At 42.0% G+C, this 72089-nt stretch overlaps 2 protein-coding genes and 1 pseudogene across 7 annotated transcripts in view; 1 reads left to right on the top strand and 2 right to left on the bottom strand.

The window, feature by feature from the left end:
- Positions 1-4917, bottom strand: part of LOC109901592 (neuromedin-U) — a 9774-nt gene extending 4857 nt beyond the window's left edge. Inside the window, exons 1-6 of one of the 3 annotated variants that reach the window (XM_020497590.2) lie at positions 4628-4917; positions 2275-2330; positions 2058-2105; positions 1768-1821; positions 831-863; positions 642-692 (exon numbers count right to left, since the gene is read on the bottom strand). In XM_020497590.2, coding sequence (XP_020353179.1) covers positions 642-692; positions 831-863; positions 1768-1821; positions 2058-2105; positions 2275-2330; positions 4628-4778 — 393 coding nt within the window. In that variant the 5' untranslated portion in view covers positions 4779-4917. The remainder of the gene's footprint in view (positions 1-641; positions 693-830; positions 864-1767; positions 1822-2057; positions 2106-2274; positions 2331-4627) is intronic. The other 2 variants (XM_020497592.2, XM_020497593.2) reach the window with 2 other exon arrangements.
- A 19739-nt stretch (positions 4918-24656) lies between these two features.
- On the top strand, positions 24657-39915 carry LOC109902722 (exocyst complex component 1-like). Of its 4 annotated transcripts, XM_031785806.1 has the most exons (19): positions 24663-24811; positions 25836-25973; positions 26192-26322; positions 26514-26673; positions 26893-26910; positions 27252-27439; positions 27823-28050; positions 28126-28368; positions 30800-30949; positions 31163-31274; positions 35243-35287; positions 35957-36120; positions 36282-36383; positions 36470-36552; positions 36750-36978; positions 37076-37259; positions 37363-37562; positions 37757-37951; positions 38084-39915. In XM_031785806.1, the coding sequence occupies exons 2-19, from the start codon at positions 25850-25852 to the stop codon at positions 38234-38236; spliced, it is 2709 nt and encodes a 902-aa protein (XP_031641666.1). In that variant the 5' UTR covers positions 24663-24811; positions 25836-25849; the 3' UTR covers positions 38237-39915. The 4 variants fall into 4 exon arrangements, with proteins under 4 accessions (XP_020354911.1, XP_031641666.1, XP_020354910.1 ...); XM_020499321.2 differs by lacking the exon at positions 26893-26910; XM_031785807.1 differs by lacking the exon at positions 35243-35287 and having other exon boundaries at positions 24672-24811; positions 38084-38286.
- A 24246-nt stretch (positions 39916-64161) lies between these two features.
- Positions 64162-68353, bottom strand: LOC109901593 (carbohydrate sulfotransferase 14-like; annotated as a pseudogene).
- Positions 68354-72089: the final 3736 nt, after the last annotated feature.

The raw sequence follows: 72089 nt of genomic DNA, 5'->3' as shown, positions 1-72089 counted from the left end.
AGAAAATGTGTCCGTTCCTTGCCATTTCTGTTTATCTCATTTACACTGATGGTGTTCCCCACGTCAGTCAAACTGATGACACAGCGGAAGGGAGGGAGGCATGAGGAATTCAAAGTAACTTGTGCAAACAAGACAAGATATATGGATACATGCCGCACCTAAAATTGTTTCCAATAAAAAGTGTGCATCTTGCATGTAGAGCAAGAGACAAGAAGGGAAGCACTGTGACAGGTGGAGCAGTGTTTTTCCAACTTTCTTTATACCACAGAAAACTATGGTATTCTCTATACCAAGAACCAGAAATGTAGGGGACTATCTCCTTGGAGGACAGCTATTGAGAACTGACTATGTTAACAATCTGAGGGACTGGGCAGCAATAGGGTCTGTGTTTGTCTGCGTGCATGCATTTTGAGAAGGTAAGAGCTGGGTAATGTAATATGCAGAAGAGTGTGCAATTCATGCCTCATTGGTTACTCTGGAAATAAAAACTAAGCTAAAACGTAACACTTTTTCAGGATTAAAATTCATGTTCTAGAGTAAATAAGTCATACAATACTAAAAGCACAGTACAAGTAACAAAGAATTAAAAAAAATCAGTGTGCCTTGTCAAGCAGTGCAAAGTGAACTTTAACCCAACTTACCGCCCCCTCTGTTAGGCCAGCACCTTGTTGCTTAGCATAATGAAATAAAAACTATACACAAGCAAACACACAAAAACACACACAATTGTTGATTGCATTGATAGGCGTTCACTAAAGGGAACATATTTCCATAGACAGATGAAAGACTTGATGAAGCAGACATGATAAAACCGACAATGTCACACTTACCCTTTTACTAGGATTGTCCCGCACTTTCATGTCCTGCAATGACAAGAAAACAAAACTACATTTATGATTGAAAATGATTAAAGGAGTAATTCACTATTTTACAACTTGATGTTAGATGGTTCCTCACCCTGAAAGTAGTCTATGAGCCAGGAGAAACTGTAATCCATGGTCCAGTTTCTTTAAACAGCCATTACAAACTTCAGCTAACTTTAACCACTGCTATTTAAAAATCTATGGAAATGATAGTGGCATGTGTGCATGTTTAAAAAATATGTCCAAATCACCTGAAATCAACTAGATTTGGATTGATGTTACTTAAAGGTGATTTGGCCATTTAAAAAGAAAACATGCTCACGTACCGCCATCACTTCCATAGATTTTTCACTAGAGGTGGACAAAGGTAGCTGAAGTTTGTAATGGCTGTTTGAAGAAAACTGAACCATGGATTCATGAACTACTCCTTTAAACACTGCATATACACTGAGTGTACAAAACTCTTTCCATGACAGACTGACCAGTTGAAAGCTACGATCCCTTACTGATGTCCCTTGTTAAATCCACTTCAATCAGAGTAGATGAAGGGGAGGAGACAGGTTAAAAAAAAAAGATGATTTAGCCTTGAGAGAATTGAGACATGGATTGTGTATGTGCCATTCAGAGGGTGAACATACAGCCAACTTGACACAACTGTGGGAAGCATTGGAGCAACATGGGCCTGCATCCCTGTGGAACGCTTTCGCCAACTTGTAGAGTCCATGCTCCGACAAATTGAGGCTGTTTTGAGGGAGTCTCAATAGTAGGAGGTGTTCTTAATGTGTTGTACACTCAGTGTATGTGCAACTGTGCTGTGCTCACAGAACAGAATAAACCACTATGTGTGTACTTGTGATATGATTATTGTTTGAGCTACTATGCTGGAACATGAAGGGTGGAATACCTTAGACTTCTGTACAAGGATTAACACACAGAGTTCTCCCAAAACATCAGGTGTCTAGAGTAGCAACCAGAGAGCAAGGGGGAGGAGGTGAGAGAAAGAATCTGATACAGTTGTACAGATACAGTTCATTTCAAGCCTGTAAGTGACTACCGTAGTTCAATTTGATCATAATTGGAATTGATCCTGAACTTGAAAATATACGAAAGTGAGAAAACATTGAACATGCATCTTTCCCTTCAGTGCTTTTTTTGTACCTTTATTTATCATTTCATTTTTCTCGTCTTACTCACCCGAAATGGCAGGTCTGCAGAAAAGTAGGATGAGCACACATCTTCAAGCTATGGGAGACAAGACAGGTGAGTGCTGTTATGAGAAGGGGAGTGAAAAATACACATCTCTTTGTTTCAAAGGAAAGCAACACCTCACAGTCTTAGTATGGGAAAATGTATTAACACAGAGAGTGAGAGAGAGAGAGAGAGAAAGATGTGCTGTGGTTCTGTGGCCTACCTGGTTGAGAAGCTGGTCCTGGAATATATTTGCTCTCTGCTGTTGTATTGGAACACCTTCCATTGAAACAGACAGACACAAGAATCATTACATCTCTATCATCATATTGATGCTGTAGCAGTAAGGTGGTGGGAGTGTGCAGATTGTGATTACACAGCCATAACAATCCACTTCCAGTGCATCACAGACATCAATTAATGCATTTGAACAACATAACATAAGGATGGGGACTTGGAGAGTGCATTGAAGCTTTCCTAAACTCTTAGAAAAAAAGGGTTCCAAAAGGATTCTTTGGTCATCCCCATAGAACCCTTTTTGGTTCCAGATAGAACCCTTTTTGGTTTCAGGTAGAACCCTCTGTAAAAAGGTTACTTCAAAGGGTTCTCCTACAGGGACAGCCAAAGAACCCTTTTAGGTTTTAGATAACGGTTTTTTTCTAAGAGTATGTTATGCTGTAATCATATCTGTTCATATTCAAAAATTCCTAGTGACCAATAAATTGAGGCTGTGCTTCTACATCTGCATTGCTTGCTGTTTGGGGTTTTAGACTGGGTTTCTGTATAACACTTTGTAACATCGGCAGATATAAAAGGGGCTTTATAAATAAATACATTTGATTGATTGATCAGTCAAAGCCGCATCAAATCGCTCAATGTCACAGAAAATAACCCTTAACAAATATAATTTCTCACGTCACTGAAGAGGGATTGACACAGTTGCCATTGTAAATATATTTATGTTTCAATTATTTGTGATATTATTGCTGTTTGGAGCCAAATCCAAGCCACTGTTAGGAGTCATTAAGATTTTGCCTGTTTGTCAATGCCACGGTTTGCCTGCATCAGATTAGGCTGACATGCCTCTGCCCCATGCATGGCTGGGGGGTAATTGTAGTAGATTCAAGCTGTCAGTCATAGAACAAAGAAAGGAGTTAGAGAGGGAGAAGAGAGACATGCATGAGAGAGAATAGAGAGTGAAATTACCAATGCAGTAAGTACTATTACAGGTTTAGGTTTTTCCATTTATGTTTTGAGGTTGGACATTAGCACGTAGGGCTCACCAATTGGTGTCACCTCATTAGTCAGTATGTGTTACACCTGTACTGGTTACCATCTTGTTAGTGGGAAGGTGTTTCACCTGTGCTAGCCCAGGTACTATTTAAGAGTGGCTGGCCCAGTGCTCCAGTTGTTTTGATGGATGTGGAGGGTTAACACCTTTAGTTGGCGCACCCTTTTTTGTGTTCTATACAAACAATCCTTTATTTGATTTTGTTTGCTTCCTGTCTTTATTAAGTTTGGTGTGGGTTTTTCTTTTGTTTGCAAATTTAGTGGGCGCTGATGGTGGATGTCTTTAAGGTTTCAGTTGTTGTTGCTTGTCAACTTTCAGTGGACAACCCCATGAGTCTTTCAGAATCCCTCCTAAAACCCCACATGTTTCATTTTGGTTGTTGGTCAGTGACTCTTTGTTAGTTCCCCTTCTGTCTGAGTTAAATGCTTTGCTTTAGAACTTAACATTACACTCAAATTCAAATGTTACAGAATATTACCAAAACATTAGGAGTTCCTCTCCAACTGATGTATGTTATGTATATGGTTATGTGGAGGCATTCGAGTAAAAGTATAATTACGTACTAGAACAACAGGCTGAAGTCGCATTAGGCGTACTGGTGGGTGCAGCTTCTATATGCTTAGGCTACACCAGTTCTCTATGCTGCACAGATTAGAATAAATACAATTCCAGTCAGAGAAAATCCCATATCGAAAATACAGTCTTGTATAATAGGTTATAAACCAACAAGACACCAGGGCCTCTTCATAACAAAATAAACTTACAAATTGAAAGTGCTGAAGTATGTCAAATATTTCTCAAACCTTCTCTCCGTTGCTCAAGTTCACAAAAATGCGTAATTACGCACTATGATTGACGTGTAAGTATCTTGAGTTTAAACATTTGGTAAATTCATATTGTAAACAATTCAAATATACTGTACCTTTGGTCTACCGTTTTATTCAAGGAGAAGTAAACTCATTGCACTTTAAACCTATAACGTTTTATTTTGTAAGGTAAACAAGTTCCTTTCAATCTTTTCAACATATTGTTTGTTTGCAAAAAATGTAAATGCAAATAGACGAACTGAATGATTTAAATTAGCTTGTTGATTACCAATTTATGTTGAATGGTTTTGAACAACTATATTTTTCCTAAACTATTCAATTAGGCTACATCAGATCCGCAAACATGTTCCATGGCCCAAAGTTTTACGTTTTTACATCTTGAATTGGACCTACAGCAATGCATACGTCTGTCCATATTCTATACCCAAAGCATGGTCAAAATATGTATATTTACTTACTTTTGCAGACTGGGTTCGCTGAGATGAGGAGAACAAGGAGCGTGAGGCTCGTGCTGCTGAGCGTGTTCATTGCGCTGGTGCTGAGAACGCTCACGTAGCTCGCGCTGCCGCTCTGAGAGACTCTGGTTTGGCACTGAGAGGTCTTCATCATTACCGTTCTCTGCTTGCTCTTGGTTTATGTTCTAGCCGATCTGTGATTTCTAATCTTTCACGAGAACAATTTTAAAGCACGAGGTCACCCCCTCTCTACATCAATGACACTACACTGCGTCATTAATTCCACGCGTGCATACACTAGGGCCTATCTAATTGATGAGTAAGGCTAGGAGGGAACGTGGTGCTATAACAGAAATACAATTCTGCCTGAAAAAATAAACTAATAAGATATAAAACACCATATGTTTGACATAATATCTGAAAATATTATTAGTTTTACAATTATTTTATCGTATTGTCTAAATCCAGGCCTTTATAACACCAAACCGTCAGTAAAAGGAAATAGATATTGTAGCTTAATGAATTTATATCCTCATTGTCAATCAAATGGGTTCAGACATGACAAGAAAGTGACAAGAAGTAATGAAAACACGATATTTTGTCTGCAGGAACTCGCTGACGTATTTGTGGCATGATGTGAACAGTACAAATTTGTGTCACTACCAAAGTCTAATGGTTTTAAATGACTGTTTTGTATTGTCTGGAAACTCACTTGTAGAATTCGCTTGCAGTAGGTCTCTTAAAAAAGAGAAGTGCAAGGTTATTAAACAGAGGTGCCTCGTTATTCTTCTTTTGTTGATATCAGGTAACGTGAAACCTAACCCTGGCCCTGATATGCAATGTCTCCAAACCCCCTCTGATTTAAAATCAAGATCTGGTTTTGGTATTTTTCATTTAAATGTACGCAGCCTGTTGTCAAAAATGGATGGGGTTAGGATTGGGGCTAAATCAACTGATGCTGATGTAATTGTGTTTTCTGAAACCTAGCTCAGCAAGTCTGTTTTTGATAAGGATATTTGTAATAGTGGTTACAATGTTTATTGCACTGATCAGGTTATTAAGAAAGGTGGGGGTGTGGCTATATATGTCACATCTAAATTCCCTGTAAGTGTGACAAAGTCTGAAACTATTTGTAAACCGTTGGAATTTCTTGCTTTGAATATTGAGGTTTCAAAGGGCCTCTATATAACTGTGATTGGCTGTTATAGACCCCCCTCTGCTCTCTATAACTGTGATTGGCTGTTATAGACACCCCTCTGCTCTCTATAACTGTGATTGGCTGTTATAGACCCCCCTCTGCTCTCTATAACTGTGATTGGCTGTTATAGACCCCCCTCTGCTCTCTATAACTGTGATTGGCTGTTATAGACCCCCTCTGCTCTATATAACTGTGATTGGCTGTTATAGACACCCCTCTGCTCTCTATAACTGTGAGTGGCTCTTATAGACCCCCCTCTGCTCTCTATAACTGTGATTGGCTCTTATAGACCCCCCTCTGCTCTCTATAACTGTGATTGGCTCTTATAGACCCCCCTCTGCTCTCTATAACTGTGATTGGCTGTTATAGACCCCCCTCTGCTCTCTGTAACTGTGATTGGCTGTTATAGACCCCCCTCTGCTCTCTATAACTGTGATTGGCTGTTATAGACCCCCTCTCTGCTCTCTGTAACTGTGATTGGCTGTTATAGACCCCCCTCTGCTCTCTATAACTGTGATTGGCTGTTATAGACCCCCCTCTGCTCTCGGTGATGCATTTTCTTCTTTGACGCACCTTATGTCTAAACTTCTTTACAGTGAAATGATCTTGATTGGTGATCTCAACTGGTGTTGGTTAAAGCCGGTGTCTGATGATTTAAAAAAAAAATGTAATTCTATGAATCTTACCCAGTTGATTAACTCGCCCAATTCTTAAATGCCCAGATAAATTTACCCTGATTGATTTGATATTGACAAATGTAATAAATATTCTGCGGTTGGTGTTTTTTGTAATGATTTAAGTGACCATTGTGCTGTTGTGCTGTTGTTGCTGTTAGAAAGACAAACCCACATTTTATTCGTGAGAAATTTGAAGTGTTTTAATGAGCAGGCTTTCTTTCATGATTTGTTTTATTTTGACTGGAGCAGATTGAGCTTATCCCTGATGTGGAAACTGCATGGAGAATTCTTTCATGATGGTTTTTCCCAAATAGTAAACAAACATGCCCCATTCCGCAGGTTCAGGGTTAAAGGGCGGGATAATCCATGGTTTTCTTCTGAGCTGTCTTGTATTATTCACGACTGTAATCTAGCCTGGGCTAAAGCAAGGAAATCATGTTCTGATGCTGATTGGCTTATTTTTAGGCAGTTACGAAACAAGTGTTCTTTTCTTCTCAGGAAGACCAAGTCTGAATATGTTATGTCTGTTACCACTGATAACCTGAATGACCATAGAACGTTTTGGAAGGCTATTGAGTCTATGTCTGGTAACAGTAATGTTAATGAAGGACTCTGTTGCTATATATGACAACTGAAATGCTGAATTGTTTCAATGAGCACTTTGTATCATCTGGTAGGCTGTTTGATTCAGTGTCCTCTGTCTCTGTACAACCCTGTGTGGATGAACCAGTGAGAGCTGGTCAAACTTTTAGCTTTTTGCCATTCTCAGTTCAGGTGGTACATAAAGCCCTGTAATCCTTAGATCAGAGAAAGCCTGCAGGTCCTGATCTTTTGGATCCCTGCTTTTTAAATCTGGCAGCTGATTTCATAGCTGAACCACTTACATCTCTGTTCAATCTAACCCAGGAATGTAATGAAATTCCAAAGATCTGGAAATTAGCATTTGTCCTAACACTTTTAAAAGGGGGAGATCCAACTCTTTTAAATAATTATAGGCCAATCTCAAAGCTGTCACCCCTGGTGAAAATACTTGAAACCCTTGTAAGTGAACAGCTAAAAGAGTTTTTATTTACTAACTCTATTTTATCTATGTACCAATTGGGCTTCGGGAAGAAGCATAGCACAATTACAACAGCCGTGAAGATTTTAAATGATATCACTGAAGCCATTGACAAAAAAGAGCACTGTCTCTCACTTTTTATTGATCCCTCTAAGGCTTTTGATACAGTTGATCATGCTATACTAAGGCAGAGATTGTCGAGTGTAGGTCTTTCGGAGCATGCAGTTGCATGGTTTGTTAACTATCTGTCTGATAGAACTCAGTGCACTCAATTTGATGGGCTTATGTCTGTTAAATTGTCTGTCTTGAATGGTGTGCCCCAAGGCTCTGTACTTGGTCCTCTCTTATTCACTATTTATATAAAAGATTTAGACAAAAATGTCCAAAATGCACAACTTCATTTTTATGCTGATGACACTGTTATTTACTGTTGTGCCTCGTCTCTTACAAAAGCTTTCCAGAACATGCAAACTGCTTTTTATACTGTTCAACATACCTTGTGTCAATTGAAGCTTATCCTCAATACTGACAAAACTAAACTAATGGTGTTTTCTAATGCAAGAAATAGACCTCTGAACCTTTCACCTATTACTACCTGTCAGGGCAAGGAGATTGAGGTTGTAACCTCATATAAATATCTTGGAATTTTAATTGATGACGGCCTCTCTTTTAAATTGCATATTCAACAACTTACAAAAAAATTGAAGCTGAAATTGGGATTTTATTTTAGGAATAAGGCCGGTTTTTCTTTTGAAGCCAGAAAGAGGCTAGTATCAGCTACATTTATGCCTTTACTAGACTATGGGGATATTTTATATATGAATGCTTCCGCTCAGTGTTTGAGATCAATTGACACTGTTTACCATGGCACTTTGAGATTTATTTTAAACTGCGAAACCCTTACGCACCACTGCACTTTGTATACCAGGGTTGGCTGGCCTTCTCTAGTCACTCATAGGCTCAGTCACTGGTATACTTTTATTTACAAAGCCATTTTGGGTTTACTACCTTTTTATTTGTGCATTTTTATTGTTCAGAAATGTGGTGGGTACTCTCTTCGTTCGCTGGACTTTATCCTGCTAACTGTTCCAAATGTCCGAACTGAATTTGGTAAAAGGGCTTTTTTGTACTCTGCGCCATCGTCTTGGAACACCTTACAAAATACTTTTAAACTGGAAGAACTTGTCCCGATTGGTGTTTTTAAATCACTGATGAAGGATTTTGAGGCTGATTCACTGACCTGTCAATGTTTTTATTTAGCTGTTTTATACTCTTGTGAATTCAATGGTTTTTACTAGATTACTTGTAGTTTTTCATGTTGTCTGTCTGTAATTTTTTTGTAATGACTTGGTGCTGCCTATCTTGGCCAGGGCACTCTTGAAAAAGAGATTTTAATCTCAATGAGCCCTTCAAATCAATCAAATCAAGAGTCGGCTTTCTATTCCGCAACAAAGCCTCCTTCACTCAAGCCGCCAAGCTTACCCTAGTAAAACTGACTATCCTACCGATCCTCGACTTCGGCGATGTCATCTACAAAATGGCTTCCAACACTCTACTCAGCAAACTGGATGCAGTCTATCACAGTGCCATCCGTTTTGTCACTAAAGCACCTTATACTACCCACCACTGCGACTTGTATGCTCTAGTCGGCTGGCCCTCGCTACATATTCGTCGCCAGACCCACTGGCTCCAGGTCATCTACAAGTCTATGCTAGGTAAAGCTCCGCCTTATCTCAGCTCACTGGTCACGATGGCAACACCCATCCGTAGCACGCGCTCCAGCAGGTGTATCTCACTGATCATCCCTAAAGCCAACACCTCATTTGGCCGCCTTTCGTTCCAGTACTCTGCTGCCTGTGACTGGAACGAATTGCAAAAATCGCTGAAGTTGGAGACTTTTATCTCCCTCACCAACTTCAAACATCAGCTATCTGAGCAGCTAACCGATCGCTGCAGCTGTACATAGTCTATTGGTAAATAGCCCACCCTTTTCACCTACCTCATCCCCGTACTGTTTCTATTTATTTACTTTTCTGCTCTTCTGCACACCAATATCTCTACCTGTACATGACCATCTGATCTTTTATCACTCCAGTGTTAATCTGCAAAATTGTAATTATCTGCCTACCTCCTCATGCCTTTTGCACACATTGTATATAGACCCCCCCTTCGTTTTCTACTGTGTTATTGACTTGTTAATTGTTTACTCCATGTGTAACTCTTTGTTGTATGCTCACACTGCTATGCTTTATCTTGGCCAGGTCGCAGTTGCAAATGAGAACTTGTTCTCAACTAGCCCACCTGGTTAAATAAAGGTGAAATAAAAAAATAAAAAAATTCCTGGTGAAATAAAATAAATAAATAAAATATCAAAGATCAAAACTTTACTATTTTCGACCGTGGGAATTGAACAGTAAGCTATTCAGACCTACTGTTAAAATAAATATTCAGCTTATATGTTTTAAAAAACAACTTAAAGTTTGCAAATTTGATAGTGATTCATTGGAATTCATCAACTCTGTTGGAGAAGAGAAAAAGTGTCTTTCTGGTATGTGGAAGATCCTCCAGTGAGGCAGCATTCATCCATTAAGAGTATTATGGAGGCAGGAAATTGCATAATCAGGCGAGTGCCTTTATGTCAAGAGGTCCTATGAAACACCACGACTGCCTTGTATGTGACTGCTGTTTTTCCACCCCACTCATATAAGAAATGGAAGGGCCATTTTACAGTCTTTCAAACAATGTAGTCTGGAATAGAAGATTTGAGGCCCCCAGCCTGCACAGCGGGTCAGCGAATCGAGCTTCACCCCAAAATAGGACAATAAGAAGGCAGGCAGAAGAATATCAAACTTGATGTGGATAAACTAATACACATTAGCTCTCACGCACCACCACCCAAGGGTCACCAGGACAGAGCCATGTATTGTAGACTACTGTGAGAAGTTATAGTTGACCTGTATAAGACAACTTTATACAAACAAAAGTCTTATGAGAGAGCCTTATGAGAGAGCCTTATGACATAATCAGACAATGAATTGTATAGAAACAAAGCACACATTACTTCATACCAAGCTCAGGTTGACATTGTCATCTGAGACTTTTTCATTTATATCCAGAGCAATTGTAACTGTTATGTGTACCCTGTTTCAGAATAAAAAATACTGTTGCACAGTAAACCCATTAGAACGATTAAACATCTGTTAAACTTCACTATTTATCAAAGTTGTACATAACAAATGAACACCATCACAGATTGGTTCAGCAACCACATAGATGCTGAGCCAGTCAACCATTTTATTCAACCCGTCAGTTCTCTGTTTCCATCTTCTCAAATTTACTATTTAAGTAGCAGTAGTGTGACCCCAGTTCTCTCAAAGCCAGCCTTTTCTCAGTAAGTTCACACAATTAGACCACGGCAATGTGCATCTGTATTCTTCAATTGATATCTATAAAACTGTAACCAAGTTTGTCATTACTATCTGTACTAAATGGCCAACGGTCCATCATGTCAACATCAGTTAACCCATATTCTACGCCTGCTGTGTTGAATATGGCTTCAACTGAATAGTATACTACACTGTTAAAATTAAGTGCTTTGTAACACTAAATCTAGTAGCAACTGAGCTGCAATCACCTTAAAGGAGCCAAAACCTTAACTTGGCTGGAGTATTGAAACATGGTTGTGAGGGTATTGGGACAGATTTAAGGTGTACTGAAACATTAATCCGGAGGTGTTCTGAAACATGACATGGTGTGTTGTAACATCACATAATCAAGAGTTGTGCAACTCTTGGAAACACTATTATGGTGTTAGAGCCCTGTGTAGAGCAGAATTAGATCCCTTCTCTTTTGGTGTCGTTTCCTCTCTAAAGCTCCTAAACACTATGATGGCGTTTCAAATCGTGTCTAGTGCAGAATTAGATCCCTTCTTCTGAGTTTTCAAATACTGTAAATGGGAGTCCCTTCTCTTGTATAATATTCCCTGCTCTTATTTGGTGTGTTAAGAAACTCATCGATTTGATCATATTACTCCAGTGCTAGCCTCTCTACACTGGCTTCCTGTTAAGGCAAGGGATGATTTCAAGGTTTTACTGCTAACCTACAAAGCATTACATGGGCCTACTCCTACCTATCTTTCCGATTTGGTCCTGCCGTACATACCTACACGTATGCTACGGTCACAAGACGCAGGCCTCCTAATTGTCACTAGAATTTCTAAGCAAACAGCTGGAGGCAGGGCTTTCTCCTATAGAGCTCCATTTTTATGGAATGGTCTGCCTATCCATGTGAGAGACGCAGACTCGGTCTCAACCTTTAAGTCTTTATTGAAGACTCATCTCTTCAGTAGGTCCTATGATTGAGTCTAGTCTGGCCCAGGCGTGTGAAGGTGAACGGAAATTGCACTGGAACAACGAACCGCCCTTGCTGTCTCTGCCTGGCCGGTTCCCCTCTCTCCACTGGGATTCTCTGCCTCAAACCCTATTACAGGGGCTGAGTCACTGGCTTACTGGTGCTCTTCCGTGCCATCCCAAGGAGGGGTGCGTCACTTGAGTGGGTTGAGTCACTGATGTGATCTTACCCCCCCCCCCCCCCCCCCTTGGGTTGTGCCGTGGGGGAGATCTTCGTGGGCTATACTCGGCCTTGTCTCAGGATGGTAAGTTGGTGGCTGGAGATATCCCTCTAGTGGTGTGGGGGCTGTGCCTTGGCAAAGTGGGTGGGGTTATATCCTATCCCAAACAGGGCTGTTTGGCCCTGTCCGGCGGTATCGTATGTCACCAGAATAAGACCCTCAATATTTATTGGAAAGGAGCAGCAAGCGCATCACCTCGCACTTTCACCACCCTGTGAAGTTCATCCTAACTTATTTCATCTGTAGCCTAACGTTGTGTGGGAGGACCACACAACGTGTCATCGCATGACTTCAAGTTTACTTTGATAGGATGGTTATTATATCAGTGGCGCAGTGGTCTAAGGCACTGCATTGCACTACAGGCTGGGGTTCGATCCCAGGCTGTGTCACAACCAGCCGTGACCCAATTGGGTTAGGGGAGGCTTCCCTTGGCTCATCATGCTCTAGCGACTCCTTGTGGCGGGCCGGCACCTGCAAACTGACTTTGATTGTCAGTCAAATGTGTTTACTCTGGCACATTGGTGCTTCTGGGTTAAGCGTGCAGTGTGTTAAGAAGCAGCACAGCTTGGCGGGTCATGTTTCTGAGGACACATGTCTTGACCTTCGCCTCACCTGAGCCCGTTGAGGAGTTGCAGCGATGAGAAAATATCATAACTAGCAATTGGATATGATGAAAATTAGGAGAAAAATGGGGCAAAAAAAACGTGTGTTTCCACTGACATTTCTCACATCATTTATTTTACAGACACAAAAAGATCCCACCTTGTCTTGCGTATTTTGTTTTGTGCTGACATTTGGAAAGTTTACCAATAAATGTTCTGTTTCCATCAGGCCTGTCATGACATTTCTTATCTGACATGTACTTTACTGGAAACCTGGTTATTGAGTGAATTCCTTTTCTGTTTCCTTCTTCAACCTGGTCTCAGAGCATTCCGTATTCTATATGCAAATCCAAGACACTCCATTCTGTATATGTTACATTTCATATGGTATGTATTAATTTGTGGATGTCCATCACCCATTTCATATGATATGTTACGAATTACAATTTGTATTTTATGTTATACATTTTCTAAATGTACAATATGTTACAAATTTTCAAAACATATGACATGTTATGAGTTACAGTAGTAGGATCTCTTCTGGATGTTGGGGTCATAGTAGGTTAGAGAAACCTAATGCATATGCGTGTCATATGTAAAGCTAAACCACAACTCATCAATGCTATCCACATTAGCTCTATTTCATAAACATCTCAGGTGACTAATACAAAAATGTGTTGGATGATTCTCTAACCTTTATGTGTGTGTTTTCACTGTTTCACTCCAGTTATACAGTAACTGATGCACATGTGGGAACAATATCTGATACACACAATATGTTCAGCGCCGTTGGGAAATATACCGCAAATGATGAATGAATAAATATGAGAAGATCCCTTACAAGAGAGTTATTACTTGAGCTGTAATTGGTCACATTGATGATATAGTTGTTCAAATGGAATACAGATTTGCATTTATAACTGATGAGGAAGAGGATGGAGATATTGAGGAAGTTGAATAAAAGGCAGTTAAAGAAAATCAAGGACAAATATGATTAGGATTTATTTATTTATTTTCAACCAAGGACTCCTAAAGATCTACCTTTCCCACTGGCATGTAGAAGCAATCAAAACAAAATATAATTCTGCAATCATTCAGCGCTCAAGCCCAGTAGTCATATCTATAGAACGTGAATCAAAATGATAGCAACGGCCCACCTGAGTGTATTACACTCTAATACTTGGATGTGCCAAAAATGTCTCCTCTTTTTGGGTCCAGCTGTTACATTATCTTTTACCATATTAACCTGAGACCGACCCTTAGCTCAAAGGCAGGGAGGAGTGCAGTAATGAACCAGTACTATTTCCTGTCAGTGTTTACACTTGACTCATCCACACCCTTCTGCACTTCCTACGCTAATCTGTAACTGTCTCTCTCTAACTCAAACTCCCTCCTTCTTGCTTGATTACTGTAAGATGGGTTCATCTGTGGAGGTCATTGTGATTGTCATTTTCCTGATTTGTATTACTACCAAATAGTAGCTCATGAAATGCGAAACACAATGGCTGTATCTGAAGACCATACTAGTTCCAGGGGAGGAGCCTTTGATCCTCTTGTCCAATGCGCTTTGAAAGGGGTGAGGAATTGAAGGAAACAAGTATGGAGGAAGCAAGGATTTGAGAACAAGATGCAACTTTTGGGACTCATTAGTACTCAGGGAGATCTCACTTCTCAAGAGTCTTAACTACATTCCCCAATAAACATACAGTACCACACAGCGGCACAAATTGGGTACGATGAGCATAGCCTTCTTTACACTGTATGTGGTCGTGATATGTACAGTTTTTGTTTCCTTCCAAACCTGACTGCTAAATCCTCTTGTTCTTCAATGAAACAGATGCCTTTGGCTGAAATGTGGTGAAATGTCACAACCTTTTGCGAGTTCTAGATCACGCTGCAGTCTGAGTTTGGAGATGGGTATGAGGTCTAGATTGGCATTTGTATGGCCAGCTCTAATTGGCTTGTTTGAGACGGGACCAGAGGTATTGTGGGAAGGTTACTTTCTCTGTGATGTATCACTGGAGAAATTACATTTAGCCATGCTCACCTCAACTTCTCTGATCATAACACTGTTTTCCTCAGTACTGTTTTCCTCAGTACTGCCTGTAGAGAAAGTGTCATGAAGTGAATCAATATATTTCCTATCCAGACATGTTGCTTATATAAGCCTAGCATACATCATGTCCATAAAGGTGATTTTCAATTCAAAGAACAAACATCCTCTTATTCAGTCTATCATTTTATTCATTTAGGATGATTTTGGATGGAGATGATTCCATTCTCAAATAATTTTTCCTGTCCTATTGTTTACAAACACTCACAGACAGGTGTTGTCTTCCTATAAATAAATAAGATTAACCTTATCAATATGGCAAGTCACTGACAATATTGCATTTCTTGGGGAAATGTATGATTAGAAAACAGCTGTACACAACTCATATACCAGTGTCCTGTGAGTGTCTACAATTATCCTATGTTTTTCCATCTTTAGTGAGCTGTGGAAAAGCCCCTCTGGAAGCAGTAAATACTGATGTGCAACAATGATAATATAGTGCTCATTGTGTCTCTGAGAAGAGCAGGCAGTTATCAAGATCCATTTGTCTGGTGAGGAATCTCAATAGAGCGAAGCGAAGACCGGTCGACACTATCATAGAATATGATTGAATATTGTCACTCTAATAAGATATCCACACTAGTTCATGTCATATAAATGAAATCACACATTCTAGTTCTGTGGTTCATACTTTACCCACTGATCACAATTTGCTAGTTCATCCTACTAACAAGAGTGTATACTATACCCTAAATATTATTTTAGCTCTAAGGTTTTCCATCTAGGTCATTCGTGACTCCATGATAGAGAAATCCATGCTCTTGAAATCATGGTCAAACTAATATCCTTTACCTTGGTCTCACTTTACATAATGAGTAATTATATTATTATAACAATAATGGTCAGCAGAGCAGCAAAAGTAGCATGCATGTTTTTCAACCCTCAGTCAGGTCAAAAACTGACCACACGAATGTAATTCTGAACATTGAACAGAGGGTTTTGGACCACAAACAAACCCTTACAGAACATTTTGTTTGAGAAGCAACAGTTTCTATATAAACAAGGAGAGGAGTTAAAAGTCCTCTATTATATCTGCCAGAGCACACTACAGAATGTGAAGTGGAGATTAATATAATCAACAAAATCTTAAATCACCTGCTAAGGCCACAGGCACCAATGGTAATTACACTTGCTTTCATATTGTGTAATAATTTTTTAAATCAGATTCTATGCTCAACTAATTGCATATCATCATCTTTTTGTATTAATTTAAAAAATGTCACACAGATACACACCCTACCCTACCCCCTCCCTACCACCACCACCATCTCAAACTGTCTCTGCTTTGTACCATTTATCCAAATATTTAAATAATGATTTATTATTATTTCTATTGCTATGGGCAGGTGGGACGGTAGCGTTGCAGAGCGTGAAATTCCAAAATACCAAATTCAAATATTTAACATTCTTGAAAATATATGTGTTATACAACAAAATAACGCTTAACTTCTTGTTAATCCAGCCGCTGTGTCAGATTTCAAAAAGGCTTTATGGCGAAAGCAAACCATGCGATTATCTGAGGACAGCGCCCCGCATACGAACACATGAAAATCATATTTCAACCAGGCAGGTGCGCCACAAAAGTCAGAAATAGCGATATAATTCATGCCTTACCTTTGAAGATCTTCTTCTGTTGGCACACCAAAATGTCCCAGAAACATCACAAATGGTCCTTTTGTTCGATAATGTCATTCTTTATGTCCCAAAAATGTCAATTTATTTGATTCAGAAATACACCGGTTTCAACTCGCCCAACTTGCCTAAAAAGGATCTAATAAGTTACCTGTAAACTTGGTCCAAACATTTCAGACAACGTTCCTAATCCAACCTCAGGTACCCTAAAACGTAAATAATACAATTTAAGATGGAATAAACTGTTTCCAATATCGGATTAAAAAAAACATTAAGCATGCTCCAGTTCACGCGTATCAAAACAATAGAGTACCCCTGTAGTGACACTTATCGTGAATAGCACTACTTATTCATTTCTCAAAAGAAAAACATAGAACAATTTCTAAAGACTGTTGACATCTAGTGGAAGCCATAGAACTGCAACCAGGTTCCTAATAATAAGGGTATCCCATAGAAAACAAATGGAAAATCCTATGACCCCAACATTTTTTCCCTGGATGGTTTGTCCTCGGGGTTTCGCCTGCCATATCAATTCTGTTATACTCACAGACATTATTCCAGGCCTGGAAAATCGTTCAAGACTCCAGGCGCAGTGGTCTAGGGTACTGCGTCGCAGTGCTTGAGACGTCACTACTGACCTGGGTTCGATCCCAGGCTGTGTCACACCCGGCTGTGACTGGGAGACCCATGAGGTGGCGCACAATTGGCCCAGTGTTGTCCGGGTTAGGGGAAGATTTGGCCGGTCGGGATGTTCTTGTCCCATCACGCTCTAGCGACTCCTTGTGGTGGGCCAGGTGCCTGAAAGCTGACTTCGGTTGCCAGTACGGTATTTCCTCCAAAACAATGGTGTGGCTGGCTTCTGGGTTAAGTGAGCAGTGTGTCAAGAAGCAGTGCGGCTTGACAGAGTCGTGTTTCGGAGGACGCATGGCTCTCGACTTTCACCTCTCCTGAGTCCATACGGGAGTTGCAGCCATAAACTGTTCTCTCTGCTTTCACACTGCAAGTGGTACCGGTGCATCAAGTATGGCACCAACAGGCTCCTGAACAGCTTCTATCCGCAAGCCATAAGACTGCTAAATAGCTAGCAAAATGGCTACAAGGACTATCTGAGTTGATCCATGTATTTTATTTTATTTAAAAAATTGCACTGTCTCTATGCACACTCACAGGGCCCTACACACTCACGCACACTGGCACTCCTTAACACACACACAAACGCTCCATAATTTGCACACCCTCACATAATATGCACATACATTTATACTGACTCTACACACACGCACACCCACTCACATACAAATCATCATATACACTGCTGCTACTCTATTTATATCCTAATGCCTAGTAACCTTACCCCTATCATTCCAGTATCCCTGCACATTGTAAAAAATGGTACTAGAAATGACTGACTCTGTATACAGTGAGGGAAAAAAGTATTTCATCCCCTGCTGATTTTGTATGTTTGCCCACTGACAAAGAAATTATCAGTCTATAATTGTAATGGTAGGTTTATTTGAACAGTGAGAGACAGAATAACAACAAAAAAATCCAGAAAAACGCATGTCAACATTTTTATAAATGGATTTGAATTTAATGAGAGCAATAAGTATTTGACCCCTCTGCAAAACATGACTTAGTACTTGGTGGCAAAACCTTGTTGGCAATCACAGAGGTCAGACGTTTCTTGTAGTTGGCCACCAGATTTGCACACATCTCAGGAGGGATTTTGTCCCACTCCTTTTTGCAGATTTTCTCCAAGTCATTAAGGTTTCGAGGCTGACGTTTGGCAACTCGAACCTTCAGCTCCCTCCACAGATTTTCTAGGCCACTCCAGGACCTTAATCTGCTTCTTCTTGAGCCACTCCTTTGTTCCCTTGGCCGTGTGTTTTAGGTCATTGTCATGCTGGAATACCCATCCACGACCCATTTTCAATGCCCTGGCTAAGGGAAAGAGGTTCTCACCCAAGATTTGACGGTACATGGCCCTGTCCATCGTCCCTTTGATGCGGTGAAGTTGTCCTGTCCCCTTAGCAGAAAACCACCCCCAAAGCATAATGTTTTCACCTCCATGTTTGACAGTGGGGATGGTGTTCTTGGGGTCATAGGCAGCATTCCTCCTCCTTCAAACACGGCGAGTTGAGTTGAAGCCAAAGAGCTCCATTTTGGTCTCATCTGACCACAACACTTTCACCCAGTTGTCCTCTGAATCATTCAGATGTTCATTGGCAAACTTCAGACGGGCATGTATATGTGCTTTCTTGAGCAGGGGGACTTTGCGGGCGCTGCAGGATTTCAGTCCTTCACGGTGTAGTGTGTTACCAATTGTTTTCTTGGTGACTATGGTCGCAGCTGCCTTGAGATCATTGACAATATCCTCCCATGTAGTTCTGGGCTGATTCCTCACAGTTCTCATGATCATTGCAACTCCACAAGGTGAGATCTTGCATGGAGCCCCGGGCCGAGGGAGATTGACAGTTCTTTTGTGTTTCTTCCATTTGCGAATAATCGCATCAACTGTTGTCACCTTCTCACCAAGCTGCTTGGCGATGATCTTGTAGCCCATTCCAGCCTTGTGTAGGTCTACAATCTTGTCCCTGACATCCTTGGAGAGCTCTTTGGTCTTGGCCATGGTGGAGAGTTTGGAATCTGATAGATTTATTGCTTCTGTGGACAGGTGTCTTTTATACAGGTAACAAATTGAGATTAGGAGCACTCCCTTTAAGAGTGTGCTCCTAATCTCAGCTCGTTACTTGTATAAAAGACACCTGGAAGCCAGAAAACTTTCTGATTGAGAGGGGGTCAAATACTTATTTCCCTCATTAAAATGCAAATCAATTTATAACATTTTTAACACGGGTTTTTCTTGATTTTGTTGTTGTTATTCTGTCTCTCACTGTTCAAATAAACCTACTATTAAAATTATAGACTGATAATTTCTTTGTCAGTGTGCAAATGTACAAAATCAGCAGGGGATCAAATACTTTTTTCCCTCACTGTATATACTGAACAAAAATATAAACACAACATACAACTATTTCAATGATTTTACTGAGTTACAGTCATATAAAGAAATCAGTCAATTGAAATAAATGTATTAGGCCCTAATCTTTCGATTTTACATGACTGGGCAGGGGCACAGCCATGGGTGGGTCTAGGAGGGCATAGGCCCACCCACTTGGAAGCCAGGCCCACCCACTGGGAAGCCAGGCGCAGCCAATCAGAATGAGTTTTTCACCACAAAATGGCTTTATTACAGACAGAAATACTTCTCAGTTTCATCAGCTGTCCGGGTGGCTGGTCTCAGACAATCCTGCAGGTGAAGAAGCTGGATGTGGAGGACCTGGGATGGTGTGGTTACACGTGGTCTGCGGTTGTGAGGCCGGTTGGATGTACTGTCAAATTCTCAAAAATGTCATTGCCTTTTATTGTCCCCAGCACAAGGTGCACCATGTAATCAAATCAAATCTAATTCATATATCAGCTGATATCTCAAAGTGCTGTACAGAAACCCAGCCTAAAACCCCAAACAGCAAGCAATGCAGGTGTATAATCATTAGAAGTTTAATGTCATGCTGTTTAATCAGCTTCTGGATATGTCACACCTGTCAGGTGAATGGATTATCTTGGCAAAGTAGCAATGCTCACGAACAGGGATGTAAACAAATTTGTACACAAAATTTGAGAGAAATATGCTTTTTGTGTGTATGGAACATTTCTGGGATCTTCTATTTCAGCTCATGAAACATGCTGTGTTTATATTTTGGTTTCAAAATATATTTTATTTCTCTTGTGTTTTTGTTCTACCTTATGTTATTTTTAGTATTACGTTGTTATTGATTACTTCATTGTTGGGTTCAGAGCTTGCAAGAAAAACAGTTGTGCATGTAACATTCAAACTTAACTTGAAACTTGAAAGAGACTACTGCTTAGTAAAATTGCCACAGCTTTTGAGCATACTGTACTTCAGTTGGGAAGACCACCAGTATCTTTATGTTTAAGTGCAATTTGCTAATGACGACGAGGACTATCCACATAAGATGAGGTTACGAAGTTGGGTATGCAGTCAACAAACCTGTTTCCTGTTGAGATTATGTGAGCCCTAGTGAGCCCTGTTCATGAGTGCTTGGACATAGGGCTCAGTATTACAGGGGAGGCAGATGACACTACTCTGCCACATTGGTTTAGATGACATGTGGAGAGGAAGGTCACAACAACAACACAGCAGTAATACACACTTCAACGGTGCAGCGGATACCAACACAAGGTCAATAATATTGGAGGACCCTTGAAAGAAAATAGGGTGCAGGATACTCATACTCATTTCCTACACAAAAAGTACATGTTTTCAACAGCTTTCACATACCAAATTAATATTTTGCTGATCGCCTTGAACAATTGCATACAATCTTATTTTAGGTTTGCAGTATAGTAGCCAAGAGTACTCATATTATTCAGTATTATTAATTATAATAATTCATATAATTTGCTTATCTACCCTCTATGTTATTCCTGGCAATAGAACAAGACATGGAAGACACAGATATGACCATTTGAACATGCTAATACAGGGCCACACAAAATGTTCACCTGATATCAACTCATCATAAAATGCTTATTTAGATACCTTTCTGATTATTAATCAAAGATAGAAAGGCTGTCAATGTTTTCATCACCAGTGTGAATGTACACACAGATTCCATCAGTCTCCCTCCACGCTGCAGTTCCGGTGTGAAAAAAACATTTGTTTGCAGGTTACATTTGCATGTTATTTGCTGTAAGGGGTTCCCACAGCACCGTAGTAGGCTACACTCCTGCCAGGTTCATTTACAAGAGACACCTCTTGCCTCTGGAGGCGTGGCGGTCGAGCTTACAAGATGGGAAAAGTGGAGTGACCGGGCAGGTTTTAACACTTGTCCTAAATTGCATTCACACTTTGCCAAAGAGCTTGCTGGTCATATGCAGTGATTGCAATCAAAGTCGCTAGAGGTTATTGTTTTGTGTCAACACTTCTATTGACAGAATGTCTACGTGGGCACTGACATCTTACTTTGACATTTTCAAAATATATAAATATGTGGACAGTGAGATCAAGCACAAAAATAGCAGGACCAGCGTGTGAATCACGACCACGGCAAGCAGAGCTTGTGGCATAAAATAAATGTGTGTTGGTAAAAGCTCATGGCTGTGTATGTGTGTGGGCTGGCAGAACCACAGGATATACATTAAACATGTTGGGCTAAAACAGGCTCCTTTTCCTCGAACGCACTGAACCAAACACACGTATCAGCATGTCACATTGAACTACTCAGGACTATTGTGAGAAGTTTTCTGGCAGAAGTCAATGTAAAGTGTCACCACCAAATTAAGAGTTTATTCCTAAATGCTATATATCCTTTTACTGAAATCAACTGTGTGGGTTGGTCAGATAATAGAGATAGTGTAATATAGTGAGGCAGTCGAAAGAGGTTGCGTTTGATGCCATTTCATTTGCTCTGTTTCAGCCATTATTATGAGCCGTCCTCCCCTCAGCAGCCTCTACTGATTCCCAGTCATGGGAAATTCATAGATTAGGGCCTAATGCATTTATTTAAATTGACTGATTTCCTTATATGAACTGTAATCTTTGAAATTGTTGCATGTTGCATTTCTATTTTTGTTCAGTATAGCTTCAATGACTGTAATTTCCATATTAAAGGGATCGTTCAAGATTTTTGACAATTTTTTTACAATTGTATTATGTTGTAGCCAGCAATAATCATTAAATAATTTGAAATTTTTTTCTTTTTTCAGATAATATATATTTCTTATCGCAGACCCTTGCAGTACCTCTGAGAACCCCTAGGGAGCCACGGAACCCAGTTTGAAAACCCCTGATTTAAGACGCTCCTATTCAGCTGCTCATTTGACGCATGCACAATTCCTTTATGGAATTATTGCCATCTCTTTGACCTTATTAGGAGATTAATTTGGACAATAAGTGATTGTGTACCAGTATTTTATTTAATGTGTCAAATGATAATGCATATAGGCTACTGTATAAACACTGCTCTACTTCACTTCTCTAAAAACAAAATGTAATATCACACTAAACATTTATTTTCATATTAAAGCAATAACTGTGTTCAAAGTCTTATTGTGGGATGTGAGAAGCTCAGTACGTCTTAGTGCACTCCTATAATCAGATATCCAACACCGCCAACTCCAACATCCAGTTATCTCGAAGAGCCATGCTTGGCCAGTAGTTCCCCATCATTCTTAAGACTCCAGGAGAGCCATGGGTACCCTTGGGCCCAAACCATGCCAGAGAGCTGAAAATGACTTGGCGAGAAACACACAGGCACTAACAACTGCTGCTTAAAGTGTGGTTGTACCCTTTAAAACCCCTTACCCCAGAGTCTTGACCTCTTTCACACACTTCTGAGTTACTCACCTCATTGAATCTGCTTCAGACCTCTGGGACTATAATCTTGTTATCTCCTATTTCATATTAGTCTCCTATTATCTCATATTTCATATTAGTCATAAACATATCCTTCTGGGTCAATATGTGAGAACTGCAAATAATTAGATCACAGTCAGGGGGCTATAAGGACACACATGTATGTTTTGGTTAGGACATGTTCAATTAACCTTTAAACCAATTACTGTGGAAGATCAAAAAGACACACTAATATCAGCATTACACCAAATTTCAAAATGACCCCCCCCCCAAAAAAAAAACTAAATGAACACATTAAACCACCTTGTTTATTGTGAATATTGATAATGGGAACCGATGATACAATTGTAACGATGTGCACTGCGAGTTTGGACGCAAGGTCAGGGAGTGAGTGTTATAATAAATAAACACAACATAAGTCAAACTAAGAAACACGGCCAACGCACAGCCATGACATAGAAACAGAAACAATAACGCCTGGGGAAGGAACCAAAGGGAGTGACATTTATAGGGAAGGTAATCAGAGAAGTGATGGAGTCTAGGTGAGTGATGACGCGCAGGTGCGCGTAACGATGGTGACAGGTGTGCGCCATCATGAACAGCCTGGTGACCTAGAGACCAGAAAGGGAGCACATGTGACAACAATGACAGAGACAAGACACACATATGTATTTGTTGAAAACAAAACATAATTGTGGAACCCAACCTCTTTCGACTGCCTCACTATATTACACTATCTCTATTATCTGACCAACCCACACAGTTGATTGAATCACGAGATGTCTCTGAGGGACCTGTACAGTATGTGGATGGGGTTTACAGATCCTCCCAAAAGTAAAGATGATCTAGAGCACCCACTTAATTTGGTATAATGATGCTCATCTAGTGTATCCAGGACACTGAGACAAAATAATGTGTTTTTGAGACATTTCAGTATTCTTATCCAGCTATTTTAAATTATAGATAATTAATAAGACAATTGTTATCATAAATAGTTATCTATATGTTACATAAAGCTGTGAGTAAGGAAACAGATGAACGTTGCCATCTGATGTTCTTTGATTGAAATTGGGTCCTGGTGTGAGTCTCACCAGAGGTGTAGGCAGAGAGGAGAGAGCGATGTGTTGTGTCATGTCCACAGGGACTAGCTAGGCTGTAAAAGTGAGAAGTGGTGTCCATTTGGTCCTGAAAAGGTCATTCTTACACTTTCAGCAGAAATCAAACAAGCTAGCACATTGTCCATGCCAGTCACCAAAATAGAGTCAGGAACAGTCACACACAACCATACTCAATAAAGACACACACAGTTTGTGCTTTCACTGAATGACATCAGGGCTACATGTTTGAGTTTGTGCCAATTTAATGTGATTCTTCACTAATAACTTGGAAAAGTAGACAATTCCCACTTATTTAGATAAATTGATTACAGTAGGCCTCAATTCGCAATCGGATTAGATATTCTGGGGATTGAGTCTCACCTTGGTGTCTGAAAACTACATAAGCCTGTGTGTTCAACCTACAGAAAACGTACTGCCTATACACAACAAAAACATGTTTACATTTATTTAAAAACTAGCTACGTTTCTTCATGAATGATGGAAAAGTCTTCACCAAGGACCAGACTGAAAGAGGCAGGTTGTGATGTGACTCGTCATCAGTAGTGCCTCACGTGACTGGTCCAGCCCATCCCGGAAACAGAAAACAGCAGGGCAGTGGCCGAAGAAGACTGTTTACCATTTTCCTTGATTAGCGATTGGAAAAATAACACAATTAAATGAAAATAAACAGTGATTAAATGTCTTGTGCATGACTTTTTCTATTCACATCCCATTTGAGGTAAGTGTTTCAAACTTGGGGCGGGAGGTTTTAATTTTATTTAACTTGGCAAGTCAGTTAAGAGCAAATGCGTATTATGACGACCTACCGGGGAACAGGTTAACTGCCTTGTTCAGGGGCAGAACGACAAATTTTTACCTTGTCAGCTCGGGGATTTGAGCTTGCAACCTTTCGGTTACTAGTCCAACGCTCCAACCACTAGGCTACCTGCCGTCCCGAGTTAGCCTCGTGGTTGGAGTATTAGGTCAGCAACTGACATGTTGCTGAATCGAAACCCCGAGCTAACAACGTAAAAATCTGTTCTGCCCCTGAACAAGGCAGTTAACCCTTATTATTTAACCCCGGTAGGCCGTCATTGAAAATAAGAATGAGTTATTAACTGACTGGCCTAGTTAAATAATAAGATAAGACATAAAGGTAGCGTGGTGTTCATACGTTTCTAGACAGCTAACGTTATATACATGAAGAAGGGCACTGTCTTCACTACAGTACGACATATGTAACTAACGTAATTGCACTTGTGTACAAAAGCTGTCTGGCCTCGCATCGTGATGTGACCCATGTTTAGTAGCTAGACACGCCCAGAACCATGTTAGTTCGCTTAATAGCTACATGCTAGCCAATCTTTGTTGCTTTACTTGACTGCACCATTGATCAGCAATAATGTGATGTCAATGGTGCAGACGTTCTTGGTAATATATATTTTAGGAAGGTCGGGAAATGTTATGGTACAAATCTTGAATATGGTACTTAACTAGTTGTACTTGTAAATTATAGTGTCATAGACTTTGCCCCACTGGGAGGAGTACAATGGTGTTTTCCTGCAGCAAAAATTAAACATGTTTAACGTTAGTTGCTTTCACATAAAGGTTATGATTGCCGTAATGGTGCAACAATTGGGAACTCAAGGGTAAAAAACGAGGTCAAATCATGACGTCAGTGATCTTTAGGTCAGAAAGTCAGAACTCTAAAAAGAGGCCCTGTTTTGAAAGCAGCATAAGTCTGTCTGATTTATATTTTACAGTCACCCTCACCACAATGACAGCCATCAAGCACGCCCTCCAGAGGGACATCTTTACGCCCAACGATGAGCGTCTCCTCAGCATTGTCAACGTCTGCAAGGCGGGGAAGAAGAAGAAGAACTGCTTCCTGTGTGCCACAGGTAGAGCATAAATGCCTTTAAAGTCTGACATAAATCAGCTAATTTCACCATATCAGTGTGAAATTATGTACACATTCAAAACATGAAAACCACTGTCAGAGATTTAACATAAGAATCAAATGTCTCTGAACAGTGATTTCACAAAAAATACTAGTTATCAATGGATCCACAGCTCACTCACACCACAGTATTATAACTGTTTGATGTTTCTACCCCAGTCACCACAGAGAGGCCTGTACAGGTGAGGGTGGTGAAGGTGAAGAAGTCAGACAAAGGGGATTTCTACAAGCGACAGATGGCCTGGGAACTGAGGGATCTGGCTGAAGTGGATGCAAAAGATGCCAGCAAGGTCAGGGAAAGACTGCTTTTTTTCATCTTCCTCTCACTGCCTGAATGTAATTTCTCATAACTTTGTTTTTCTCTCCTCCTCTTCCACTCCCTATGGCCATTCTTATTTGTCTTCCTTTCCTCTTATGCTTTGTCCTCCTGCTAATTGATTTGATATTGACATTTGGCATCTCTGCTGTTCTTGTCATTCAGGAGAACCCAGAGTTTGACCTCCATTTTGAGAAGGTGTATCGATGGGTGGCCAGCAGCACAGCTGAGAAGAATTCCTTCATCTCCTGCATCTGGAAGCTGAATCAGCGTTACTTGCGGAAGAAGGTGGAGTTTGTGAATGTCAGTTCCCAGCTGCTGGAAGGTATGACGGCTCTCTAACTATGGGGGAGGATCACAAGCTTGTGTGTTTTCTAGTGACTCTCGCTGTCCCCTGTGCCTTGCATCTATGAGACTCTTCTTTCTTGCCTGTTCCCAATCTCCTGAACTCAACCTGAAGTGTCTATGTAAGATGTGAGTTGACCTTGGTGTGGCTTAACACGCCTTTATTCTTACTCTTCTCTCTTAAACTCTCACTGGCCAGAGCTTCCTAAAGCGGAAGGTTGGTAGCACTTAACTTCTTTTCCCATTTCCTCTCCATTGGGATTTCACTGTGATGAGTAACCATTCTCATAGTGGACTCTCACATCTTTGAAAGCTGTTGCGATTGTTTGCCGCCTTTGGCTATTAAGTGAGTGGCTGTTGAATGGGTGCTACTGTATGAATAATAATTGTCTGTTCTGCTTTTTGTTTAGTTTGTTGTATTATGTAGTGTATATGTGTTTTTTGATGATATAGTTGAACGAATAGCAGAGTGATGATTGTTTGTTTGTGTTCATTTGTGTGAACTGTGCTGTATGCGCATAGCACAATGTTAAACCATCCTGTCCATCCCTGGTTTAGAGTCAGTCCCCAGTGGTGAGAGCCAAAGTGTTGCCGGGGGTGACGAGGATGCTCTGGATGACTACCAGGAGCTGAATGCCCGTGAGGAGCAAGACATCGAGGGCATGATGGAGGTGTGCGAGTACGCCATCTCTAATGCTGAGGCCTTTGCTGAGAAACTCTCCAAAGAGCTACAGGTTCTGGATGGGGTGAGTAGACAGCCATGGAGCCTTGGGTCTTCTTGATACAGAGCTACAACATAGACTTGAGTTGGCTGACATATACAGACTACACTGACCATTGTACTATGGTTTATCTGTGGTTGAGCACATTAGTGTGGTTTAGAGAATGATAGATAGAATTATAGAGGCCATAGAGAATGATAGAGGCCTCTAGTGGCCAAAAGGCCATTTTAGCATGGTCAGCGCCATTGAGGGCTTCCACTAAGCGTCCGCCATTTTAAAGTAGTTAACTGGGTGGGGATTCCTATTGGTTGTAGCCACAGTGGCGCCGCCCATGCTGTCACAGATGCTAAAATGGTACAGATGTAAAGATGAGTCCTAATAATCTTCCATAATCCCCCTAATCCCAGGCCAACATCCACTCCATCATGGCATCTGAGAAGCAGGTGAACATCCTGATGCAGCTGCTGGACGAGGCTTTGTCAGAGGTGGACACCATCGAGGGCAAGATGAGCAGCTATGAGGAGATGCTACAGAGCGTCAAGGAGCAAATGGACCAGATCTCCCAGAGCAACCGCCTCATCCAGATCAGCAACGCCAACAACGGCAAGCTCCTGGACGAGATCCAGTTCCTGGTGGTGAGGATAGGGTTTCATGTTTCAGTTGGTTTGGTTTTTTGAGATGGCTATGAATGATGAATGCCTGTCTCTCAGAACTACATGGACCTGTCGAAGGGACACATCAGGGCCCTGCAGGAAGGAGACCTCTCCTCCTCCAAAGGCATTGAGGCCTGTATCAATGCCTCTGAGGCTCTACTGCAGTGCATGAATGTGGCACTCAGACCAGGTCATGAGAAACTGATGTCTGTGAAGCAGCAGCAGCACCTGTTCACTGAGCTCAGAGATACCTTTTCTCGGCGCCTCACCAACCACCTCAACAACGTGTTCGTCCACCAGGTAATTTACACACCACGGTAACACTTTGCTAGTCCACAATGGTCTCAAGATTTTTATTCTGATTTAAATTAAAAACAAAGACACCTGAACAGCATTCATGACTAGATACCAGGCATAACAGTGCACCATATTTGTGTTTCTTGTTACAGTATTTTAGTCTTTCCTCATTTTGGCAGGCAGCTCTTTCAGGCAGCTCTTTCCTCATCCACTTCTTGGTTAAGTTCTAACTCCTCTGATCCTGTCTTTTCCTGTCTCTGTCCTGTTTTCTTCCAGTACTGCTCTGCTCATCCTATTCTTCACTCTCTGCCTCACTCTAAACCATCCCACTTTGATCTCTCTGCTCTCTGTCCCTGTACTTGTCAGTTCAACCACTTCAGTCACTTCAAAATGACCATCCCTCAGTTCTATAGGTCCTCCTGTATGTCACTTCCAGTGAGTAGTACCCTCACAGCACCCCCCTTGACCATCCACTCTAAACTACGGCCTTTCTTACTTATCTACACACCCGTGTTTTTTTTGTTGCAAAAATGCATTAATGACCGTATGGGTTGTGCTGCTCGTGACTACATTGCTAACCTTCCTCTTTCATCTCAATGGGTCTAAAAGCCTTGGAAGTGCCTCAGACTTTCCTCCTTCATTGAAGGCCTTGGTTCTTCTTGTCCTGACTGTCAGTGTGCTGTGCTGGGGTGCCAAGTCATTATACCTCTGCCTGTCTGCTCTGCCTGCATGCTTGGTTGCAGCACCAATGGCAAGTAAATAGACTGAGAATGGTAGAATATGAGGAAACTTACTGATATGGAAATTTTAGCAGCAAATGAAACACGTGTTATTGGCAGTGAAGTTATTTGATTTTGAATGCTAAGGTCTGGGATATGGACTTAAGAGTAAACTCAGCAAAAAAAAGAAATAACTTCACTAATCTTCATTGTAAAGGGTTTAAACACTGTTTCCAATGCTTGTTCAATGAACCATAAATAATGAATGAGCATGCACCTGTGGAACGGTCGTTAAGACACTAACAGCTTACAGACGGTAGGCAATTAAGGTCACAGTTATGAAAACTTAGGACACTAAAAAGGCCTTTCTACTGACTCGGAAAAACACCAACAGAACGATGCCCAGGGTTCCTGCTCATCTTGCGTGGACGTGCCTTGGGCATGCTGCAAGGAGGCATGAGGACTGCAGATGTAGCCAGAGCAATAAATTGCAATGTCCGTACTGTGAGACGCCTAAGACGGCACTACAGGGAGACAGGACAGAAAGCTGATCGTCCTCGCAGTGGCAGACCATGTGTAACAACACCTGCACAGGATTGGTACATCTGAACATCACATCTGCGGGACAGGTACAGGATGGCAACAACAACTGTCCGTCCGCAATAGGCTGAGAGAGGCTGGACTGAGGGCTTGTAGGCCTGTTATAAGGCATGTCTTCACCAGACATCACCAGCAACAAGGTCGCCTATGGGCACAAACCCACCGTCGCTGGACCAGACAGGACTGGCAAAAAGTGCTCTTCACAGACGAGTCGCGGTTTTGTCTCACCAGGGGTGATGGTCGGATTCGTGTTTATCTTCGAAGGAATGCGCGTTACTCCGAGACCTGTCCGTCATGGTCTGGGGCGGTGTGTCACAACATCATCGGACTGAGCTTGTTGTCATTGCATGCAATCTCAACGCTGTGCGTTACAGGGAAGACATCCTCCTCCCTCATGTGGTACCCTTCCTGCAGGCTCATCCTGACATGACCCTCCAGCATGACAATGCCACCAGCCATACTGCTCGTTCTGTGCGTGACTTCCTGCGAGACAGGAATGTCAGTGTTCTGCCATGGCCATCAGGAGCCCGTATCTCAATCCCATTGAGCACGTCTGGGACCTGTTGGATCGGAGGGTGAGGGCTAGGGCCATTCCCCCCAGAGATGATCGGGAACTTGTTGGTGGAAGAGTGGGGTAATATCTAACAGCAAGAACTGGCAAATCTGGTACAGTCCATGAGGAGGAGATGGACTGCAGTACTTAATGCAGCTGGTGGCCACACCATATACTGACTGTTACTTTTGATTTTGACCCCCCCTTTGTTTAAGGACACATTCTATTTCTGTTAGTCACATGTCTGTGGAACTTGTTCAGTTTATGTCTCAGTTGTTGAATCTTGATATGTTCATACAAATATTTAGACATGTTAAGTTTGCTGAAAATTAACGCAGTTGACAGTGAGAGGATGTTTTTATTAAATGGTTAATCTTCTACTAACACCAGTTTTAATGGTGTATTAGGCCATACATTTGTCCCCAATCCCTATGATTGCAGGGGATGTCCCTAAATGGTCCAAAAGAGTCAGTCAGTCTATCTCTGCCTTTATGTGAAACTGAGAGTTTGTGTTTCTCTATTTGTCGAGCCCTTGTTAATTCCTTGTGCTGTCTACGTCCAGGGCCATGACCAAAGCTCCGTGCTCTCCCAGCACATGGCAGAGCTGACCCTGCCTAAACACAGCCCCCTACACAGGGACCTGCTACATTACGCCAAGCTCATGGAGTGGCTCAAGAACACCCAGAGAGAGAAGTACGAAGGCCTGTCCAGGGTGAGTGGCTTTGTCATCATCATTACCACTATCTGGTATCATCAGTGCCTCTATCAGGTATAATCAGTACCACTATCAGGTATCATCATTATTATGATCAGCACCACCATTACATCTCTATTTATATCATCATCACCAGCAGCACAACGATAACGTCTTATTGCATTTCATGACAATTAAACAATATATTTAAAAAAAAATCTCAATTTTCAGACTTATGTTGATTACATGACCAGATTATATGAACGAGAAATCAAAGATTTCTTTGAGGTGGCGAAGATCAAAATGGCGGGCACAGCCAAGGAGGGGAAGGGAAATAAGTTTGGTAAGAACTTGAGTGTTTTTTTAAATGTGGGATGTGTGTGTGTGATTGTTTCTTTTCTTTTCTCTGTGTAGCCTTGTAGTTTGCTGTGTTGTTTGTTTGAGGTGTTTACCCAATTAGTTGTTGTTTTTCCCTTGGGTTGTTGCGTATGGTTTGTATTTGTGTTGTGTGTGTACTGTATGTGGTTTGATTTTCAGTTAAGTGTGTGTGTATATTTGTTCAATATTTGACCAGCTTTTTCTGCATGGTTCAATTCAGCAAACATGTACTTACCTGGTCATACTGCCTCCTGTTTCGTAGCCTTTCACTGCCTAGGAAATGCCCCTGTGTCATGTCATTGTCCTGCTCAGTGTTGTTAGCTGGTGTTTTGCTCAATGTTATTTCCCTATTTGGCTGCTTACTGTATGAAGCCATGACATAAACCAAAGTCTGATATTATCCCTACTACTCATTCTGACTTCAGAGTATGACTTCACTATTTGAGTGTTTTAAGACCAACTGGAGATCCTAAACATTACAAGAAGAATGAAAACACAAATTTACATTTTCCTGTAAAGTAAACTGATATATATCAAAGTAAGGGCTCGAGTCAATCCCTAGCGCGGAAGATCTGCGATGTAGCACGGTTGAAATTTCAATGTATGTTCTGTTTTAGCCGACATGCAGCATTTACCATGAATGCAGTCTCCACGAACGCGGAAACATTGCCTTTAAATGTCAATCACGCTATAACGCTAATGTTTTGCAATAAGAATTGAATCAGCACTCAATCAATTTACAGTGCCTTGCAAAAGTATTCATCTCCCTTGGCGTTTAGTAGTAGTCCAAATTGGTGAAGTTAAATGAAAAACATTACTTGTTTCAAAAAATAAATAAAAATGGAAAAGTGGTGTGTGCATATGTATCCACCCCCTTTGCTATGAAGCCCCTAAATAAGATCTGGTACAACCAATTACCTTCAGAAGTCACATAATTAGTTAAATAAAGTCCACCTGTGTGCAATCTGTGTCACATGATCTGTCGTGTGTGTGTGTGTGTGTGTGTGTGTGTGTGTGTGTGTGTGTGTGGGGTCGTGGCCAAAAGTTTTAAGAATGACACAAATATTAATTTCCACAAAGTTTGCTGCTTCAGTGTCTTTAGATATTTTGTCAGGTGTTACTATGGAATATTGAAGTATAATTACAAGTATTTCATAAGTGTCAAAGGCTTTGATTGACAATTACATGAAGTTGATGCAAAGAGTCTATTTGCAGTGTTAACCCTTCTTTTTCAAAACCTCTGCAATCCGCCCTGGCATGCTGTCAATTACCTTCTGGGCCACATCCTGACTGATGGCAGCCCATTCTTGCATAATCAATGCTTGGAGTTTGTCAGAATTTGTGGGGTTTTGTTTGTCCACCTGCCTCTTGAGGATTGACCACAAGTTCTCAATGGGATTAAGGTCTGGGGAGTTTCCGAGCCATGGACCCAAAATATCAACGTTTTGAGCCACGAACCACTTAGTTATCACTTTTGACTTAAGGCAAGGTGCTCCATAATGCTGGAAAAGACGTTGTTCGTTACCAAACTGTTCCTGGATGGTTGGGAGAAGTTGCTCTCGGAGGATGTGTTGGTACCATTCTTTATTCATGGCTGTGTTCTTAGGCAAAATTGTGAGTGAACCCACTCCCTTGGCTGAGAAGCAACCCCACACATGAATGGTCTCAGGATGCTTTACAGTCCTCAGCAGTCCAATTCCTGTTCCTTTTGCAGAATTAGTCTGTCCCTGATATTTTTCTTGGAGAGAAGTGGCTACTTTGCTGCCCTTCTAGACACCAGGCCATCCTCCAAAAGCAGCTGAATCAACTTTAGGAGACGGTCCTGGCGCTTGCTGGACTTTCTTGGGCGCCCTGAAGCCTTCTTCACAACAATTAACCGCTCTCCTTGAAGTTCTTGATGATCCGATAAATGGTTGATTTAGGTGCAATCTTGCTGGCAGCAATATCCTTGCCTGGGAAGCTCTTTTTGTGCAAAGCAATGATGATGGCACGTGTTTCCTTGCATGTAACCATGATTGGCAGAGGAAGAACAACGATTCCAAGCACCACCCTCCTTTTTGAAGCTTCCAGTCTGTTCGAACTCAATCAGCATGACAGAGTGATCTCCAGCCTTGTCCTTGTCAACACTCACACCTGTGTTAACGAGAGAATCACTGACATGATGTCAGCTGGTCCTGTTGTGGCAGGGCTGAAATGCAGTGGAATTGTGTTTTTTTGGATTCAGTTCATTTGCATGGCAAAGAGGGACTTTGCAATTAATTGCAATTCATCTGATCACTCTTCATAGCATTCTGGAGTTTACGCAAATTGCCATCATACAAACTGAGGCAGCAGACTTTGAAAATGAATATTTGTGTCATTCTCAAAACATTTGGCCACGACTGAACACCTGTTCTGAAAGGCCCCCGATTCTGCAACACCACCAAGCAAGCAGCACCATGAAGATCAAGGAGCTCTCCAAACAGGTCAGGGACAAAGTTGCAGAGAAGTACAGATCAGAGTTGGTTATAAAAAATATCTGAAACTTTGAACATCCCACAGAGCACCATTATATCCATTATTAAAAAATGGAAAGAATATGGCACCACAACAAACCTGCCAAGAGTGCTGCCCACCAAAACTCACAGACCAGGCAAGGAATGCATTAATCAGAGGCAACAAACTAACCAAAGATAACCCTGAAGAAGCTGCAAAGCTCCACAGCGGGGATTGGAGTATCTGTCCATAGGACCACTTTAAGCCGCACACTCAACAGAGCTGGGCTTTGCGGAAGAGTGTCCAGAGAAAAAGCTATTGCTTAAAGAAAAAAATAAGCAAACACGTTTGGGGTTCGACAAAGGCATGTGGGCGACTCCCCAAACATATGGAAGAAGGTACTCTGGTCAGATGAGACTAAAATTTAGCTTTTTGGCCATCAAGGAGAACTCTGTGTCTGGCGAAAACCCTACACCTCTCATCACCCCGAGAATACCATTCCCACAGTGAAGCATGGTGGTGGCAGCATCATGCTGTGGGGATGTTTTTCATCTGCAAGGTCTGGGGAACTGGTCAGAATTGAAGGAAGGATGGGTGGCGCTAAATACAGGGAAATTCTTGACCTGTTTCAGTCTTCCAGAGACCTGAGACTGGGACAGAGGTTCACCTTCCAGCAGGACAATGACCCTAAGCATACTGCTAAAGCTACACTCGAGTGATTTAAGGGGAAATATTTAAATGTCTTGGAATGGCCTAGTCAAAGCCCAGACTGTGGTATGACTTAAAGATTGCTGCACAACAGCGGAACCCATCCAACTTGAAGGAGCTGGAACAGTTTTGCCTTGAAGAATGGGCAAAAATCCCAGTGGCTAGATTTGGCAAGCTTATAGAGACATACCCCAAGAGACTTGCAGCTGTATTTGCTGAAAAAGGTGACTCTACAAAGTATTGACTTTGGGGGGGGGGGGGTGAATAGTTATGCACGCTCAAGTTTAAAGTGTTTTTGTCTTATTTCTTGTTTGTTTCACACACACAAAATATTTTGCATCTTCAAAGTGGTAGAGATGTCGTGTAAATCAAATTATACAAACCCCCTACAAAATCCATTTTAATCCAGGTTGTAAGGCAACAAAATAGGAAATATGCCAAGGGGGTGAATACTTTCGCAAGCCACTGTATTTATATTTCAATGCTCTGAAAAACAACCTTTTCATTTAAAGAGCTTTGGTTTGGCAGGAGAACAAGGCTCTGCCTTCCAAATTCAGAATTTCATTTTTTTCTTCTACAGAACAAAATGAACAAAATGTTTGTTTTCCAAAAGGCTGTCTTCAGGGCAATTACAGACTTTGTAGCGCATGTCAGTCTGTTACCTTTGCCCTCTTAACGTGCTCCCGTGCTGCATGTCATGAGCCTAACATGTCTTTGTCTCTGATGCCTGCCTTTCTAACCGTTCGCCAGCCACGCTTCCGCGGAAAGAGAGTGCTTTCAAACAGGAAACGGAAAGTAAGTATCCCATGTGGTTCACGCAGTCCCACATCTGTAACCTGCCCACACCCCTACCCACCTGCTCCCCACTACTATGTCCCTGATACTGCAGCTCAGCCAGGACCCCCTTCCCCCTGCTCAGAACCCTCCTCCCCTACAGACTTACTCTGCCTAGAGTACACCCAACCTTCCATTTATAGAGCACATAGATGTTAATTTATCAGACAAAAACAATAAGCATGTACATTCTGTATTTGTGGCATAGGATACTACTCATTCACAATACAAAAGGATATATTGAGGTCAGCATATCCAGCAAGTTTCTCTGATAATGAATGTCCAACATCCATAATAAGATTAATTTGAACTCTTACAAATGGTCTTTATTACCAAGCACACATTTAAATGTTTCATATTTTCTTATCTCTCAATTGTCTTCAGCTGTTCATGTTATGTGTAATTACTGTTAAACAAACATTTTTTAAAGATGCATATTCACATGTGCTTTGTGGCACACTTTCAGATGCCAGTTATTTATTTTCAACAGCACAGTTACTCTGCTTTTAAAATAAGTCAATGTGAATGCAGCTTTGGTCTCAGGGGCTATAGATAGGGCAGTGTTCCAGAGACTAGTATTTAGCCTGTGGTTTGAACATGTTTTCAACTGTTACCTCTCTCGTGCCCCAGGCCTGCATGGCAGCTCCGGGAAGCTTACAGGCTCCACCTCCAGTCTGAATAAGCTGGCAGTGCAGAGCTCCAGCAGCAGGCGCTCCCAGTCCTCCTCACTGCTGGACATGGGCAACATGTCTGCCTCAGACCTGGATGTGGCCGACAGGACCAAGTTTGACAAGGTGATAGTCACTGAGAGGACCATAGCCACCATACTACAGTCTTTATCGTGCAGATACTACCTGTGGGTTTTTGTGAATCTCTTTCTCATTTTAGATTCGTAATTAGTTTTGTGTGTTTTTTTAATTCATGTTGGTCAATTGATTTAAGTGTCTCTCTGTAGATCTTTGAGCAGGTTCTTAGTGAGCTGGAGCCTCTCTGTCTAGCAGAACAAGACTTCATCAGCAAGTTCTTCAAGCTACAGCAGCACCCCACCCTGGCTCAGGTAAATTACATGCTAATCTGACTGGCTGAGTGTTTGCAAGTGAGATTATGAACAATTTTCAATTAACCACAGTTTTTTTCTATCAGGGAGAAGTGGAGGAATCGGATGAGGTGGTGCCCTCCAGACAGCCACCTCCAGGGGAGTACAGACACTTCATATCATCGACTGAGTGAGTAGCTAGCTTCTCATTTCTTACTGACATTTACTGTATGCTCTTAATGTCCATCAATAGTACTAGGGGCACTAAACATGCAACAAATATGACAAGTCCATATGTCATCTTTCATGGTCCACTTCTCTGCTATCCTCTTCACTCTTCCCATATTCTCTTTCCTTCTGTCTTATCACCTGTCTGGGCCTCCTCAGGAAGGACATGGTGCGGTTGATGATGAACAAGGTCTTCCAGAGCATTGAGACAGAACTTAACAGCCTCATCACTCTGGGAGACAAGATTGACACCTTCCACTCCCTGTACATGTTGGTGAAGATGAGTCATCACGTGTGGACGGCAGAGAATGTGGACCCAGCCTCCTACCTCAGCACCACCCTCGGCAACGTGCTGGTCACCGTCAAAAGGAACTTTGACAAGTGCATTGTGAGTAGCGCTCACGTCAATTATTTTGAAAGGAATCTGTGTATCTAGTGCTGTTAGACTATTAGCTGTGTGTGAACCAGTTCTTTTTCCGTCTCAGTCGGGTCAGATCAGACAGATGGAGGAGGTTAAGATCTCTAAGAAGAGCAAGGTGGGCATCCTGCCCTTTGTCGCTGGGTTTGAGGAGTTTGCTGAGCTGGCTGAAACCATCTTCCGTAATGCAGAGCGCAGAGGAGATCTGGACAAGGCATATGTCAAACTCATCAGAGCTGTCTTCATGAATGGTGGGTCTAATATTTGCTTATGATTTGGTGGACAAGTTAAATAGTCATGTGGTTGGGAAGCAGTGCTCTGATTGGTGTTGGTCTTGCTGTGGGGTGTTTCCAGTGGAGAAAGTGGCCAATGAGAGTCAGAAGACGCCCCGTGACGTGGTGATGATGGAGAACTTCCACCACATCTTCTCCACACTGTCCCACCTTAAGATCTCCTGCCTGGAGACAGAGAGGCGAGAGGCCAAACACAAGTACACAGACCACCTGCAGTCCTATGTCATCAACTCCCTGGGACAGCCCCTAGAGAAACTCAATGTGAGAGAGAGGGTTTATACTTGGCAATGTTAAAGTGTTGTGAGGGAGTGCGCCATGGGTGTAGAAACCGAATTGAATTTGTTTCATGGTTGTATTTAATCTATACATTGTATGATAAATATAACTCATTAGAACTGTCAGATATTTCAGACATACTCAAAACGTAATCAGTTATGCCCCTCTATGCTTTGCAGCACTTCTTTGAGGGAGTAGAGGCACGTGTGGCCCAGGGCGTACGTGAGGATGAGGTGAGCTACCAGCTGGCGTTCAACAAACAGGAGCTGCGTAAAGTGATAAAGGAGTACCCCGGCAAGGAGGTAAAGAAGGGACTGGACAACCTGTACAAGAAGGTGGACAAGCATCTGTGTGAGGAAGAGAGCCTGTTACAGGTGACAGACAATCTAGCAGTTTATAATACATATATTCTGTTCAGTTTAACAGCTGGTTATGTAAATGTGTTGTAATGGTTGATCCAAGTTCTTTGTACAACAGTTGAATGAATTCCCCATTTTCTCCACTAGGTGGTGTGGCATTCCATGCAGGATGAGTTCATCCGTCAGTACAAGCACTTTGAAGGCTTGATTGGCCGTTGCTACCCTGGGTCTGGAATTACCATGGAGTTTACCATTGGAGACATGTTGGAGTACTTCTCAAGCATTGCTCAATCACATTAATTGCGTGTGTGTGTGTGTGTGTGTGTGTGTGTGTGTGTGTGTGTGTGTGTGTGTACTGAACAAAAATATAAATGCAACAATTTCAAAGACTTTACTGAGTTACAGTTCATATTAGGAAATCAGTCAATTTAAATAAATAAATTAGGCCCTAATCTATGGATTCCATATGACTGGGAATACAAATAATATCTGTTGGTTAGATACCTTTAAAAAAATAAAATAAAAAGTAGGGGCGTGGATCAGAAAACCAGTCAGTATCTGGTGTGACAACCATGTGTCTCATGCAGCGCGACATACCTCCTGTGCATAGAGTTGATCAGGCTGTTGATTGTGGCCTGTGGAAGGTTGTCCAACTCCTCTTCAATTGCTGTGTGAAGTTGCTGGAACACGCTGTCGTAGACATTGATCCAGAGCATCCCAAACATGCTCAATGGGTGACATGTCTGGTGAGTATGCAGGCCATGGAAGAACTGGGACATTTTCAGCTTCCAGGAATTCTGTACAGAGGGGCGACATGGGGCTGTGCATCACGCTGAAACATGAGGTGATGGCGGCGGATGAACAGCATGACCATGCTCCTCAGGATCTTGTCACGATATCTCTGTGCATGGATATTGCCATCGATAAAATGCAATTGTGTTCGTTGTACGTAGCTTATGCCTACCCATACCATAACCCCAATGCCACCATGGGGCACTCTGTTCACGTTAACATCAGCAAACCGCTTGTCCACGCCACTGCCATCTGCCCGGTACAGTTGAAACTGGGATAAATCTGGGGAGCACACTTCTCCAGCGTGCCAATGGCCATCAAAGGTGAGCATTTGCCCACTGAAGTTGGTTACGACCCTGGTGAAGACAATGAGCATGCAGATGGTCACGCAGGTGAAGAAGCCGGATGTGGAGGTCCTGGGTTGGTGTGGTTACACGTGGTCTGCGTTTGGGAAGCCAGTTGGACGTACTGCAAAATTCTTTAAAACAATGTTGGAGGTGGCTTATGGTAGAGAAATTAACATTCAATTTCTTGCAACAGCTCTAGTGGAGTCAGCATGCCATCCTGCAGTCAGCATGCCAATTGCACACTCCCTCAAAACTTGAGACATCTGTGGCATTGTGTTGCAAAACTGCAGATTTAAAAGGAGCCTTATTGTCCTCAAGCATAAGGTGCACCTATGTAATGAGCATGCTGTATAAACAGCTTCTTGATATGCTACACCTGTCAGCTGGATGGATTATCTTGGCAAAGGAGAAATGCTCACTAACGGGGATGTAAAACAAATGTGTGCACTTTAGAGAAGTAAGCTTTTTCTGGGATATTTTATTTCAGCTCACGAAACATAGGAACAGGACTTTACATGTTGCATTTATAAGTTTGTTCAGTATAACATTACACATGCTCTTTGTTGCGTCATAGTGCTTCACACAAAATAAACGTTATTTACTGGAATCAATCCGGCGTTGCTGTGTGTGTGTGTGTGTGTGTGTGTGTGTGTGTGTGTGTGTGTGGCCAATATAAAGTAGATTGAATGAAACTGATTGAACTGCACTTGAAATTGTCTGGAAGGGAATGAATTGAACAGTTGTCAAAAGGTAGTGTGTGTGTGTCTGTCAGGTAGCCTAGTGGCTAAGAGCATACTTACTTTCCGCCATAATTTGCAAATAAATTCATTAAAAATCCTACAATGTGATTTTCTGGATTTTTTTTCTCATTTTGTCTGTCATAGTTAAAGTGTGCCTATGATGAAAATTACAGTCCTCTCATCTTTTTAAGTGGGAGAACTTGCACAATTGGTGGCTGACTAAATACTTTTTTGCCCCACTGTATATGATGTATATGATAGCCTATCATGTTTTAGCGCCACTCACCCCCTAAGGTGAGAGTTAAGTGTTATTTATTTTAATTTTATATGCGGAGCATCTATAGATGACGAGTTAGTTCAAGCTGTATGTCTAGACACCCTAAGGTTTGTGTGTTAGTCAAGGAGTTCTTCTTTCGGGGAAGTCACTCAGTAATGGTACGGCAGGGGCGGTGGGGTCTGTTTTATGTTCACATTTATTAATACAGGTGGCATGACAAGCTCCAGCACGGCGGGACGTTTTTCTTTTGGGCTTTGTATGACAGCAACAATTTGCTCTAAAATAAGAAATGCCACATAGTGACCTAGCACAGAGTAGACCTGATGGAATAAAGATAGTCAGCTGGAACTATAATGGTTTAGGGCATGTCATGAAACGAGCTAAGGTTTTTTTCTCATCTTAATCTTAAATCGCTCCGCTCAGGCCAAGCTACGAGTCGGCTGGATCGGTCAGATATACCAGTCTAACTTTGATGCAAAAGCGAGAGGGGTAGCAATCCTGATAAGGAAAAACATTTATTTTATTTACTCATCCTCGATTTCAGATCCTAATGGTCGGTATATTATTGTGGCTGGTACACTGAATTCGAAACCAGTAACCTTGGTCAATTTATATGGACCCAACTTCGATGATCCATTCTTTTTTTCAAATGGCGTTTAAGGCCATACCAAATATGTCGGATACAAGTGTTATTCTTGGAGGTGACTTTAATTGTACGTTAGATCCTCTTTTAGATAAACAGCTATCAAGGTCACTTCAACAATCAAATGCCAGTGTCTGTCTAAATACGTTGATAACAAACCTTAACATTGTCGATATTTAGAGACTGACACACCCAATATATAGGGATTATTATTTATTTTCGTCAGTTCATAAATCATATTCCAGAATTGACTATTTTTTGTTGGACTCCAAACTAATTTCAGCAGCTGCGTCGGTTACCTATCACCCAATTCTAATTGCGGACCACTCTCCTCTGTCCATGGTGCTGAAACTCGACAATATGTCTACAGGTCGGCTACGGTGGCGCTTAGACGCATACCTGTTGAAAGATTATACTTTTGTCAGTATTTAAAGGAGCAGATTGCCTTTTTCCTCGGAGCTAACGACACGGGGGATGTTGACGACTCCACCCTTTGGGAATCTCTAAAGGCTGTGATTGGAGGTTACATTATTTCATACACATCAGAGAGGAATAGGCTGAGAGAAATTGAAAGAGAGTTAAGGGAACAGGAGAACGTTTTTAGGACGAATTCCTCGAATGCAGTCGTTGAGAAGATCACAAAGTTGAAATATGAATACAATACCATCCTTTCGAAACGGGTGGGCTCTTAACTTGCTGGAACGCAACAAAGTTATTTTGAACTGGGTGACAAACCACATAAATTATTAGCAAGACGGCTAAGGCATGTACAGGCATCTAGAGCTATTCACAAAATAAAAGACAAGAAGGGTGAAATAGTAACAGATCCGCAGGATATTAATAAGTGCTTTGCGCAGTTTTACTCAGAGCTATACCGATCCAAATGCGATGCTACTGAACCACAAACTACGGAACGCTTTCTCACTGAATGTGAACTTCCTAAACTAGACAGGGGGCAGCTGATGCACTTGATGCTGGGATAACTTTAGAGGAAATTAACACAGCGATAGCACAATTTCCAAACAGCAAGGCCCATGGGCCCGATGGATGTGTAATATAATTATATAAGAAGTACTGCACCATTCTAGCTCCACTTATGTTGCGAATGTTTAAACAAGCCAAAGAAAATGCCAAACTCCCGCAAACACTGTATGAGGCTACAATAGCACTGATCTTGAAAAAAAGAGAGATTCCATGGAGATGTCGTCTTATCGCCCTGTGTCGTTACTCCCCATAGAAAATAAGGCGTTGACAAAGATATTGACAAACCGACTGAAAAAATATATTTCTGACATCATACACCCTGACCAGACATGTTTTATCCCGGGCCGACATATATACTACAATTTGAGACGCATTTTCAACGTAACGTATCATGATCATAAAGTTGAGGCAGTGGTAATAGCTCTTGACGCAGAGAAGGCATTTGATCAGATTGAGTGGAAGTATATGATATCAGTTCTGGAGCATTTCGGGTTTGGAAAGGAATTTTTTTATTGGATAAAAAATATTTATGCACACCCAATGGCATCCGTGGTAACCAATCAGGAAATGTCGCAGTCATTCCGCCTGTTCAAGGGGTGCCGACAGGGGTGCCCTATTTTGCCTGCTCTCTTCGTTATAGCTATGGAACCCCTTGCTACTCGCATTCGGGCATGTGCCGATATTGCTCCAGTTAAAATAAAAGACACGCAGAACATAATTTCCCTATATGCAGACGATGTTCTTTTGTTTTTTTTCCCAGCCTAAAACTTCTATTCCCCCCTTACTTAACTTGATATATACATTCGGCGCCTTCTCTGGCTCCAAGATAAACTGTCAAAAAAGCGAATTGATGCCGATATCACTTCCTGTGGATATGCAATTTCTGCAATCTACCCCATTTAGAACAGTGATGGACAAGTTCACAAGCCTTGGCATTGTAGTGACAAGAGACCTTGATCAGCTATTGAAAGCGAATTGGGACATGAACATTTATCAGCTTAAACAAAATATAGATTTTTGGAAAACTCTGCCTATCTTCTTGATTGGTCGTATAAACGCTGTTAAAATGGTTGTCCAACCGAGGTTTCTTTACCTCTTCCAATGTATACCCAATTTCATACCACAAAGCTATTTTAAGAAACTGGATTCAATAGTAATTCCATTTTTATGGGATAACAAGGCAGTCAGAATTTCAAAGAAGCATTTATGCAAGTACAATATAGAGGGGGGCTTTGGCCTTCCTCACTTGAAACTGTATTATTGGGCTGCTAATCTGAACATTGTGTCTTTCTGGAGGGAAAGTTGACCTAGGATGCGACATGATATGTCTTCATGGCTTTTGATTGAGCAGGCCTCCTGTCAACGTTCATCACTCCCTGCACTTGTTAATAGTCCAGCATATGTGAAAAAAGCCACAATCCAGTCATTTGTCATAATCTTAGGATCTGGAAACAGATTAGTTATTTTCTTAACATACCCACTGTATACACTGACAGCCCAATTTGCCTGAATCATGCTTTCCACCCTGTATTGGATGATATGGTGTTTTCACAGTGGAGGGAGAAGGGGCTCACAACGATTGGTAACTTATACATAGATGGTCAGTTCGCTTCATTTCAACAATTACAGGGTAAGTTCAACATGCCAACAACACATTTTTTCAGATACCTCCAAAAGAGGAATTTCTTCAAGACACATCTTTTATTTCACCTTTATTTAACCAGGTAAGCTAGTTGAGAACAAGTTCTCATTTGCAACTGTGACCTGGCTAAGATAAAGCATAGCAGTTCGACACATACAACAACACAGAGTTACACATGGAATGAACAAAACATACGGTCAATAATACAGTAGAAAAAAAGAAAACAAAGTCTATATACAGTGAGTGAAAATTAGGTCAAATAAGGGAGTTAAGGCAATAAATAGGCCATGGTGGCGAAGTAATTACAATATGGCAATTAAACACTGGAATGGTAAATGTGCAAAAGATGGATGTGCAAGTAGAGATACTGCGGTGCAAAAGGAGCAAAATAAATAAATACAGTATGGGGATGAGGTAGATAGATGGGCTGTATACAGATGGGCTATGAACAGGTGCAGTGATCTGTGAGCTGCTCTGACAGCTGGTCCTTAAAGCTAGTGAGGGAGATGAGAATCTCCAGCTTCAGTGATTTTTGCAGTTCGTTCCACTCAGTGGCAGCGACCAAAGGAGGAGTTGGCTTTGGGGGTAACCATAGGGTTAGCGATGGTTTGGCTGGCAGGGATATCCTTGTCTCATCGCACACTAGCGACTCCTGTGGTGGGCCGGGGGCAGTGCACGCTGACACGGTAGCCAGGTGTACGGTGTTTCCTCCAACGCATTGGTGCGGTTGGCTTCAGGGTTGGTTGTGTTTCGGAGGACGCTTGTCTCTCGACCTTCGCCTCTCCCGAGTCCGTACGGGAGTTGCAGCGATGAGGCAAGGCTGTAACTACTACCAATTGGATACCACGAAAATGGGGGAGAAAAAAGGGGTGAAAAATACTAAAAAAATTAAAATAATAATAAGACAACTCAATCGAAGTGTATTAGTAATTGGGAGTTTTTATTATCCGTCTTTGACATTGGTTGTGTGTGTAGGTTCAGAAAGAGCTGAGGCAGAGCCAGAGAGGATCAGAGCTGTGAACTGAGGTCCTGAGGTTAAAGAGTGAGAGGAAGCTGATACTGACCTACAAACCTTAGCGGATTTAGGTATCGGCACCCGCACAAACATTTTCAGAATGGTGACATTTGCACTATCGGTTTTCTATCGCTCATTTGCACGTCACGTCAATGATATCATGTCACCATGTGGGACTGAGGGTCAATTCACCTTGTCGGAGTGGGCGTCCTGATTCTAGTTTCTGAGCTAGGCAGGCCTGGGAAGGTCTCCCTCTCAGAAGTACGAGATGGCGGGGGTAGGTTGACCTCAGGTCTCCCCACTGGAAGCCCGAGGTAGGGGGAGCAGGGGAATCTATCAAATAGCACACCTCTAACTTTATACAGTACTAATGCAATTAGTAAAATCAGTCACACTATGAAATGCTACCAAATAAACCACAATTCATTCATAATACTGTGAATATATAGTTTCACAGACATACTGTTGTTGTTTTTCGGGTTCATGTGAAGTTGTTAAGAATAATATATAACCAGTCTGCACACCACCAAGGTGAATTGGTTTAGTCTTGACTTTTGCTCGACAGTGTTGGGGGATGGGTAATGTATTAGATGCTCGAGTGCCAAATCAACACAAATGGATAAGAAAAGTATTAAACCATCAGGTGCCCAGTTTAGGAAAAAGAGGATAGAAGAAGAGGAGATAAAGATATGCAGCTATGTCATCTCTTTATGAGTATAATATTATGCATGTATTGAAATTGGCTAGTATAACACTTATGTTTGTTAGCCTATGTTGCTATACATATCGCCCATTTTTTTACCTTTATTTTAGTCAGTTAAGAACATATTCTTATTTACCGGGGAACAGTGAAAGTTTGATAAATTGTGCATAATGACATGCATATTTAATTGCGCAACAAATGTATTTAGGGTGTCAAACTCATATACCGTATTTCAATGCAAATTCAGGGGCACTTTTGGAGCACCCTCTGGCACTGGCCTTGTTCAGGTGCAGAATGACAGATTTTTACATGGTCAGTTTAGGGATTTTATCCAGCAACCTTTTGGTTACTGGCCCAACATTCTAACCACTAGGCTACCTGCACATAGGGTGACAATTTTCCATTTTCTGTCCAACTAGCTTACATAACATTGGATATAATTTCACACAGTTTCATCATGATAATGTGTGTAGCCTGCAGCAAAACGATTACAACCTAAATAGCACATTATTGATTCGGTTAACTTTCATTGAGGTGACATCAAAGGTTTTCTGTGATTGTATTGACTAGGTCTTGAGCTCAGTAAGGGGAATTTCCAATGCAGTAGGCTAACTTAAAATACATCGATGTTATGCTGATATTTTGTATATTTTGTGATATATGGAGTCTTTTGGGGTGTCTTATGCCTAAAATTAGCCAAGGAGGTTGTATGGTTCATTTGGTTCCTATTCTGAAAGTTTGATAAATTGGTCATAATGACATGAATTTTAATTGTGCAGCAAATGTATTTAGGGTGTCAGACTCATATACTGTATTTCAATGCAAATTCAGGGGCACTTCTGAAATATTTTGGAGCACCCTCTGGCACTGGCCATCCACCTCCTCAGCCACACAGGCCTCTTCAGAAATTATCTCGGAGCCTCAGGATGAGGAGCCATCCACCTCCTTAGTCACACAGGCCTCTTCAGAAATGATCTCGGAGCCTCAGGATGAGGAGCCATCCACCTCCTCAGCCACACAGGCCTCTTCAGAAATTATCTCGGAGCCTCAGGATGAGGAGCCATCCACCTCCTCAGCCACACAGGCCTCTTCAGAAATGATCTCGGAGCCTCAGGATGAGGAGCCATCCACCTCCTCAGTCACACAGGCCTCTTCAGAAATGATCTCAGAGCCTCAGGATGAGGAGCCATCCACCTCCTCAGCCACACAGGTGTCTTCACACATGTTGTCTGAGCCTGAGGATGAGGACGAACACCTGTTTGCTTCCACTTCTCCCCAGTAGGATTCTTCAGGTGTGTTTGTGGGTACACGCACATGCGTTTGTGTGCATCCCTGCATAACATAAACAATAAATAATATCCCTTTTGCAAAGTTTTAGGTAACAATGCTGATTTTATTATTACTGGGTATGTATGTGGGATGTTCCACCACTATAAATGCTGTGAATGATGTGTGTAAACTAATTCCAATGTGCTCTCCATTAGAAATGCCTGTAGCAGCATCCCCACCAAATCCTGCTGCTGAGGATGAACCACTGTCTACAGACCCTGCTGCTGAGGATGAACCACTGTCTACAGACCCTGCTGCTGAGGATGAACCAGTCTACAGACCCTGCTGCTGAGGATGAACCAGTCTACAGACCCTGCTGCTGAGGAGGAACCACTGTCTAATGACCCTGCTGACTGGCCTTCAGTTCTGACTGACAGAATTCAGACACAACTAGTTTGCAGAGGACCAAGTGAGGTACCACCTAACTTTGTTTTCCCAAGGAATGAGAGTGATGGAAGAAGTTGTCACCACCAGTATTTCAGGAAGACCTTGGTGAGTGGTGAAAAAATCCCTAGAAGTTGGTTGATGTATTCTGAAAGAAACAACAGCCTCTTCTGCTTCTGCTACAAACTATTTTCTAAGAAGAAAATGAATTTAGCAATCTCAGAACTGACAGACTGGAAACATGCAAGTTCTTTGCTGACTTCACACGACAGCAGTCCAGGACACCAAAACTGCATGAAAACATGGAATGAACTGGCAATGAGGATCAAAAAAGGGGAAACAATTGATAAACATAAGATGCCACTTATGGAGGATAAGATGGAGAGAGGTATTGACATGTCTGACTGCAATTGTGCAGTCTGGCAATTAGAAATCTGGCACTAAGGGGACACACAGAAACACTGTACTCTCCATCAAATGGACATTTCCTCAAATAGGTTCAACTGATGGCACAATTTGATCCAGTCATGAAAGAGCACTTTAACCGTGACCAAAAAGGGACCTCGTGTCACACCACCAGCTACCTTGGCCACCAAATACAGAATGAACAGCAAGGTCATTTCAATAATGGTGAGTGACATCAAGCTGGCAAAATGCTTCTCTATCATTCTAGATTGCACCTCAGATGTCAGCCACACTGAACAGTTGTCAGTTGTGATTAGAATTGTGTCACTCAAGGAGGAGCCCCACATAAAGGAACATTTTATGGGGTTGTTGGAGGCAGAGGAGTCCACGGGCCAACATTTGGCATCCCTGATTCTCAAAAGATTAGAGGAGCTAAACATTCATTTTGAGGACTGTAGAGGACGGTCTTATGATAATGGGGCCAACATGAGAGGCAAAAACAAAAGTGTTCAAGCCTGGAAATTAATCCAAGAGCTCTATTTGTGCCACGTGGGGCTCACATATTGAACCTGGTCGTGGCTGATGCTGCTAAAAGTTCTGTCGATGCCACAGGTTACTTTGGTATCTTACACAAACTGTACACCTTGTCCTCAGCCTATACACAGCGATGGACCATCCTGAAAAAACATGTGGACATCACTTTGAAGATGTGGACTGAGACAAGGTGGGAGTGTAAAGTTAAGAGTGTTGAGCCACTGAGGTATCAGGCAGCAGTGGTGAGAGAGGCACTGATCATACCAAAGACCCTGTGATAAAGATTGAGGGCCAGTCCTTATCAGAGGAGGTGGGATCATACCGCTTCAGCATCTGTACAGTGGTGTGGTATGACATTTTGAACCAGATCCAACATGTGAGCAAGCTGATGCAGTCTCCCAGTATACATGTGGATGTTACAGTCAGTCTTCTCAGAAAGACAGAGATAGGTCTCAGAAACTACAGGGCAACAGGCTTTATGACAGCACAAATGTCAGCTAAGGATATTCTACAACAAAAAAGGCTGAGGTCCACAAAGCGGCACTTTTCATACAAATCATTTGTTGAGCCTTTGAGTAATGCCCTGAAGAAGCTGGAGGTGACATTTTTCAATGTTGTTGTTGATGCTGCAACCTCAGCCCTTCAGGAAAGATTTTACACATTGGAAAATGTGGGAGAAAAGTTTGGAGTGCTGTCAACCTTCCAAAGTCTCTCAAATGAGGAGCTGACAGAACAATGTGAGGCCCTTAGTATGACACTGCACTATAAAGAACACTCAGACTTGGATGGCAGAGAGCTTGCATAGGAACTGAAGAACTTGCCTGACTTGCCATTGAAGACCATGACCCTGTTTGAGCTGCTGATATTTATACACAAAAGGGAGCTCTCAGAAATGTATACAAATTTGTGAACTGCTCTCAGAATTGGTCTTACTCTTCCAGTGACAGTAGCTGAAGCAGAGAGGAGCTTTTCAAAGCTGAAACTCATCAAATCCTACCTGAGGTCCACCATGCCACAGGAATGCCTTAGTGGTCTTGCTGTCATCAGTATTAACCATGCAATTGCTGGGCAGATTTCCTATGATGATGTAATTGATGACTTTGCATCAAGGAAGGCAAGAAAGGTCAGGGTTTAGAAGGCAGTTGTGCATTTTAGTTTGTGTGTTTCTTGTTTCAAGTGCAATCGTGTAATAATTAGGTTCTCTTCTTTATAAAAGTGTGCTATTCTATGTGTGTATTTGTGTGATATAGGATTTGTGCAATTTAGTTTTATTTGTGTGTTTATTGTTAGCAATAGGGTAATAGTGTAATAATTTGATTATCTTTTTTATTTGTATTTGTATACTACAATTTGTTTCTATTTGTCTTTGTTACTTTTTTTTATATTTATGAGTCTTATTTTTGTATATAGTTTTATATTTTTATATTTTTAAATGTTATTTATTTGTGTTGTTCCAAATGTCTGAATAAATGTTTTGTTTTTTTGGCAGGGGGGGGGGGGGGGGGGCTGAAGGGGTGGTTCACCCAGGGAGCCATACAAGCTAGAACCACCACTGCAAAGGATCACCTCAGAGAGAGACACACTCAGAGAGAGACTAAAGGTTGCTCAGACCTGCGCTCTGACAGACAGAGAGGAAGAGGAGAGGAGGATCCTGGACCATGAAAACACCATCAAGACTGTGAGACTGATAAACTTTTCACCATATCAAAGCAAAAGGATTCTGTTACAGTTGACTATATTACTTTTTGTAGATATAACACCTTACAAAGATGTCACCACCACTGTACTGTGCTATCAATCATGTCAGCCATTATTGCCACCTCAGTCTGATCTTGCATGCAGACTGTACCAAGAGTAGTGTGAGTTATGGTGTGTTTTGGTCCCCCAGTCGGAGAGGGAGCGGTTGGACCTGCACCCTCAGGTGTCAGTGAAGTTGGTTACGACCCTGGTGAAGACAATGAGCATGCAGATGGTCACGCAGGTGAAGAAGCCGGATGTGGAGGTCCTGGGTTGGTGTGGTTACACGTGGTCTGCGTTTGGGAAGCCAGTTGGACGTACTGCAAAATTCTTTAAAACAATGTTGGAGGTGGCTTATGGTAGAGAAATTAACATTCAATTTCTTGCAACAGCTCTAGTGGAGTCAGCATGCCATCCTGCAGTCAGCATGCCAATTGCACACTCCCTCAAAACTTGAGACATCTGTGGCATTGTGTTGCAAAACTGCAGATTTAAAAGGAGCCTTATTGTCCTCAAGCATAAGGTGCACCTATGTAATGAGCATGCTGTATAAACAGCTTCTTGATATGCTACACCTGTCAGCTGGATGGATTATCTTGGCAAAGGAGAAATGCTCACTAACGGGGATGTAAAACAAATGTGTGCACTTTAGAGAAGTAAGCTTTTTCTGGGATATTTTATTTCAGCTCACGAAACATAGGAACAGGACTTTACATGTTGCATTTATAAGTTTGTTCAGTATAACATTACACATGCTCTTTGTTGCGTCATAGTGCTTCACACAAAATAAACGTTATTTACTGGAATCAATCCGGCGTTGCTGTGTGTGTGTGTGTGTGTGTGTGTGTGTGTGTGTGTGTGTGTGTGGCCAATATAAAGTAGATTGAATGAAACTGATTGAACTGCACTTGAAATTGTCTGGAAGGGAATGAATTGAACAGTTGTCAAAAGGTAGTGTGTGTGTGTCTGTCAGGTAGCCTAGTGGCTAAGAGCATACTTACTTTCCGCCATAATTTGCAAATAAATTCATTAAAAATCCTACAATGTGATTTTCTGGATTTTTTTTCTCATTTTGTCTGTCATAGTTAAAGTGTGCCTATGATGAAAATTACAGTCCTCTCATCTTTTTAAGTGGGAGAACTTGCACAATTGGTGGCTGACTAAATACTTTTTTGCCCCACTGTATATGATGTATATGATAGCCTATCATGTTTTAGCGCCACTCACCCCCTAAGGTGAGAGTTAAGTGTTATTTATTTTAATTTTATATGCGGAGCATCTATAGATGACGAGTTAGTTCAAGCTGTATGTCTAGACACCCTAAGGTTTGTGTGTTAGTCAAGGAGTTCTTCTTTCGGGGAAGTCACTCAGTAATGGTACGGCAGGGGCGGTGGGGTCTGTTTTATGTTCACATTTATTAATACAGGTGGCATGACAAGCTCCAGCACGGCGGGACGTTTTTCTTTTGGGCTTTGTATGACAGCAACAATTTGCTCTAAAATAAGAAATGCCACATAGTGACCTAGCACAGAGTAGACCTGATGGAATAAAGATAGTCAGCTGGAACTATAATGGTTTAGGGCATGTCATGAAACGAGCTAAGGTTTTTTTCTCATCTTAATCTTAAATCGCTCCGCTCAGGCCAAGCTACGAGTCGGCTGGATCGGTCAGATATACCAGTCTAACTTTGATGCAAAAGCGAGAGGGGTAGCAATCCTGATAAGGAAAAACATTTATTTTATTTACTCATCCTCGATTTCAGATCCTAATGGTCGGTATATTATTGTGGCTGGTACACTGAATTCGAAACCAGTAACCTTGGTCAATTTATATGGACCCAACTTCGATGATCCATTCTTTTTTTCAAATGGCGTTTAAGGCCATACCAAATATCTCGGATACAAGTGTTATTCTTGGAGGTGACTTTAATTGTACGTTAGATCCTCTTTTAGATAAACAGCTATCAAGGTCACTTCAACAATCAAATGCCAGTGTCTGTCTAAATACGTTGATAACAAACCTTAACATTGTCGATATTTAGAGACTGACACACCCAATATATAGGGATTATTATTTATTTTCGTCAGTTCATAAATCATATTCCAGAATTGACTATTTTTTGTTGGACTCCAAACTAATTTCAGCAGCTGCGTCGGTTACCTATCACCCAATTCTAATTGCGGACCACTCTCCTCTGTCCATGGTGCTGAAACTCGACAATATGTCTACAGGTCGGCTACGGTGGCGCTTAGACGCATACCTGTTGAAAGATTATACTTTTGTCAGTATTTAAAGGAGCAGATTGCCTTTTTCCTCGGAGCTAACGACACGGGGGATGTTGACGACTCCACCCTTTGGGAATCTCTAAAGGCTGTGATTGGAGGTTACATTATTTCATACACATCAGAGAGGAATAGGCTGAGAGAAATTGAAAGAGAGTTAAGGGAACAGGAGAACGTTTTTAGGACGAATTCCTCGAATGCAGTCGTTGAGAAGATCACAAAGTTGAAATATGAATACAATACCATCCTTTCGAAACGGGTGGGCTCTTAACTTGCTGGAACGCAACAAAGTTATTTTGAACTGGGTGACAAACCACATAAATTATTAGCAAGACGGCTAAGGCATGTACAGGCATCTAGAGCTATTCACAAAATAAAAGACAAGAAGGGTGAAATAGTAACAGATCCGCAGGATATTAATAAGTGCTTTGCGCAGTTTTACTCAGAGCTATACCGATCCAAATGCGATGCTACTGAACCACAAACTACGGAACGCTTTCTCACTGAATGTGAACTTCCTAAACTAGACAGGGGGCAGCTGATGCACTTGATGCTGGGATAACTTTAGAGGAAATTAACACAGCGATAGCACAATTTCCAAACAGCAAGGCCCATGGGCCCGATGGATGTGTAATATAATTATATAAGAAGTACTGCACCATTCTAGCTCCACTTATGTTGCGAATGTTTAAACAAGCCAAAGAAAATGCCAAACTCCCGCAAACACTGTATGAGGCTACAATAGCACTGATCTTGAAAAAAAGAGAGATTCCATGGAGATGTCGTCTTATCGCCCTGTGTCGTTACTCCCCATAGAAAATAAGGCGTTGACAAAGATATTGACAAACCGACTGAAAAAATATATTTCTGACATCATACACCCTGACCAGACATGTTTTATCCCGGGCCGACATATATACTACAATTTGAGACGCATTTTCAACGTAACGTATCATGATCATAAAGTTGAGGCAGTGGTAATAGCTCTTGACGCAGAGAAGGCATTTGATCAGATTGAGTGGAAGTATATGATATCAGTTCTGGAGCATTTCGGGTTTGGAAAGGAATTTTTTTATTGGATAAAAAATATTTATGCACACCCAATGGCATCCGTGGTAACCAATCAGGAAATGTCGCAGTCATTCCGCCTGTTCAAGGGGTGCCGACAGGGGTGCCCTATTTTGCCTGCTCTCTTCGTTATAGCTATGGAACCCCTTGCTACTCGCATTCGGGCATGTGCCGATATTGCTCCAGTTAAAATAAAAGACACGCAGAACATAATTTCCCTATATGCAGCCTAAAACTTCTATTCCCCCCTTACTTAACTTGATATATACATTCGGCGCCTTCTCTGGCTCCAAGATAAACTGTCAAAAAAGCGAATTGATGCCGATATCACTTCCTGTGGATATGCAATTTCTGCAATCTACCCCATTTAGAACAGTGATGGACAAGTTCACAAGCCTTGGCATTGTAGTGACAAGAGACCTTGATCAGCTATTGAAAGCGAATTGGGACATGAACATTTATCAGCTTAAACAAAATATAGATTTTTGGAAAACTCTGCCTATCTTCTTGATTGGTCGTATAAACGCTGTTAAAATGGTTGTCCAACCGAGGTTTCTTTACCTCTTCCAATGTATACCCAATTTCATACCACAAAGCTATTTTAAGAAACTGGATTCAATAGTAATTCCATTTTTATGGGATAACAAGGCAGTCAGAATTTCAAAGAAGCATTTATGCAAGTACAATATAGAGGGGGGCTTTGGCCTTCCTCACTTGAAACTGTATTATTGGGCTGCTAATCTGAACATTGTGTCTTTCTGGAGGGAAAGTTGACCTAGGATGCGACATGATATGTCTTCATGGCTTTTGATTGAGCAGGCCTCCTGTCAACGTTCATCACTCCCTGCACTTGTTAATAGTCCAGCATATGTGAAAAAAGCCACAATCCAGTCATTTGTCATAATCTTAGGATCTGGAAACAGATTAGTTATTTTCTTAACATACCCACTGTATACACTGACAGCCCAATTTGCCTGAATCATGCTTTCCACCCTGTATTGGATGATATGGTGTTTTCACAGTGGAGGGAGAAGGGGCTCACAACGATTGGTAACTTATACATAGATGGTCAGTTCGCTTCATTTCAACAATTACAGGGTAAGTTCAACATGCCAACAACACATTTTTTCAGATACCTCCAAAAGAGGAATTTCTTCAAGACACATCTTTTTTTCACCTTTATTTAACCAGGTAAGCTAGTTGAGAACAAGTTCTCATTTGTAACTGTGACCTGGCTAAGATAAAGCATAGCAGTTTGACACATACAACAACACAGAGTTACACATGGAATGAACAAAACATATGGTCAATAATACAGTAGAAAAAAAGAAAACAAAGTCTATATACAGTGAGTGAAAATTAGGTCAAATAAGGGAGTTAAGGCAATAAATAGGCCATGGTGGCGAAGTAATTACAATATGGCAATTAAACACTGGAATGGTAAATGTGCAAAAGATGGATGTGCAAGTAGAGATACTGCGGTGCAAAAGGAGCAAAATAAATAAATACAGTATGGGGATGAGGTAGATAGATGGGCTGTATACAGATGAGCTATGAACAGGTGCAGTGATCTGTGAGCTGCTCTGACAGCTGGTCCTTAAAGCTAGTGAGGGAGATGAGAATCTCCAGCTTCAGTGATTTTTGCAGTTCGTTCCACTCAGTGGCAGCGACCAAAGGAGGAGTTGGCTTTGGGGGTGACCAGTGAGAAATACCTGCTGGAGCGTGTGCTATGAGTGGGTGCTGCTATGGTGACCAGCGAGCTGAGATAGGGCGGGGCTTTACCTAGCAGAGACTTGTAGATAACCTGTAGCCAGTGGGTTTGGCGACGAGTATGAAGCGAGGGCCAGCTAACGAGAGCGTACAGGTCGCAGTGGTGGGTAGTATATGGGGCTTTGGTGACAAAACTGATGGCACTGTGATAGACTACATCCAGTTTGCTGAGTAGAGTGTTGGAGGCTATTTTATAGATGACCTTGCCGAAGTCAAGGATCGGTAGGATGGTCAGTTTTACGAGGGTATGTTTGGCAGCATGAGTGAAGGAAGCTTTGTTGTGAAATATGAAGCCGATTCTAGATTACATTTTTGATTGGAGATGCTTAATGTGAGTCTGGAAGGAGAGTTTACAGTCTAGCCAGACACCTAGGTATTTGTAGTTATCCACGTATTCTAAGTCAGAGCCGTCCAGAGTAGTGTTCTATCTTGTCGGAAAATGTTATAGTTAGGAATGGAAATTTCAAGGTTTTTGGTGGTCTTCCTAAACCAGGATTCAGACACGGCTAGGACATCCGGATTGGTGGAGTGTGCTAGGGCAGTGAATAAAACAAACATAGGGAGGAGGCTTCTAATGTTAACATGCATGAAACCAAGGCTTTTACGGTTGCAGAAGTCAACAAATGAGAGAGCCTGGGAGATGGGAGTGGAGGTAGACACTGCAGGGCCTGGATTAACCTCTACATCGCCAGAGGAACAGAGGAGGAGTAGGATAAGGATGGCATTATCCACAGTATGGCATTAAGCCAAATAGTCCTACAGTAGATAGCCTGATCCTTCTCAAACTCCATTCAAAAGGGTCAGTCTCTAGACTGTATGATGTGCTACAGGCCCACATAGAGGTATCCACCGACACTATTAAAAGGGCTTGGGAACAAGATCTTGGTTCAGAAATCTCAGATGAGGACTGGGTAGGAGCTCTCAGGAATATAAACCATAGTTCAGTGAATGCCAGGCACAACCTTGTTCAGTTTAAGGTTATACACAGGTTACATTACTCAAAAGTAGAACTGCATAAAATATTCCACTGTGTGAGGGGACATTGACTCACTTATTTTGGACATGTCCAAAGTTACATGCTTACTGGGCTCTCATTTTTGATTACATATCTAATGCCTTCAATAGAGTTCTAGCCCCAGACCCATTGATCGCTCTGTTTAGTACAATTGATGGGAATAACCAGGAGGGGAGGCTGTCTCTCTTTGTACTCTATTAGCCAAAAGGCTCATATTGCAATTTTGGAAATTGGAGACTGTACCTACCTAGATGTGGTTACGGGATTTAGGGAATGTAATACATATGGAAAAGATTCAATACAATACCTCCAATAGAAGTCCATTGTTTTACAAAATATGGCAGCCAATACTGGATAAATGGTCTAGTCAAACTTCATAATTGGGTTGATGATCTGCTGCTACTCTGTGCTGTACTCCACTAAATTTTTTATTTTTGGCTTAACTGCACTGCTTGTAATGACTATATGCTGTCATCTTATGCATGTACCACCTAATAGGATTTCGTTTTATTTTGTGTATGTGTGAGTTAAGTGATGTCCGGGTTAGCGAGGGTTTGGCCGGCAGGGATATCCTTGTCTCATCGCACACTAGCGACTCCTGTGGTGGGCCGGGGGCAGTGCACGCTGACACGGTAGCCAGGTGTACGGTGTTTCCTCCAACGCATTGGTGCGGTTGGCTTCCGGGTTGGTTGTGTTTCGGAGGATGCTTGTCTCTCGACCTTCGCCTCTCCCGAGTCCGTACGGGAGTTGCAGCGATGAGGCAAGGCTGTAACTACTACCAATTGGATACCACGAAAATGGGGGAGAAAAAAGGGGTGAAAAATACAAAAAAAATTAAAATAATAATAAGACAACTCAATCGAAGTGTATCAGTAATTGGGAGTTTTTATTATCCGTCTTTGACATTGGTTGTGTGTGTAGGTTCAGAAAGAGCTGAGGCAGAGCCAGAGAGGATCAGAGCTGTGAACTGAGGTCCTGAGGTTAAAGAGTGAGAGGAAGCTGATACTGACCTACAAACCTTAGCGGATTTAGGTATCGGCACCCGCACAAACATTTTCAGAATGGTGACATTTGCACTATCGGTTTTGTATCGCTCATTTGCACGTCACGTCAATGATATCATGTCACCATGTGGGACTGAGGGTCAATTCACCTTGTCGGAGTGGGCGTCCTGATTCTAGTTTCTGAGCTAGGCAGGCCTGGGAAGGTCTCCCTCTCAGAAGTACGAGATGGCGGGGGTAGGTTGACCTCAGGTCTCCCCACTGGAAGCCCGAGGTAGGGGGAGCAGGGGAATCTATCAAATAGCACACCTCTAACTTTATACAGTACTAATGCAATTAGTAAAATCAGTCACACTATGAAATGCTACCAAATAAACCACAATTCATTCATAATACTGTGAATATATAGTTTCACAGACATACTGTTGTTGTTTTTCGGGTTCATGTGAAGTTGTTAAGAATAATATATAACCAGTCTGCACACCACCAAGGTGAATTGGTTTAGTCTTGACTTTTGCTCGACAGTGTTGGGGGATGGGTAATGTATTAGATGCTCGAGTGCCAAATCAACACAAATGGATAAGAAAAGTATTAAACCATCAGGTGCCCAGTTTAGGAAAAAGAGGATAGAAGAAGAGGAGAAAAAGATAAAGATATGCAGCTATGTCATCTCTTTATGAGTATAATATTATGCATGTATTGAAATTGGCTAGTATAACACTTATGTTTGTTAGCCTATGTTGCTATACATATCGCCCATTTTTTTACCTTTATTTTAGTCAGTTAAGAACATATTCTTATTTACCAGGGAAAAGTGAAAGTTTGATAAATTGTGCATAATGACATGCATATTTAATTGCGCAACAAATGTATTTAGGGTGTCAAACTCATATACCGTATTTCAATGCAAATTCAGGGGCACTTTTGGAGCACCCTCTGGCACTGGCCTTGTTCAGGTGCAGAATGACAGATTTTTACATGGTCAGTTTAGGGATTTTATCCAGCAACCTTTTGGTTACTGGCCCAACATTCTAACCACTAGGCTACCTGCACATAGGGTGACAATTTTCCATTTTCTGTCCAACTAGCTTACATAACATTGGATATAATTTCACACAGTTTCATCATGATAATGTGTGTAGCCTGCAGCAAAACGATTACAACCTAAATAGCACATTATTGATTCGGTTAACTTTCATTGAGGTGACATCAAAGGTTTTCTGTGATTGTATTGACTAGGTCTTGAGCTCAGTAAGGGGAATTTCCAATGCAGTAGGCTAACTTAAAATACATCGATGTTATGCTGATATTTTGTATATTTTGTGATATATGGAGTCTTTTGGGGTGTCTTATGCCTAAAATTAGCCAAGGAGGTTGTATGGTTCATTTGGTTCCTATTCTGAAAGTTTGATAAATTGGTCATAATGACATGAATTTTAATTGTGCAGCAAATGTATTTAGGGTGTCAGACTCATATACTGTATTTCAATGCAAATTCAGGGGCACTTCTGAAATATTTTGGAGCACCCTCTGGCACTGGCCATCCACCTCCTCAGCCACACAGGCCTCTTCAGAAATTATCTCGGAGCCTCAGGATGAGGAGCCATCCACCTCCTTAGTCACACAGGCCTCTTCAGAAATGATCTCGGAGCCTCAGGATGAGGAGCCATCCACCTCCTCAGCCACACAGGCCTCTTCAGAAATTATCTCGGAGCCTCAGGATGAGGAGCCATCCACCTCCTCAGCCACACAGGCCTCTTCAGAAATGATCTCGGAGCCTCAGGATGAGGAGCCATCCACCTCCTCAGTCACACAGGCCTCTTCAGAAATGATCTCAGAGCCTCAGGATGAGGAGCCATCCACCTCCTCAGCCACACAGGTGTCTTCACACATGTTGTCTGAGCCTGAGGATGAGGACGAACACCTGTTTGCTTCCACATCTCCCCAGTAGGATTCTTCAGGTGTGTTTGTGGGTACACGCACATGCGTTTGTGTGCATCCCTGCATAACATAAACAATAAATAATATCCCTTTTGCAAAGTTTTAGGTAACAATGCTGATTTTATTATTACTGGGTATGTATGTGGGATGTTCCACCACTATAAATGCTGTGAATGATGTGTGTAAACTAATTCCAATGTGCTCTCCATTAGAAATGCCTGTAGCAGCATCCCCACCAAATCCTGCTGCTGAGGATGAACCACTGTCTACAGACCCTGCTGCTGAGGATGAACCACTGTCTACAGACCCTGCTGCTGAGGATGAACCAGTCTACAGACCCTGCTGCTGAGGATGAACCAGTCTACAGACCCTGCTGCTGAGGAGGAACCACTGTCTAATGACCCTGCTGACTGGCCTTCAGTTCTGACTGACAGAATTCAGACACAACTAGTTTGCAGAGGACCAAGTGAGGTACCACCTAACTTTGTTTTCCCAAGGAATGAGAGTGATGGAAGAAGTTGTCACCACCAGTATTTCAGGAAGACCTTGGTGAGTGGTGAAAAAATCCCTAGAAGTTGGTTGATGTATTCTGAAAGAAACAACAGCCTCTTCTGCTTCTGCTACAAACTATTTTCTAAGAAGAAAATGAATTTAGCAATCTCAGAACTGACAGACTGGAAACATGCAAGTTCTTTGCTGACTTCACACGACAGCAGTCCAGGACACCAAAACTGCATGAAAACATGGAATGAACTGGCAATGAGGATCAAAAAAGGGGAAACAATTGATAAACATAAGATGCCACTTATGGAGGATAAGATGGAGAGAGGTATTGACATGTCTGACTGCAATTGTGCAGTCTGGCAATTAGAAATCTGGCACTAAGGGGACACACAGAAACACTGTACTCTCCATCAAATGGACATTTCCTCAAATAGGTTCAACTGATGGCACAATTTGATCCAGTCATGAAAGAGCACTTTAACCGTGACCAAAAAGGGACCTCGTGTCACACCACCAGCTACCTTGGCCACCAAATACAGAATGAACAGCAAGGTCATTTCAATAATGGTGAGTGACATCAAGCTGGCAAAATGCTTCTCTATCATTCTAGATTGCACCTCAGATGTCAGCCACACTGAACAGTTGTCAGTTGTGATTAGAATTGTGTCACTCAAGGAGGAGCCCCACATAAAGGAACATTTTATGGGGTTGTTGGAGGCAGAGGAGTCCACGGGCCAACATTTGGCATCCCTGATTCTCAAAAGATTAGAGGAGCTAAACATTCATTTTGAGGACTGTAGAGGACGGTCTTATGATAATGGGGCCAACATGAGAGGCAAAAACAAAAGTGTTCAAGCCTGGAAATTAATCCAAGAGCTCTATTTGTGCCACGTGGGGCTCACATATTGAACCTGGTCGTGGCTGATGCTGCTAAAAGTTCTGTCGATGCCACAGGTTACTTTGGTATCTTACACAAACTGTACACCTTGTCCTCAGCCTATACACAGCGATGGACCATCCTGAAAAAACATGTGGACATCACTTTGAAGATGTGGACTGAGACAAGGTGGGAGTGTAAAGTTAAGAGTGTTGAGCCACTGAGGTATCAGGCAGCAGTGGTGAGAGAGGCACTGATCATACCAAAGACCCTGTGATAAAGATTGAGGGCCAGTCCTTATCAGAGGAGGTGGGATCATACCGCTTCAGCATCTGTACAGTGGTGTGGTATGACATTTTGAACCAGATCCAACATGTGAGCAAGCTGATGCAGTCTCCCAGTATACATGTGGATGTTACAGTCAGTCTTCTCAGAAAGACAGAGATAGGTCTCAGAAACTACAGGGCAACAGGCTTTATGACAGCACAAATGTCAGCTAAGGATATTCTACAACAAAAAAGGCTGAGGTCCACAAAGCGGCACTTTTCATACAAATCATTTGTTGAGCCTTTGAGTAATGCCCTGAAGAAGCTGGAGGTGACATTTTTCAATGTTGTTGTTGATGCTGCAACCTCAGCCCTTCAGGAAAGATTTTACACATTGGAAAATGTGGGAGAAAAGTTTGGAGTGCTGTCAACCTTCCAAAGTCTCTCAAATGAGGAGCTGACAGAACAATGTGAGGCCCTTAGTATGACACTGCACTATAAAGAACACTCAGACTTGGATGGCAGAGAGCTTGCATAGGAACTGAAGAACTTGCCTGACTTGCCATTGAAGACCATGACCCTGTTTGAGCTGCTGATATTTATACACAAAAGGGAGCTCTCAGAAATGTATACAAATTTGTGAACTGCTCTCAGAATTGGTCTTACTCTTCCAGTGACAGTAGCTGAAGCAGAGAGGAGCTTTTCAAAGCTGAAACTCATCAAATCCTACCTGAGGTCCACCATGCCACAGGAATGCCTTAGTGGTCTTGCTGTCATCAGTATTAACCATGCAATTGCTGGGCAGATTTCCTATGATGATGTAATTGATGACTTTGCATCAAGGAAGGCAAGAAAGGTCAGGGTTTAGAAGGCAGTTGTGCATTTTAGTTTGTGTGTTTCTTGTTTCAAGTGCAATCGTGTAATAATTAGGTTCTCTTCTTTATAAAAGTGTGCTATTCTATGTGTGTATTTGTGTGATATAGGATTTGTGCAATTTAGTTTTATTTGTGTGTTTATTGTTAGCAATAGGGTAATAGTGTAATAATTTGATTATCTTTTTTATTTGTATTTGTATACTACAATTTGTTTCTATTTGTCTTTGTTACTTTTTTTTATATTTATGAGTCTTATTTTTGTATATAGTTTTATATTTTTATATTTTTAAATGTTATTTATTTGTGTTGTTCCAAATGTCTGAATAAATGTTTTGTTTTTTTGGCAGGGGGGGGGGGGGGGGGGGGCTGAAGGGGTGGTTCACCCAGGGAGCCATACAAGCTAGAACCACCACTGCAAAGGATCACCTCAGAGAGAGACACACTCAGAGAGAGACTAAAGGTTGCTCAGACCTGCGCTCTGACAGACAGAGAGGAAGAGGAGAGGAGGATCCTGGACCTTGAAAACACCATCAAGACTGTGAGACTGATAAACTTTTCACCATATCAAAGCAAAAGGATTCTGTTACAGTTGACTATATTACTTTTTGTAGATATAACACCTTACAAAGATGTCACCACCACTGTACTGTGCTATCAATCATGTCAGCCATTATTGCCACCTCAGTCTGATCTTGCATGCAGACTGTACCAAGAGTAGTGTGAGTTATGGTGTGTTTTGGTCCCCCAGTCGGAGAGGGAGCGGTTGGACCTGCACCCTCAGGTGTCAGTGCTGAAGGAGGGCAGGATGGCTGTAGATGAAGCACTGAAGGTTCGGTCCACTGCCCTGGTCCAGACTGTAGAGGAGACGGCCCAGCAGAGAGCTGAGTCCAGTGCACTACGGTACTGTCTGTCTTTGTCTGGTAATTGTGTCATGATGTCATTATGTGCTGTTCATATTTATTTGTTGTGTTGAAATTTTCGAATTATCTGTCTGTTGCAAGAGCAGATGAAACAGTCCTTGTTTGACATTCAACACAGGCTCTCTGTGAAGACAAACAAGGCCCATGCTGCCCACCAGCAGATAGATAAACTGAAGGAGGAAATAGGTGAGTTTTGGTGGATGAAAGGGTTAGTTAGACATTGTTATCAAACTCTGCTCTTGGTTTATTCAGTGATAAAATGTAATTATTTTCTTCACCAGGTGAGCTAAGTCGGCATGGCGCTACCCAGAGGGACGAGGTGACTGTGCTTCAGAATACTATCTCTGCTCTGGACAGGGAGAAGGATGCCCAGCAGGATGACGTGGATCAGAAAACTGAGAGCCTGGCCCTGCTGCAGGATGAGCTGTCCAGGATGGTAGGGCACTAGGTACCACTGACAGACCTGTATATGTGAGCCTGAGTACAGTTATAAGATCAGTCATTCTGCAGGAAAATACTGTTACAGACATGGAGAAATCTCTATAGTAAGTGTAACCTTTTTTAGTATGAGGGAGAATTATCCGTTTGTGCATTTATGTGAGAGGCATGTCGCCCGAATGTGTGTGCGTGGAGAGTGAATCAGTTATATTGTGTTGTACCTGAGCAGCTTTGAGAGGGAGACAGCCAGTCTACGCAGACAACTTGACTCTGCCGAGGAGGAGCTGTCTGGAGTGGGGAGAGACAGGGAGATTGCCCAGGGAGAGAACAGGAGACTACAGGATGACCTAGCCACTATGACCAGAGAGAACCAGGTACAGACCAAAGTTTGATATCCAAGAGCTTTTATGAAGACAAATACTGTAGGAAAAGAGTCCAGTGGGGAGAGTTTGAGTTCTGTTTAATATGTTAAATCTTGTCTGTCCTTGCTCACCTCTAACCAACATCCTACTAAACTGAATTCACTTGCATTGTTGCAATTAGTGATGAGGACCCCTGTTCTGTCCCCACCATACAGCACGAGTGCCCTGCAGGCATACGAGGCCCAGGTGTCATCCCTGGCCAGGCCAGGGGCATGTCCCAGCTGGAGAAGGCGCTGCAGGAGGCCCGGGGGAGAGAAAACCCTCTGACTGCATCCCAATCCACCACCCTTTTCACTTCCCGTAAGGATTTAGCAACGGTGGAAACTTACACCACACACACACACACACTGCATGTGCCAGTAAGTTGTGATACAAGCCTTGCTAATTGCAGGAATTCTAGCTATAACAAAATGTGCCCTGTCGGTGCTGTAGTGTTGACTATGTCCTTCATCATGTCTATGTGTTGGTGCTGCTCTCTCAGGTGACCGGAGAGCTGGAGGACATGCGCTCTGAGGCAGAGCTACTGAAGAAGCAGCTGGCCAGTGAGAGACTGACTGTCCGTAACCTAGAGACACTTCTCTCCTCCAATCGGCAGATGGAGTTCCACACCCATCTGAGCGCCATTGAGAGGAAGAGCTGAAGGTTGTAAAGGACAGACTGGCCCTTGCTGACAGCAAAACGTGAGAGAAAGGCTCGCACTCGCAGCAATATTGTACCATCTATAAAACAATAATACTACAGATCCCACTGATTGTATTCAAGCCTGAATTCTCTTTTCCTGTTTTCACAGAATTATGAGCTTTAAGGAGTAGAGTGACATAGGACAGACAGGGAAATGAAGGAGCTGAAGTGAGTGAATGAGAAGCCTGTAAGAGTATCAGTTTGGATGCACCACACAAACTATTCACATAACTCATGTCCACCAAAAATCCTTGTAATGGTCTGAAATGTCAGCTTCCTCCTCCTTCCTTATGAAAGATGCACTAAACTCAGATCAAATGTGAAATCATGCTGTCTTCTCACCAAAGATAATTCCAATGCCAATAGTAATACATAATACAGACAATCAAATTATTATATGAGAAATCTACTTATTGCTCTACTAATAGTATTATCTCATTAAAGTACACCTTGATGGAAGTACTGTACATTTTCAGCTTTTTCTTCAAATAAAAGTTTTGACAAAATGAATGAACTGCACTTATCCATACCTATCAGAGGCAAAACACAAAAGCCTTTAAATTATCCATAAGAAATACCTATAAGCGTGTGGAGGAAAATTGATTAACAAAAGATTGAGAAAAAAAATGTGTCATTGAGGCTTTAATACTTTTTTGACAGTTGGGTCAATGTTTGGTTGAAGCCAAGATGGAGTGCACAGTTATCAGAGAAATTGGACGGTAACAATTAAGTAATTTCTTAATGTTTAAGTGGAATGCATACAAATTATTTGATTGTAACATTACCACTTATTTGCTTCTAAAGTTAAATTCCTTTCCAGTTTTAGTGGTTTTATACATATTACTCCAACACATTCATATTTCCCTATGCTGTAACAAATCTAATGTAAGAAGTAACATATCAAAATACTGCTGGTTCCTTAGGAATAAAAAGACATGGCAAATGTGTAACAAGATACTGTATACACATCATTTCCAGTTATAAGATTCAATCTTGCAGTTAATGCCTGCAGTATTCAGTGGTGGTGTTGAGGAGGGGGTAAGTAAACAGGGAAAAGTCTAGAATGTACTTGGGTAGGAGTTCCCTGAGTAGCTTCAGTGGCAGACTGCACAGGTTATAGTGCAGCATCTCCGTGGTGACAGGCTTGTACCACATCTGTCTCTCAGGGAAGTGGATGTGTGGAGGTGCACCAATACGCTGTAGCATATAGCCAGCATCATTCTCCAGATGCTCATAGGAGCCAATGAAGTCATAGGACACAGCACATGGCTGGCACAGGTTGTAGATGGGCATCCAGTGCTCGTTCTTGCGCTCCACATCTTCGTCCAGCAGATAGCGCACAAACTCTGAAAACATCATATCATCCCCAGCCACTGCTGTATCCTTGGAATGACACTTTTTTGTAGCGCCTGATGATCTCAGCACCGTACTTCTCCTGGTAGGCCTTGATCTCCCCAAACTTGTAGGCGGAGAGCAGGCGCTCCATGGGCTCCCGCACAAACATGAACTTGAAGTAGTGTTTTAGCCTGTAGCGGATCTCCTCGGGCTTCAGGGAAGACAGGAATAGCAGGTCACTCTTGTGGTCCATCTTGATGCTGACGTCCACGTTCTCCAGAGTCCCACTCAGGACCTTCAGAACCCTCTTCCAGTTGGAGCAGGCCACCTTGGGGACGTAGCAGCAGAGGAAGCAGTGCTCGTCGTTCACCAGGATGTGCTGCAGCAGGGTTTTCCTCTGCAGGGGGCTCAGGCACCTCACACTGTGAGGCATGTTCTTCTGACCACATATGGTCTGGATACGGATCTCCTGGAGAATCTGATTGGGGAGATGAAAATGTTTTGACATATAACTATTATTATGTAAGAGTTACACAAAATAATAATGCATGTATAATACAATATCACTCACGTCAATATAATACCTACACAATGACATGCATTCCATCAAAGAGTGGACAACTAACCAAATGTAAACAATGTAGCAAATGCATCATGACATTTTCATGATATAGCCCAGGGATGAGCAACTTTGATGGGGTGGGAGCCACAACAAATCTGAACTCATGAGGGGCAACAGTGACTCATGGGTCTGCGTACCCACACATGCAGTCAGCCGGTGTCACGTCTGCTCCTGCTCGTCCTGAGATTCATCAGCGCACCTGTGAATCATTATGATTCACACCTGGACTCCATTACCTTCATCATTTCCTCCCCTTTATATGTCACTCTCCCATGTTCACTCACTAGTTGGTATTGTTCTTGTGTATTGGCGTACTGCCTTATGTTAGTGTCATGTTCTTGGTTTTATTCAAATGTTGCACCTGCTTCCGATTCACCACCCCATCATCACACCCGGGAATAGCCCAATTCTACACATCTTGCCATGGGGCACAGAGAACATGTTGCAGGTTTAAAGAAAGTTTGCTGCAATTCTAAACATTTTGCCACGGAGCGGAGAGAAATGTTTGCAGTTTTGAATATGATATCTGAGTGAGACTAACAAAATCAATGGGGTGAGGTAATTTGACAGCTGGTAAGACCAATCTAAAAATGTGTTTGCTGACTTTTTATTTAACTAGGCAACTCATCTAATTGAGTGACTGACATAACAAACTGCGGATGCACAACCAAATTTCGAAATTGCACCTGTATTCTACTATAGATAGATACATTGCGAGGCGTGGCTTAACGTGACCATGCGCCGGAGTAGGGTACTCCTATTTCTCCATTGTAATTAGCCTAACTTTTGCTGGCAAACTGACTTTTTGTCGTTTCAATACATGTTTTCAGCAGCCTCAAGTGTTAACATACGTGGCTGTCACAACAACAAATGATTTGCATGATACTTGTTCTGCCACTAATTTGTTACCCGACCTGCTGGCACTAACAGTAAAACTGCCGTATCATCCTTACGTCACTGTTTGTTTACCCCTAGCTTTTTTTCCCAGTTAGCTAACTTCTCTCGCTAGCCAGTCAATCTAGATCTAATTCGCTAGTCTTTGATACGTTGCCTAACTACTTGCAGTCTTTGCAAATTGAACGGTCAAGGGCTATTTAGAAAAATGTATTATTGTTGGCTTGCCTATGTCCTTTCAACTTGCCGGAGACCAGCTGGGGAGAAAATCCTACCAAATAGTTAATTATCTACACCTACTTGGTGGAATCTCCAGATTGCCATAAATCTCCACATGCAGAAGAATAGTATAGCTGTTATTTGGATGGATTTAGCTTGTAGTAAGGACTAGTGAGCTAACTAGCAAGCTTTATGCAATACACATTCCTAGTTAGATACAAACAAGTGCTGGCGATTTACCGGTAATGAAGTGCATCGCGGAGTAATAGCCTGAAATCATGAGGTTCGTCTAACTTGGTACTTGGGCAGTTGATCAAACTTAATTTGGTGGTCTTCTTCGCCTAGTATTGTTCAAACAAAACGTCGCGCCACAGTTTTTTGTTATTTTAAAAGCAAGGTTAGCTAGTTAAAGTCAGTGGTGAAACAGAAGAGTTGTCTGTTCTTTTGAGTTTTGATGTTGATTCTTTGCCCAGCAAAGTGATGTCATGATATATAATTTATCATATACAAGCTTTTGTGCCGAATACAATACGCTGTTAGATGTCAAGTTTATGGGCATGTGGCAACAGTGTGTAGGAGGGATGTTCCTAGGTGTGAGAAGTGTTCAGAATGGAATGAGACAAAGGAATGTGTTGCATTGGGGAAAGTAGTGGTATGTGTTAATTGTAGTGGTGCCCATGGGGCTGGGGATCAGAAATGTCCCGTGCAAGAGAGGCAGGTTGAGGTTTCCAGGGTTAGAGTAGTGCAGAAGTTGTCATATGTTGAGGCAGTGAAGAAAGTAGAGAAAGATGGGTCAAAGGGGAAGGGATCCTGAGAGGAGTGGTGTGAGTAGTAGATATGTACCAGTACAGAGGGATAGGCCAACAAGTGAGTAGGATTTTTAGCATTTATAGCAATGGTTATCAACTGTACTGCAGGGATGGAATGCAAGTTGCAGAAAATTGAAGTTGTGGTGACAGCTGCAGAGGTTTTTGAGTGTGTGAGTTACAGGGTGTGTTAACTGGTGGTGTCCCATCCTTTCAGGTTGTTGAACTGAGGTAGGACTAAATATATTTCAATAGTGGTGTAGGGTGGTATTATTTTTTATTTTTTTGTGAGTGTAGTGTTAGATGCTAGGTTTATTTTTTCAAGCAATGTATCAGGGAGTTGTACTCCAGTCTAGTAGGTGGCGGTAATGCAACATTTATTGTATGCCAACCGCCAGTAAACCTCATCGAAGAAGAAGTCTCTTCGGCTGATAATCGTGATGTACAATTCCACGGGACAGTCTGTTCATGCTAACATTTTTATGTTTAGGATCCAAGTGTTTTTAGGTATGATGTAGTTTGTTGATTAAGGCGACATGGAAGTATGTTAAAAATTACCAACCAAGAATATCCTAAATGTTTATAGAATGATGAAAAATACAGCTGATTATGAGAAATTAGTAAAGTAGACCATTTAAAATAGGAGTAACGGGACTACCTCAAGTGGGCTACTGCTGGAAATCGTAATGGTTTTAAAAGTCTTCCGTTTACCTGAGATTCTGCATCCACAGATGGATCAGGATGACGAGCTTGTCTGAGGTAGTATGACCTTGCTGCTTCCCCGATGTGGAGGTGTCTCCATACTATTCAGCATTCCTTTCTCTATCATGAACAGAAGCCCCCCAGACGCCACGATGGCACCGACAGCGGATCTGCGCAAAGAGCCAGAGTTCACTGTTCGTCTGAAGTTTATCATGTACCTGCTCCTGGCCCCTCCAGAGCTTTTCATTCCGAAATTCTGCTTTCACTGGAGGTATCATCGGTCGCTGAATGATATCTGTTGGGTAGCCTATGTTATTGTTTTGTTTCTATGAGGAGAAAAAAGTTTGAACTACCACGTACCATAACTTCTGACTGCAGTAGGCCACGACAACCAAAAATACGAAAGCGTCAATCAGAGGGGATTGTAGGAGTTGTAGTTGTGGACTAAATATCGTCCCATTGGGGGTGATTCAATGGTATTTCTTTGATTCCTCGCTTCCTCTCTCACATTAACATTTTTGTAATTTAGCATGCGCTCTGATCCAGTGTGACTTACTGGCTCAATTAGGGGTAAGTTCCTTGCTCGAGGGCACATCGACTGTAAATTTTCTCTCACCTAATAGGGTATTTGAATCAGTGACAGTATTTCCCCTATATTCATCTGAATTCTCTGTTTCACGGAAACATGGCTCACTCGGGATATGTTATCAGAGTCGGTACAGCCACCTGGTTTAGTCACGCATCGCGCCGACAGAAACAATCATATCTCTGGTAAGAAGAAGGGAGGGGGTGTATGCATTATGATTAACAACTTGTGGTGTGATCATAACAACATACAGGAACTCAAGTCCTTTTGTTCACCGGACCTAGAATTCCTTACAATCAAATGCCGACTGCATTATCTACCAAGAGAATTCTCTTCGATTATAAACACAGCCGTGTATATCCCCCCCAAAGCAGACACATCGACGGCCCTGAAATAACTTCATTGGACTCTTATGTAAACTGGAAACCACATCCTGAGGGTGCATTTATTGTAGCTGGGGATTTTAACAAGGCAAATCTGAAAACAAGGTTCCCTAAATTTTATCAGCATATCGAATGTGCAACCCGGGCAGGCAAAATTCTGGATCATTGTTACTCTAACTTCCGCGATGCATACAAAGCCCTCCCTCGCCCTACTTTCGGCAAATCTGACCATGACTATTTTATTGCTCCCAGCCTATAGACAGAAACTAAAACAGGAAATGCCCGTGCTCAGGTCTGTTCAACACTGGTCCGACCAATCTGATTCCACGCTTCAAGATTGCTTTGATCACGTGGACTGGGATATGTTCCGGATAGCATTGGACAACAACATTGATGTATACCCTGATTCGGTGAGCGAGTTTGTTAGCAAGTGCATCGGTGATGTTGTACCCACGGCGACTATTAAAACCTTCCCCAACCAGAAACCGTGGATTAATGGCAGCATTCGTGCAAAACTGAAAGCATGAAACACTGCTTTTAATCAGGGCAAGGCGACCGGAAAAATGACGAATACAAACGGTGTAGCTATTCCCCCAGCAAGGCAATCAAACAAGCTAAGCGTCAGCATAGAGACAAAGTAGAGTCGCAATTCAACGGCTCAGACATGAGGTATGTGGCAGGGTCTACAGTCAATCACGGACAACAAAAAGAAAACCAGCCCCGTCGCGGACACCGATGTCTTGCTCCCAGACAAACTAAACAACTCCTTTGCTCACTTTGAGGACAATACAGTGCCACTGACACGGCCCGCCACCAAAACCTTCGGGCCGCCCCCAGTGGTGAGGGTACGAAACAACATCTCCTCCCCGCTGATCCTCAACACTGGGGCCCCACAAGGATGTGTTCTCAGCCCTCTCCTGTATTCCCTGTTCACCCATGACTGCGTGACCATGCACGCCTCCAAATCAATCATCAAGTTTGCAGAGGACGCTACAGTAGTAGGCTTGATTACCAACAACAACGAGACGGCCTACAGGGAGAAGGTAAGGGCTCTCGGAGTGTGGTGTCAGGAAAATAACCTCCCACTCAACGGCAACAAAACAAAGGAGATGATCGTGAACTTTAGGAAACAGTAGAGGGAGCACCCCCCTATCCACATCGACAGGACAGTAGTGGAGAAGGTGGGAAGTTTTAAGTTCCTCTGCGTACACATCACAGACAAACTGAAATGGTCCACCCACACAGACAGCGTGGTGAAGAAGGCAGCAGCGCATCTTCAACCTCAGGAGGCTGAAGAATTTTGGCTTGTCACCAAAAACACTCACAAACTTTTACAGATGCACAATCGAGAGCTTCCTGTCGGGCTGTATCACCGCCTGGCTCTGCCCACAACTGTAATGCTCTCCAGAGCATAGTGAGGTCTGCACAACACATCACCGGAGGCAAACTACCTGCCCTCCAGGACACCTACACCACCCAATGTCACAGGAAGGCCAAAAGATCATCAAGGACAAGAACCACCCGAGCCACTGCCTGTTCACCCCGCTATCATCCAGAAGGCGAGGTCAGTACAGGTGCATCAAAGCTGGGACCGAGAGACTGAATAACAGCTTATATCTCAAGGCCATTAGACTGTTAAACAGTCGTCACTAACATTGAGTGGCTGCTGCCAACATACTGACTCAAATCTCTAGCCACATTAATATTTTAAAATTGGATGCAATAAATGTATCACTAGTCACTTTAAACAATGCCACTTTATAATGTTCACATACCCATATCATATGTATATACTGTACTCTATACCATCTATTGCATCTTGCATATGCCGTTTGGCCATTGCTCATCCATATATTTATATGTACATATACTTATTCATTCCTTTACACTTGTGTGTATAAGGTAGTTGTTGTGAAATGGTTAGATTATTTTTAAAATCTTTATTTAACTAGGCAAGTCAGATAAGAACAAATTCTTATTTTCAATGACGGCCTACCGAGAACAGTGGGTTAACTGCCTGTTCAGGGGCAGAATGACAGATTTGTACCTTATCAGCTCGGGGATTTAAACGTGCAACCTTTAGGTTACTAGTCCAACGCTCTAACCACTAGGCTACCCTGCCGCCCCAGTTAGATGTTAGATATTACTGCACGGTCAGAACTAGAAGCACAAGCATTTTGCTACACTCGCATTAACATCTGCTAACCATGTGTATGTGACCATTAACATCTGCTAACCATGTGTATGTGACCATTAACATCTGCTAACCATGTGTATGTGACCATTAACATCTGCTAACCATGTGTATGTGACCATTAACATCTGCTAACCATGTGTATGTGACCAATAACATGTGATTTTAGAGGAGGGCCTTAAAAATGGTCAAAGACTACAGTCACCCAAGTCATAGACTGTTCTCTCTGCTACCCCGAAGCCATAAGACTGCTAAATAGGTAGTCTGGGTAGCTATTGGTTAACTATTTAACTATCTGCATTGACCCCTTTTTTGCACTAACTCTTTTGACTCATCACATACGCTGCTGTTACTGCTTATTATCTATCCTGTTGCCTAGTCACTTTATCCCTACCTATACAGTATGTACATGTCTACCTCAATAACCTCGTACCCCTGCAAATCGACTTAGTACTGGTACTCCGTGTATATAGCCAAGTTATTGTTACTCATTTTGTATTTATTCCTCATGTTATTCTTTAAAATTATTTATCTTTTTTTCCTCTGCATTGTTGGGAAGGGCCGAAAGTAAACATTTCACTGTTAGTCTACTCCTGTTACCAAAGCAAGTGACGAAAACAATTTGATTTTATTTTGATTTGTTTACTAGTCACATGCACAGCGTACGCAGGGTACAAAAAAAGAGAAATGAATGAGAAAATAATAATTAAAAAAATAATATACACATTTACAACTGTAGCAATGATAAATGTCCATTGGGGGGTGGGGGCAGGGGAAGTGTCTGTTGGGGGTGTAGAATGCGCATAGAGGGAAGCAGCCC

The sequence above is a fragment of the Oncorhynchus kisutch genome, linkage group LG13 (genome assembly GCF_002021735.2).
Source record: "Oncorhynchus kisutch isolate 150728-3 linkage group LG13, Okis_V2, whole genome shotgun sequence".
NCBI lineage: Eukaryota > Metazoa > Chordata > Actinopteri > Salmoniformes > Salmonidae > Oncorhynchus > Oncorhynchus kisutch.
This window is presented reverse-complemented; position numbering and strand designations above follow the sequence as displayed.

Excerpts from the sequence above, each read along its gene's own strand:
- LOC109902722 (XM_031785806.1), top strand. The coding sequence starts at position 25,850 with ATGACAGCCATCAAGCACGCCCTCCAGAGGGACATCTTTACGCCCAAC. Across the intron at positions 30,950-31,162 it reads AGTACGAAGGCCTGTCCAGG|ACTTATGTTGATTACATGAC; the intron begins GTGAGTGGCTTT and ends CTCAATTTTCAG. Across the intron at positions 37,952-38,083 it reads AGGAAGAGAGCCTGTTACAG|GTGGTGTGGCATTCCATGCA; the intron begins GTGACAGACAAT and ends TTTCTCCACTAG.